Raw genomic sequence first — 72089 nt, 5'->3', positions numbered from 1 at the left:
AGCGGTCCTGCTTCCCCTGCAACGAATTCAGGTCCTCCCTCCTATCTTCCTTCTCTATCTTCATCCTCTCAAACATCACCTGCAATGTAGATCCGATATGTTAAGCACCAAATAGTGAATATGCAATCAGGAGCATAAGAAATTAAGCAAGTTACGTTTGTGGCTTTAGGCTCAAAATGCAGTGCATTAACCAAACCATGAGAAGTGATGACAAAAGGTTAAAAGATTGAAACATATCTGGCGAGATTGAGACAAATCTTTTCCTGTTCCACAAAAAGTGCCCCAACAAGCCAACCCAATACTGTAAGCCATTGTCCTGAAGTAAACAGTGTATAACTTGCTTTGTTGGGCTCTCATAACAACACCTGTAAAGAGCAGAAGACTTAAAGAGTTGCCCCTAAACTGTTATAACAAACTCAGTTGATCATTTTTTTTTCAACTTTCAAATCTTTTGTTATAAATCAGTTCAAAAGTCTTTGTTATAAATCAGTTCAACTCTGCAGATCCCTTCATATCACTCATCATGAAAACTAGAGTTAAAGGTTTACAGAACAAAGATCGAACAACGAAACATCACTCTCATCATGCGTAAAGAAAGATTACTTCTAATAAAAGTAGAATGAAACGGATTGAAACTATAAAACAACAATGAAATAATTAAACTATTTTATCTATAGAATTTTAATTTCACTGTGTAATGAATGTATGAGCCAACAACAAATAAAGCTTTTATATTTTTGGAGTGGTTAATGGAAATGATTGGAACCTTCACCATCTCATCCCATTCGGTACTGCAGACCAAGTTCGAAATCTCCACTTTTATTATTTTTTTCTTTTGTTGATGTCTACCTTTCTAAATAAAAAATATAATTCTGTGTTATTTTGATTTCGAAACAAAAAGTATTTTATACATGCAGATGTCTTAATGTAAATATTGTTAAATGTTTAGATACGTACGAAAGAATGTGTGCAGTTGTTGAAGAACTCCCGTCTTCAAAATTTTAAGATTCTCAGAATTACTCTCCTCCCTTGAAACTGGTAGTGCCTTCGAAAGTTTGAAATACCGATGGATGACGAAGCTTTCAACTCACAAATTCTTGTCTTTTCTAAGGAATATTTAGGTTTTCTAAGGAATCTGGTAGTGGCTTCGATCGATATACAACAATGTTGTGTGTATCATTCGAAGTATCTGATTTCAAAATTAGAATATTGAAAAGAAATAATGCCTAAATGGGGGATGGATAAGGTATTTCATCTTTAATGACTTTTACAACTAGCAGTAATTTTGACTCTCCTTGATTAATAGTTCTACTATCATAAGGAATTGAAAGTCTGTGCCGATTGATCGTGGAGTCGAAAGGTATGAAACGTCTTGCATTCGATCTCGTCGTGCTAGGAAGTCAAAGCCGAAGAAAGACCCAACCAGCTTTTCTGTTCCTCAGCCAGTGAGTGTGCATTTTCTGTGTAAAGAAAATGAAGTATTTGTAGTTTGAATTCCTAACGCATTTAAGTTGATTGTATAGTCTAATCGAATTACATTTTGAGGTACTTTAGATATTGTTTGTGATGCAGATACGAAATAAATAAGGCCCTTGAGCTATATAATTATGATTTTTTTTCTTCCTAACACAAAAAAAAACATTATGATTTTGTGACTTGAAAGTTTCTTCGTCTATTGGTATTTCAATTAAGGTAATTATAAAGTAATATTTGTTTTAAATATTTTAATATTCGATAATAAACATTCAATCATCTCTGTTGGAATCGTTGTACTCGAACCTAAACTTATAAAAATAACCACCACTCGTTTAACAATTGAGATAATTAGTTCATGTTTTTACGGTAATATACGGATTTCTTCAAGAAATGTGATAATATAAGATAACTCTTTTCCAAAGAGTATAAAACCTCCGTGCCTCAAATTGGATAAGTCCACAATTGGCTGTATCAACTCTGGATGGCATGCCAAATTAATAATTACATGTGTGAAACCCTACTTTAAAATTGAATGTGTATTTATATTTATACTACGTACTTAAGAGTTTGACTATGTTATGCCATTAGTTAACTTGGTATTAATTCGATTAAAAATTATTTCTTAAATATTAGTAAAATTATTAATATTATAATAATATTTTTATATTTTCAAAAATTTATATTGTTTAAATAAACAATAAAAAACACCAAACTAAAGATGGAACCTCCCTAATCAATATAACTTATATATTAATTCTTTTTCCCTTAACCTAGTACCATTTAAAAAAATATTTTTATATAAATATATAATTTAATCCACAACAATATAAGTTGACAAATTCCGATATATATATATATATATATTATAAGGGTGTGATTAAATTACACTTAATGTAAAATTTTTAATTTACACATTTTTACAATCATTAGACGAAGAAGAAATCAAAGACTAATATATGTGTCTACACTAAAATTTTATGAGTAATATAATTTTTTGAGACTAATATATATGTCTTCAATTATCTAAATTTTTATAGATTAATTTAACCTGATTATAATTATAACATTACATACATTGATGGATGTATTTTTATGTCTGAGTGAGTACTATTTATCTTGAAATCTGAGTTTGTTTAATTAGTGTTCTATTTTATTGAAGTGTGTCTATGCTAAAATTTTATTTATATTCAGTTTTCATAAAAAAATTATGTGATTAATATATATGTGTCCATTTTTAAAAAATATTTTTGCATCAGTCACGGATTACACATAATCCAAAAGAATAATATTAGTAAAATAATAATGAAAATCTATATGATACAAAATATTAATATATTAAGATTTATATAGATAATTAACTATAATTATGGTAATAAAATGAAAGAAGAACACATAAAATGTGAATAGTGATGTGGTTGTTTAATGATATAAAAATCAATAAACCATGCCGCTTTTGTTCATTTCATGCCACTTATATCTTTACTGATATAAAAAAGAGTTGGTTGGAAGTGATGTTATGGATTAAATTATAGAGAAATAAAAAAGTTTGAATTTAACGAAAATATGTATTGTTTAATATTAAATCGTTGTTGAGCAAATGGATGGAATTAGGCCTGTAAACGAACCGAACGCACACGAACGGATGTATGTTCATGTTCATTCATTTAATAAATAAACGAACACGAACATAAACGAACAAATTTTTTTTGTTCATGTTCGTTCATTAAGGAATATAGCTTGTTTATGTTCGTTCATTTAAATGTAAACGAACGTAAACGAACACAAACGAACAAACATAAATGAACACAATAAACGAACATAAACGACCAACACAAACACAAAAAACAAACTTATTCGAACACAACAAATGAATGAAAAAAGTAAACAACAAGAATAACAACTTAAAATTCATTAATATAACCTGCAATTTTAGAATTAATTTGTTCGAATATGACAAAAACATACATAAATTATAAATAAGCTATAAGAACATATAAATCTTAAAGTTAATTTGTTCAACAAAAAACAATCTTCTTGAAATCCAAACAATTCATAATATTCGTAACATATTCAACTTGCATTCATGATCAGTCGTTAATTCATCATCCATACTGACCTTGTTTTATTTTTCTCCAACCCATAGTACTGACGATACCATCAGCTCCCACAAACAAGCATATCTACCATCTTAGTTCCTAAGAGGATTGATTGCAGATCAAAACCCTCCACCAACACTGAAAACATATTCGAAGCAACAGTAGTGATCGAAATTGCCAATATATCAGCAGCCATTTTTGACAAAATGCTAAATTTAAGATTATATCCTTCCACCATCCCAAGGCATCAAAATATACACCAGGCTCACTAGTTAAAACTCCTTCTCCAAATAAGTGTCAAATTCTGACTTGACAAATGTAAAAGTATCGACACTTCTAATATGTACTTGGTCATATTTAGTTGTGTCAGTTTTAATACCTTTACCTAACCGACTGAATAAGGAGCTAACACCACTCTTAGAAGTACCACCAATACTAACACCTTGACTCCTATCATTTCCAGTAGATGAAACAACATTTGCTGCTTTATGAGCCTCAACATATTCTTGGTACAACTCATAAAAATACATCAAACTATTTGCATTCTCTCGGAGCCTCATCATGTGAATAAATAGTATGGAAATAAAACTCAAGCAATTTCATTTTATACCTGATAGAGAGAATGACATCAATTAAACTCAAATAATTCATTAAAATAAAATTCAACAACTTAAATTTATATGGGATCTAAAATGGCACCAATTGAAATTAACAAGTTACAAGTACACCAATACTTGTCAAATTTTTTCTCATCTTCATAGCCATAGCTACCATGTAATCACTTCCTCCTAAAATACTGCATCCAATGTTTCTTTTATCCCAAACAATTCGCTAAGAAATAAATTGGATGTAGGATATTCGGAACCTATAAAATTAAAAAATAATTAGTAGTAAATTCTTTGTATTAATAATAATAAAAAGAATCAAGTTATACATGAAATGATTTTTGTAGCTTCATTGAAAAGTGCCAAGAATGAGCAAACCTCTTCACTTTTTTCCAGTCTTCCTCGCTCAGTAAAGTATTGTATGTAGACTCTCGATCGGCATAATTCACAAACACTTCTTTGAACTCTAAAGCAATAGACAACATAGCATATGTAGCATTCCACCTGGTACTAACATCTAAAATCAAGTGTTTTTTTGGCATTGAAAGTTGTTTGACGAGTTCACTAAAAATATGCAATCGACCCGGAGAGGCATTGACATGTTTCACACTCTCACAAAATTATGAATTATGTCTTCAATTTATCCAAGACCATCCTGAACTAACAAATTAAGAATATGTGCACAACATCGCACATGAATAATTTTCACCAACATCAAGTTTCTTATGAAGGTTCAATTTTCCATCAATTTTCTAGCCACCACTCATTAGTCTTAGCATTATCCACTATCTAAGTCACCACCTTGTCTCAATGTTCCACTCCTTTAGACACTTAAAAGTGAATCATAGATACATACTCCAGAATACGGTGGAGGCAATTCAACAAAACTTAATATGTGTTTGTGAAGCTTGAAATCAAATCTACAAAATGGCATGTAACTACCATGTAATAGATGTTTTGATTCGATGTCCTCATATCTGTAGTGATGCTCACACGCTTGACATAATACAACAATTTTTTAACTATTTTCTTTCTAATCTCATAACTGGAAATACAATCTTGTTTAACATAAGCACGTGAGATCTTGTTAATCTGGATTTGCTTTTTTCATTACCACATTAAATAATCCATACTCCACAAAATTAAAAGGTAATTCATGAACCATAATCATGTGGGAAATAACCTCTCATCTTTGCATTGTCAAACTTCCAATTTCGAACCATAGATGAAGAATCTGATATGCCATGTTGCACTTTTAAACTTAATTGACCTCTGTTAACCACTTTCAACTTTGTACAATCACCAATGTCCATGCAACGATGTGGTGGTTCCATATTCATTTTTTTAATCTTTCTCCACAATGGCTACATTCAGACAAGTCAGTTCCATCATGCACTTTACCATCCGAAAATGTTCTCAAACTCCCGAAGTCTTATTCTCTTCCTTCTAATGAATGGAGTTGGCTCTTCATTGTTGGTTACATCAACATGTTCTAACTAGCTGTAGTTGCTGCATCTACTTCTCTGTTATCAGCTGTAATAAAAAACATCTGGATTTTGTGTACTTTCCATGGTTGGAGTGTCGGTACTTGATTCAAATTCAGTTGATTCAAGTGGTGAATCAGACATCCGTGGTATAACAATGAGTAAATGTAGCATTAGCAAATAAAAGGAATTTCTGTATGACCTTAACTAATTTAGCTTCAACACTTAATTGTTGGTACCAAAGCTGAAATTGTTTCAATGAACAAATCAAACAGAGTACATACACTTAGGACAAACCAAAACTTGCAACAAAACGCAAAATAACGATCCATAAACCAAAGCTGAAACTTCAGTTAACTTGATGTTAGAGACCCTACCTTCCATTGTTCTTTCATGAAAAATAGTCTACAATGCAAATCAACCAAATATACAGTGATAAATAGCGTAAGAGCTGATTAGCAATGATGAAATGTTTGAAGATATCAGATATTTCGATCGATCTTTTAAAGATATTAAATGATTCACATGACTTTAATTTAACGCTATAACATTTACTTTAGTGGTCCATGATTACATATGAACAATCATTTTCCACCACGATATTCTAATAAATTCGCCGACTAAAAGTTTTCTGACATCAATGTCAGACTTTAGTGAGATTTGTTAATAATGGTCCTTTCTGTTGGCAGAGTAGAAAATTTAACAGCATGAAGATTTCGAACGGTACAAATTGGATTACAAGGCAATAACATAGATCCGAAATCCCTCTGATGCTACATATCGTAACTGATATTATTGCTAAACCACCATTCAAAATTTTAACGTACCTAAAGTCTACTCCACACAAAGGTCACACAAGAACTATGAAAACAAAGTTCATTGTAACATCCCAAAATACGGGTTAGTGACTAAATTATAAAACTTCAGAATGTGTTGATTAAAGTAAGATATTTAAATAGTGTAATGATTTGTTAGGAAATATTTCCTGAAATAATTAGTAATTATCAAAGGAAATTAAGGGGCAAAATGGTCATTTAACATGAAAGATATTTGTTATCTCTTTATGAAGAGATAAACGTTGGGGGAGAGTATTTAGAAAACTCTTCTTCTTCTTAGCTCTTCTTCTCCAACGTGCAGAGCATAAGGTGAGTTTTCTATTTGTTGGTTATTTGTTAAATTGAAGATTAGGTTTGATCATTAGATGATAACTAAGCTTAAGGAAAGCTTAAGTTGTCTTATAATCAAAAGATGAAGAAGTTATAAGAGATTTAAGAAAACGAGTTTTTATATGAAATCATGGAATAGAGTTGATAAGTTGATTTTAAGTTGAATTTGACTTGTCATCTATGAGAATAAGAAGATAGAAGTGTTAGAATTGTATTTAGAACATATTGAAATTTGAGTATGATTCTTGAATTACATATGAAGGATAGGATTTTGAAGTTATAGATGATTTTCATGGATATAAGTTGGTTTAAGTAATGGTAGTTGAGTTTAATGACATGATAGGGGTTTAAAATAGAAGAATTAAGTGAAGAATTGATGATTTTCGGGGTTAAAATACAATTTCTGGGTAGAGGGAACCGATACCCTATGAAGGAATCAATTCCCCTCTTGGATGAAAATTCCAGTATGTGCAGGGGGAAAGATTCCCCCTGGGGGGTATCGATTCCCCCCTAAATGAAAAAATAGAATTTGATTCATTAAACCGGTTTAAGTTATTAACATCAAATTTAAAGTTTAGGCTTATGATAGTTGTTTTGAAATGATATATTTATGCAGATATTGAGCCTAAACAAGTTCTGGAATAATCAAAGGATTATAATCGAATCAAAGCAAAGCTAAGGTGAGTGCAATTTTAATTGTACTTATATATTGAACGAACATTGGCTTGCGATGAGTCGGTGAGGAGTTATTATGGTAAGAAGTGACTCCTAAAATGTTATTTGATTGGTGATTCTTATATGTACATGAATACATGAAATGAGTATAGGTTATGATATATGTTATGAGACATGACCAATGTGAAATGAGATACTCTATGTGATATGATATGAAATGACATATGAATACGTGATACATGTGTTAGGATTTTCGGAAGCTCGAATCGACAAACGGAACTGTTTGCAAAGAGGGGTCGGAATGGTTTTGTGTTTAGGAGAAGGAGATTGAAAAATAGAGAATTGCACAGCGATTTATAGTGGTTCGACTTTCTCAATCAAAGTCTACGTCCACTACCTTAGCTCCTCACCAAGGATTTTCCAACAAATTCACTAATTTGTTCTTTCTTTTGAGGATAAAGAGTAACCTTACAAACTCCCTAGTTTTTCCGGGCTAAACTAGAACCTTTCCCTAACTTTTACACGGGCTAGCTAGAACCTTTCCCCTTTACAAAAGGATAAGAAATGTAAACAAGAAAACCTCTCTAAGGTAGGTGTTTACAAGATTGAGCTCACAAGAACAAAATATATACAAGAGAAATACGAAATAAGAATGAAAAATTCTTCTCTTGTGTTTGATTGCTTGGATAGCTGTTCTATTACTTTTTCAAGTGTCCTTAGCTTGTATTTATAGCTTGGAATGTGTTTGAAGTCATATCTAGCCGTTGGGGATATTTTGGAGCCGTTTGGGAATGATTTTTCTACAAAAATAGGCTACCAAGAATGGGGGAAATCGGTACCCCTTCATAGGGAATCGATACCCCTTCATAATATTCAAATATTATGACCGTTGGGCTGATGAACAGTGAGAGAATCGGTACCCTCAAGGGGGAAATCGGTTCCCTCCGAGTAATCTGTTATTTCTCGGAGCCAAACCATACAGGGGGAATCTGTACCCGGGGAATCGATACCCCTGGGAGAATTTGTTCCCGGGGAATCGATACCCCTAGGGGGAATCTGTTCCCCCTGGGGGGGAATCTGTACCCCCTGGACAATCTGATTTTTCTTGAAACCCTATAAAAAGAAAATATGTTTGGCTCGATTAAGGCTCGAAATACTTTGTAAAATTGTTTTAAAATAGTTTAAGTATAAAACATAATTTTACACTTTAGTAAGGATTAAAATGAACTTTGAAAGACTTGGAGTAATATTTGATATTCGAATAATTCGAAATATACTTAGAAAATCTTTTGTAAAATCTTAAAATTCATTTAACTTAATTTGTTATATCGAAACAAAGAAAATATTTTTGGCTCGATTAAGGCTCGAAATACTTTGTAAAATTGTTTTAAAATAGATTAAGTATAAAACACAATTTTACACTTTAGTAAGGATTAAAATGAACTTTGAAAGACTTGGAGTAATATTTTGATATTCGAATAATTACATCGAATATACTTAGAAAATTTGTAAAATCTTAAAATTCATTTAACTTAATTTGTTATATCGAAACATCAAAATATTTTCAACAATCTCCCCCTTTTTGATATAACAAAACATTTAAGTAATTTTAAGATTTTGAAATCAAGTTTGAAATTACTCTCCCTTACTTTAACACTTCTCCACTTTAACACCTTCACTTCTCCCCCTTTTGTTAAATAAAAAAGCTCTAATCTTTGAAGTTCAAAATAACTTTGGAGAGTAAGTAGTAAATTTGACATTTTAAAAATCATTTGAAAAAAAAATCAAATCTCCCCCTCAATAAATGCATTCCAAATAAAATTTTTCTTGTATGATCTTGACACTTAAACAAAATTGAATTTCAACAAAGAATAACAAACATGTTAGTAGCATATGAAATTCAATAATCCAATACTAAAATACTTTATGCAATACAAATTGTTGAATTTAAGATCATATGCATAAAGTTTTCTAAAAATGTTATGCATTTGAAAATTTTTGATATCAATTATTAGAGAGATATCATTTTATTTAAACCACATGCATAAACATTTAAATTAGGTCAATTTTTTTAAAGATTTATAAAATCAAAGTATTTGAAAAGTTGATATCAATTGTTAGAGATATATCATTTGCATTAAAACAAATTTTGACCAAAATTTTTTATGATGAACTAAAAATTCTGAAAATCATTACAATTTTAAAATGTTCATCGTAATCATCTTTTCAACATACATGAGAGTAAACAATGATGCATAATCATTTAAAACCAAAACTCATGCATGCTTAAAATCAAATGAGCAACCAAATAATCAAAAATTAAAAGTATTAAGCTTAGAGGTTACCAATTCCTTTTCATGTGTGGCTAGAGCATCTTGAATATCATCATTTTCATCACAATTGCTTCCACACACCTACAAGAGACATTTAAGTAGATTTTGGTATCCAAATTGCTTTGGATCCATGAACGTTAGTTACAATGCCCCTTGTTTCTTTTGGAACCCATACTTGCCTAATTTTAAAATGTTTTCCTTTCTTCAAAGGACAAGTATGTTCCATATGACCATGATAATGGCAATGTGAGCATTTTGCCATTTTTAAACATAATAGATTGTTTTAGAAATTAATCTTTTTTTTTTGTTAAGCTTTCAAGCTTAACTTCTAACTCAAAATTTTTCTTTTCTAAATAATTTATTTTGATTTTTGAAAGTTCTAAATCATTTTTCAAAATTTCATTTTGATTTTCAAAATCAACTCTAGCTTTCAAAATCGATTTATTTTCAATTTTGAGTTTTGAAATTAATTTCGTATTTGGAATTCATGGTCTTAAATCCCAAATACAACCTATATAAGCATCTTGTAACTCATCAAAAGTAAATGAATTAAATTCATTTGAGTTAGAAGATACCTCGAATTCTTCTTGAGTGGTCATGAGGCATAGGTTGACTACTTCATCTTCAACATTGGAATCATCTTCATCACTCCAAGATGCAACAAATGCCTTCTTCCCATTTTTCTTTAGAAGAGGACATTCATATATGACATGCCCCTTTCTTTGACAATCAAAACATACCGGGGGACTCTTTCTTGGTTGATTCATGTTCACTTCCTTGGAAATCATGAATCTCTTGAGTTCCTTCAAGAGCTTGACCATCTCTTTTTGTTCATCATCATCTTCACCCACCTCATCACTTGAATCTTGATAGCTTTCATTGATGCCTACGTCATCATTCTTCTTCTTCTTCTTCTTCTTCTTCTTCTTGTTTTTCTTCTCTTCCCTTTCTTCATCTTCCTTCACCATCATCTCATGAGTGAGAAGGGAACCAATTAGCTCGTCGAGAGTGAGAGACTTTAGGTTTCTTGCTTCGATAATGGACGTATTCTTTGATTGCCACTCCTTTGGAAGAGAGTAAATCATCTTCCTCACAAGCTTCTCATTTGGGATTACTTCTCCATATCCATTGAGACCGTTGACAATCATAGAGAATCTATCCGTCATAGCTTTGATGTCTTCATCGGGTTTCATCTTGAAGTTCTCGTAGCTATGGTTGAGAAGACTTTTCTTTGATTCCCTCACTTCGTCGGTTCTTTCATGAGTGACTTGGAGCTTATCCCAAATCTCTTTGGCACTGGAACAAGATGAGACTCTTCCATATTCATTTGGGCCTAAAGCACAAAATAGAATATGTATAGCCTTAGAATTAAGCTGAAAATTTTTCTGCTCTTCTCTACTCCAATCGTTGTACTTGCCGGGTAGAAAGGAGTAACCGTCCATGATTGAGTACCAAGCTCTTAGATTGTATGATTGAATGAAGTACATCATCTTATTCTTCCAATGTGCATAATTTGCTCCATTGAAGAAGGGTGGCTTGTTGACCGGTTGTGAATCCATAATAGGATATTCTTAGAGATAATAAGCACCGGAGGAAAAAGTCATTTCTTTGTCGGTTGCGTCGGGAATTGGTAGAGCTTCTTCTAGGATCGTCTCAAGGTGGTTAAACCTTCTTAACGAGTTAGGCTCTGATGCCAATTGTTAGGATTTTCAGAAGCTCGAATCGACAATCGGAACTGTTTGCAAAGAGGGGTCGGAACGGAGATTGAAAAATAGAGAATTGCACAGCGATTTATAGTGGTTCGACTTTCTCAATCAAAGTCTACGTCCACTACCTTAGCTCCTCACCAAGGATTTTCCAATAAATTCACTAATTTTTTCTTTATTTTGAGGATAAAGAGTAACCTTACAAACTCCCTAGTTTTTCCGGGCTAAACTAGAACCTTTCCCTAGCTTTTACACGGGCTAAGCTAGAACCTTTCCCCTTTACAAAAGGATAAGAAATGTAAACAAGAAAACCTCTCTAAGGTAGGTGTTTACAAGATTGAGCTCACAAGAACAAAATATATACAAGAGAAAGATGAAATAAGAATGAAAAATTCTTCTCTTGTGTTTGATTGCTTGGATAGTTGTTCTATTACTTCTTCAAGTGTCCTTAGCTTGTATTTATAGCTTGGAATGTGTTTGAAGTCATATCTAGCCGTTGGGGATGTTTTAGAGCCGTTTGGGAATGATTTTTCTACAAAAATAGGCTGCCCAGAATGGGGGAAATCGGTACCCCTTCATAGGGAATCGATACCCCTTCATAATATTCAAATATTATGACCGTTGGGCTGATGAACAGTGAGGGAATCGGTACCCTCAAGGGGGGAATCGGTTCCCTCCAAGTAATCTGTTATTTCTCGGAGCCAAACCATGCAGGGGGAATCTGTACCCGGGGAATCGATACCCCTGGGGGAATCTGTTCCCCCTGGGGGGAATCTGTACCCCCTGGACAATCTGATTTTTCTTGAAACACTTTAAAAAGAAAATATTTTTGGCTCGATTAAGGCTCGAAATACTTTGTAAAATTGTTTTAAAATAGTTTAAGTATAAAACACAATTTTACACTTTAGTAAGGATTAAAATAAACTTTGAAAGACTTGGAGTAATATATTTTGATATTCGAATAATTACATCGAATATACTTAGAAAATCTTTTGTAAAATCTTAAAATTCATTTAACTTAATTTGTTATATCGAAACATCAAAATATTTTCAACAACACGTGATATGAAATGACATATAAATATGTAATACGTGATACATGTGATATGATATGAAATACATGGTTACACATACATGTGGTATGTGATAGAAGAGAAAGAACAAGTGATGAGAAATGTATTCATAATAAATGCCCATAGTATATGATACGAGAGTTATAGGTATAGTTGGCATGCCAAGAGTCGAGGGTTACATATGTCCTATAAGACATATGATAGGTCCTACGGGGCACAGATTACATCCTTCGGGATGACAGGTCCTTCGGGACACAGATGACATCCTTCGGGATGATAGGTCCTTCGAGATATTTATACGAGCTGTGGTGACAGCATATGTGTGCACAACCTCAGTGTACTCGCATACCTCTATTCTCAATAATATACATGGGCAATACAATTGAAAGATAAATTAAAGTGAAAGTGGCACAAGAAGGTAAGTTTTACATGTACATGACATGCTTATATATATGTTATCGTGTAATAGATACATGAATGTTGAAATGTCATGATCAAATGATAAGAATACATATTCATGAATTGGTTGTTAAATGTTTATTTATTGCCTCACTAAGTCTATGACTTAGCGTGTAAGTGATTTACACGTAGGTACCAAGAAACGAGAAGAGCAAGAATAGAAGTGGCAAGGACATTATTATTACTAGAAGATCAGATCAGAAGTAATCGACAAAGTATGTATTTTGGTGTGTATAGAGTGTTGGCATGTAATAAGTCGTTAATTACGAGTACTCTGATGGAGTTTATATTTTGTGGTCATTTTTATGTAAATTAACGTATTTTGCTTTAAACAAAGTTTTAAATTCCTCTATTTTTCAAAAGAGTCAAAGTTTGAAAAGTCAATGTGACACCTCAGACTTGTATTCGAGTCGGGTACGGGTTGGGGTGTTACATTCATTGTCAAAGTGTCTTTTCTACTTATTAATGTGTTCTTCCTGGAAAACCCATTACTTCTGCTATTACACTCTTTTTCAGAAATTGCATAGAAATCTTTGTTTTGTTTTCTGGCAAATTCTATATATTTTTCTCTTTACATATGCTCATACTTTCGGTTTGTTACCTTTATCTTCCCATCTATTTCTAGAAAGTATGATGTTTTCTTGAGTTTTAGATGAAGATACCCGCAATAACTTTACATATCAAATATTAAGCCAAATAAAACAGAGAAAGAGATGAAAACAGAATGTAAAACTTCAGATTGCACTCTAATATAAATTGTTTTGAAGCTTTCACTGATTGTCTCCACTCTCCAGTGAACACTAGGGTTTGGAAAAAAAGGGGAAATGAATATAGGTGCGAGGTGTCTCACGGGTTAACATATTTGATTTAATCTCCAAATAAAATTAGGTTAATTATGGAGTTGGTCATCAGAATATCAGATTAATTAATATTTTTAAGATACTTACAAATTGGTCACCAAAATTGATTTAAGAAGATTGGGTTAAACATAAATGAACGAACATAAACGAACGAACATAAACGAACGTTCACGAACGTAAATGAACGAACGAGACCTATGTTCGTGTTCGTTCATTTAATTAAATGAACACAAAATCTTGTTCATGCTCGTTTATTTAATAAATAAACGAACTTCCCGCCATACGGTTCATGAACGGTTCGCTGAACGTTCAGTTCATTTATATGCCTGGATGGAATGAGAAAACGCGGAAGCATTTCATGGGGGGAAATGATGGAAACAAGTTGGAATTGGGTGGGCAGAGCAAAGGGATATGGGGGAATTTGCTAACCGTGTTGGTCCACACATGAAACGAAACAAAGGCAAAGCCCACAAAATCAAGGACGTAAAAGCAGCGGTACCTACCAAATCTATCTCCCTCTGTCCAACCACTTGCCTTTCGAGTCCCCTTTTCTCTCACTCCAACCACCCTATATAAATATTCTTGCACAACCCCAAAGCTTGTTCCATTTGCCTTTCCATTTGTTGTTCTCATCGATATTCTTGTAACTGATTTGATTTTAGTTTTCCAAAGTCATGGGACGATCACCTTGTTGTGAGAAAGCTTATACCAACAAAGGTGCGTGGACCAAGGACGAGGATCAACTCCTCGTCGATTACATCCGTCTCCATGGTGAAGGTTGCTGGCGTTCCCTCCCCAAAGCTGCTGGTAATTTACCCTTTTAATTCCTTCTTCTTTCTCCTTCTTTGTTACCAATTTGTTTTGTTAAATTATGGTTTGATTTGCAGGGCTGCTTAGATGTGGTAAAAGTTGCAGATTAAGATGGATTAATTACCTGAGGCCTGATCTCAAGAGAGGGAATTTCACTGAAGAAGAAGACGAGCTCATCATCAAGCTTCATACTTTACTTGGAAACAAGTGAGTTCCTCCTCCCCTCCCTCCCTTTAATTTCATTGTAAATTTGATAAATTTTTAATGTTGTCAAATGTATTTGCAGGTGGTCTTTGATTGCTGGAAGATTACCGGGAAGAACAGATAATGAGATAAAGAATTACTGGAACACACACATCAAAAGAAAGCTTATCAGCAGAGGAATCGACCCCCAAACTCATCGTCCTCTGAACGAAACTGCACCCAATCCCAATCCCACCACCACCAACACAATCATCGCAGCCCCTATTGAATCGGATTTCAGAAACGCACCCAAATCGGATTTCATGAAAACCCCATCATCTCCGGAATTCATATTCAATGAATTTCAATTCAAACCTAACGCAGATTCCCTCGAAGAACCCAACTGTACCGCCAGCAGTGGCATGACTACAGATGAAAAACAACAACAGCTACACAAGAAGAAGCAGTATGATGATAATCCAAGTGATGGGGAAGAGTTAAATTTGGAACTTTCGATTGGGATTAGTTCAGCCGTATCATCTCCGAGTCCAAACCAAAGCTAGAGAACAACAACTTCCAGTTTCTTGAACAAGCTATGGTGGCCAAGGCAGTGCCAGTATGTTGGTGCTGGCAATTAGGGTTTGGAAGGAGTGAAATTTGTAGGAACTGTCAAAATTCAAATGGCTTCTATAGATTTTGTAGACCTTTGGATTCGTAGGGTCATTTTTCACTTTTAGATGTTAATTTGAGATAATTGCTTAATCATTAACATCTTTTCCCCTGCCCTTCTGTAATCAAAAGCTGATTTCTGCAGATATTATTCAATTCTTTTGATTTGTTTTATCAGTTAAATGAACATGCAATCCCTTGTCCAGAAAGAACATGCAATCTCTTGTCCAGAAAGAACATGCAATCCTGGTTGAAAGGAAGCATAAAAGATTAAGAAATCATATATTTTGATCTTCGAATAGCTATTTTCATATTATAAAACAAAGTTTTGGAGTCACAATCAAGCGCTAGACACAAAATTAGAAATAATTTAGACTTATTTATGAAAAAATACCTTGAAATAACGAGAAGATGAAGAAAAAGTAAAGATGAAAGGTGTTGAATTATGAATGAAAAAGGTATTGATGTCAACATGCAAATGCAATGGAACCATGTGAATGAGATGGTGACTAATCGGTTTGTTTAGGCTGGCAATGGCTGGCATGCATGTTTAAACCGTCTTACATCATAAAAATAAATATATATATTATGATTCAATAATTCATATCAGATACTAAAAATAACAGAAAAGATCATATTAAAAATTAATAAAATAAAAAGTAACATGTACAATGGCGGTGAAGGAAACAAATCCATGTGTTTTACGGTTTGGATGGAGAGTATTGAAATTAAGCAAGAATTGGGGTGGGTATTAGGAAGATAATAATGAGGATCATTATTCTAAAACCAGTTTTGCTTTCAATTTCAGTCTGTCTCAGTGGCAATGCATGTATTAATGGGATATTGAAGAAACTATTCAGCTCTTACCAAAACCATCCACGTTAGGTTTCATTTAAGTTGGTAATTAATATGGAATAAACAATAAGTTTGCAGCCAATGCTACTCTACTTGGGAAAATTTGGAGCTTTGAGAGTACTGATGACAGTCAACAATGACAAAATCTCGATATATTAAGAGAAAATGAGAAGAAGAAAAAATAAAAAAAATAAAAGAGAGAAAAAAAAGAAAATTTTATAAAGGTCCAAAACAACGTTTTTTTTGATGTCATTTATCATGTAATAACACCGTTAATTGTTTAATGACATAGTGACCAAAACATGAATAATTTAAAAGTTGAGTAGTAAATATGTGAATTTTTAAAGTTTACTAACCAAAATAAGAGTAATAAGAAAGTTTAGTGATTTATGTAGTTTAACCATAAAATCGATAAATGGGAGTAGGAAGTCGATGTCAATTGGAAAAGCAATCAGGAAGAGGCTGGAATTGGTTGGGGGAGGAGATAGTGACATGCTTGGCTCCTGAAAGGTCAGGTCAAGTAGGCAGGTAACCAAATCTTCAGTTTCTTCTTATCATTTATTGATTATAGCATTAATGAGAAAGAAGTTGGTTGAAGGTTGGTCGGGGAGAAAGATTGGTACCCACTCATCCCATCTCATGTGCCCATACCACACTCTCATCTCATATGTAATACTTATTATATTAAATAGAATGGGTTAATTTGCATTTGGTACTTCAACTAAATATTTACTCCTAAGTTTGTAATTAAATTCTTTCTACTCTTAAATCGGTAGTTGAATTAAACACTTTCTGCTAAATTAAAATCTAAAGAGTCTTTTGGTTTCAAGAACAACGCAGAGACTGAATCTTGACATAAATATGTAATTGGGTATGGGTTTGGAGATTGTTAAAAGAAATACAGGTTGATTCTAAGTATTTAAACGTGAAAAGTGATAATCAATCAACGTAAGCATCACTCAAATAATGTTCATCGTGATAAACAAAATATGGCAATAATAGAATTCTTGATCTGGGCTATATTTACACTGAAATACAGCTTGTAAAAATTCTTTCAAGAGCTAACTTTGATATATTCAAGTCCCAACTGAATTTGTATAAATATACAAGTCAGCTTGAGGGGAAGTGAAAAATGTTACCAATAATTAAAAAATTTAATTCACTTGAAAGTTTAATTTCTTTTAGGAGATAAGCAATGGCGGAACTTTGTGATAGACTTTGGCAGTCATAAAACTTTAAAAATTCAAAGGTTTTTAACTAATTTTTTAAAATTTTTGAAGTGTTTAGTTTATTTTTTCCAAAAAAAAACTAGGGTCTAACTAAATTTTTTAAATTTGAGAGGCTGAGAAATTTTAAAATTTATGGGAGGGTTTAATTAATTTTAAATTTTAAATTTTAATATGAATTTCTAAAAATTTGAGGGTAAATTAAATTTTTTTAATTTAAATGTCTAAATATCCTTTTTAAAATTTTGGAGGGGCCATGGCCTCTACTAGTCCCTCTTATGTTTCACCAGCGAGATAAAATTTAATTTATTTATATTATATTAATAGGATTAAGGTTTAGGCTTGATTATAAAATAATTGTCCAAACTGTAGCTTTTCACGAACAAGTGTCTAAACTTTTTTAATGATTTCGGTGTCTAACGTTCTAAACATTATCACTTTAGGTGTTCGGACTATAGTTGACGTTAGTTTTCTCTGTTAAGAGGCATATTTCGCATTCTTGTAATTTAAATTTTGAAAATTAAAATATATATTATATATATATATATATATATATATATAATCTAATTTATTTTAAATTACAAAAAACTCCAAATTCAAAAATTCTAAATCTCTAACCCATCGTCATCGCCTTTTTCGACCACAACCACTACCGCCAACTAAGTCCATGTCATCCTCTCAGTCTGATGTATGAAACATGACATATGTAATACGCCAGAAATGCATGGAGAGGGGACCATATACTTCTCGGTCTGTCAATCGTGACCAACAACCCAGATGAACGATATGAGATCATACAAACCTCATCTTATGTGACAACATGGGAACGTAAGTTTAAAAAAAAACTCTACATTTTCTCGGACTCATTTTTAACAATGGAAAAGGCAATTGGGAAAATGTTTCTATTACCATCTTGTGCAACAGCTATCATCAAGACGTGTTTGTATACGCTATAGAAAAAAGTGCAATCCACTTGAACTATTTGTTTGCAGTAACGAAAACCTTCAATGAATTACTTGAAAGCCCAGAACAAGCCTTCGAAAACTCTCTTTCCTGGGATAGCATGTCCATCAAACGTGGTCGCGGGATAAGTATAAGAGCGAACAATGGTTCTTGGGATGAAAAAATCCATTACGTGCAACAGGTGTGAGAGCTTATTGTAACTGATCCCAATCAGCGTACAATAGTGTCATATCTTTACTTTTCACCATCCATGACTTGTAGTAAGATGGAATATAACTGAATGAGTTCCAGATTGATGCCACTATCATTGAAACTGGGATCCTTGAATTTTTCTCCTTCAAAAGCTTTATATATGCACATATGACATCAGAATTTAAATGTTTTTGTCTTGTGTCAAGGAGCTCAACATACAACTGTGTTGGGAGTGGAACCTTGTCACTTGTAACAACATCTTTCGTTGTAGGTAAGAGTCATGTATCTTCCACTTACAGCCGACATTGTTGTATACACTTAACAAAATATGTCTTCTGATCAGACTCAACCACATTGAATTCTATATGAAATCTAATACAAAACTCTTTCACTGCTAGTTGGGCATCCTTCTTAGTTTCAAACTGGGACCCAACTGCCAACTTTGTTGCCTCGTATAAGGGACCCTAATAGCCTGTGCATATCTTCAGCATATCAGGAATCTTAGGATTCCTTATGGCATCATATTTTTATGTCATGTGTTACAACTGCCTGATGATAGTGAGGCATTTGGCTGATGATAGTGACTGGGGGTTAGTGAATGTGCCCAACCTCGCAAAACATTCTACACTACTTGCGTACATGAAACCACTGCCTCTCAGACATCATCCTCTATATCAAAATCTTGTCCCTATGAAGCAACCTCAACAATATTAAAATCATTAACTACTAGTGTGTCATCGTTTAGCAATAATGGAACAAACGTTTCATCATCCTCACTGAAATCAGCGAAGCTTTCATTGAATCGTTCAACTAGGTTATCTCGATCTTCTGATGGTCATGCTTCTTTGGTCACATGTGCAGCGATTGAGGAAGTAGGAATATCTACAAATTCATATATCTCAATCATTTGATTATTTGAAGATTGATGCATACTAACCATAACAACTACATCGTCATCGTCATTAATCTGGATTGCTCCAAATTTGAGCGGAGTCTCTGAAATTATGTGTCGATAACTCAAACATGAAACATGGGCTCCAAATTTTCTTTCGATCATCTACTTCATTGGGTGCTGCGATAGGGAACATCATGTTTACGAGCTTTGTGACATAAACAAAACACCATCATCAGTTTGGATAACTTGGCCATTTGAGTGGACCGCTGTGTAAAATTATTAGCCATAGCTTGAGAAAGGTTTTTTCTTGTTCAATACAGTTGTACAAAGAACTACTTCTTTGGTTGTTAACCGTAAATAGAAAAGTCAACTTTTTAGTGGATAATTAATTATATTTAGCAACTTTTGATTGATATATCAACTCCTCATCAAACTTTTCAGTGGTGATATTACTTTATATCACAAAAAACGTGCATTTCTCATAGGCAAAACAATGCACCATGACATAAACTTTTCAGTGGCCAATTAATTATCTTCACAACTTTTCAATGATATATCAACTCATCTCAACAAACTTTCAATGGTGATATCACTTCATATCACAAAAGTGCATTTCTAGGCAAAATAATACACCATGGCTGAAACTTTCAAGTGGTCAATTAATTATCTTCATCAACTTTTCAGTGATATATCAACTCATTTAAGCAAACTTTCCAGTGCTGATATATCACTTCATAACACAAAAACATGCAGGCAAAATAATGCACCATGGCATAAACTTTTCAGTGGCCAATAAATTATCTTCAGTAACTTTTCGGTGATATCAACCCATTTCAGCAAACTTTTCAGTGTTGATATATCTTCATATCATAAAAAATGTGTATTTCTCATAGGCAAAATAATGCACCATGATAGAAACTTTTCAGTTCACAAACGTTTCATCAACCTGTTATATGTGTGAGGTGAAAACTAAATTACATTGAAGAAATAATTGTGTGATTATGACAACTATTCATGTAACATTTTTTTATTGCAAATCTTTAACCATGTGTTTCGGAAAAAAATTCAACTAAACGAGTTGAAGTTCAATATAGAAACAAGGTTCAACTCGGAAGCAGTAGAAGAATATCTTTGTTATACTATAGATTTTCACTATCATGCATCAGGTTTATCTAAAGGATGATGTCGACCTTGTTGGTATGATTGAGACATAATTTTATCATTCTTTTCTAATGTCAATTTGTTTGTAGAGTTCGTTGATCTCGACCTTCCTCGTACGGCTGAGGATGCTCCTTCCAGCTTGAACATCCCACCAACTCAAACAAATGACGAAGAAACAAACATAATGATGGAGACCCAGAAGCATGGTTCCAATTTGTACGTGAACGACAACAAGAAAAACCATGGAGAATTGAAGAACTTAATATTACTTCTTACGAGTCTACGATTACGAAGATTAAAAAATCATAACGAATACTGATATATTTATGATTTTGTTTATTGTTTAAGGTGTGTGTAAGGTTAGTTCCACTTGCTTCATTAACGTAATGTATTAAGTTTGTTTTTTTTCTTCTTATTGTCATGTTCACGGTTCGTTGTTTTTGTCTCCATAATATAATGCTTAATTGTTTAATTTAATGTTTATAGTTTTTGTTTTTGCTTAACTTTTCAATCATATATCAATATGACCCTTTGAACTTCTCACACTAAAAAGATAAAAGCAATAACTGAATTTTTGCTACAGCAACTCGTCACCTCAAGGTAACGAATTTCAAATTTTTTTTTCATTTTCTATTTAAAGTAAATAACTGTAAAAAAATTCTGATTGTCCCATATCCCAATTTTTTTCACGGTTGCCCTATTGGGGAAAAAACGAGAAAAGAAACGTTGTCTTACTTGTGAAATTAATTCCAACAATATTATGACATGCTTCTATTTGCTGCATCCAGAAGGAGAGCCGAAAAATACCATCTTCCCTCTACAATGAGATAAAACAGCCATCATACTTTGAGAGTTTGGAACTCAAGTTAAGCATTTGAGTTCAACCACATATCAACTTACATTTTGTATGACTTACATGAAGCATGAGAAAGCATAGCTGACCAAATGCTGTTTTTAGTCTGAGAATTCATAAAAAAAAATAAGAATATAAAAACTTAATAACGTAGGAGCTGTGACCAGTGACGAAGCTACGTGTGGGGCCTTGCCCCCCAATATTTGGGTGCAATTGTTTTTTCGGTCCCTATTAATTTTAAAGCTAAGAAAATTAAGCCTCACTTCCTCCCTATTTTTTAGGTTTAAATGTTAACTAGATAAATTAAAGTTGACTTCTATTTTCTCGGTTTAAATACTTCTTAAGTCCTTGTTAATTTTGCTCATTTTTCCCCTTGAAAAGGAAGATTGAAATTATCTTCTTCATCTTCCACGAATATTTATGACCTGTTGTTGAATCATTCTAAGAACTAGAGAGAAAAATTAAAATGTTTAAACCTCTTATAGTGTTTGTGAAACTCAAGTATAATTCTTTAAACATTCGGTGTTTAACCACTAATTGGTATCAGTTGGTGTTGAACTAATTAGATTCGACATATTTATTACACTTTATGATAATTGTGTCAACCCAAGCTCGAAATTTTGTGCTTGGGGAATCAATGTAGCCATTGAAGGATCTGTAAGGTCGAAAGTAGTGGCTTAGAGCCTTGGGATTCCCACGACGTTTTGGCGTTTTGCTAGGAATTGAAATTGGTCCCCCCCAATACTCTTATTTTTGTGGTAGGTGGAGAACAAACTCGCTTTCTTCAAACTTGTCTCTATCTTCCACCACCTCGTATTCTGCCGGTTTCACCAAACTGTTGCTGTTGGATATTTTAGTTCTCCATACATGCCAATAACATGCCTTCAAAATATGCTTTCCTCTTTGTCAAAATCCAATGAGAAGCTTGAAGTTTCTTACTTTTTACACGGAGATATACATTCACGGTCAAAGACAGAGAGAGATAAAACAATAATAAAATTGATAAAAAGTAAAATTGCATGCTTGAAATCAATAAATGAAAAGTATTTCCAGGTAATTCGATACATATAGATATGGCATCTGCGAAACTTAATTCCTTTTAGTGTATACTTGAAATGGAAAACAATGCAAGAGCCATCAGCCATGGCTGCAAAAATGACTTCTTTTCTTCTTGTCACTATTTTCACGACTTAAAAAACGTAACGTTAAGAAGCAAGACTCGTCCTGATACTGCAGAGGTTTAGCAGGTCCAAGATGATGATCTCTTTATCAATGGCTTCATTTGTTTGTCCTCCTCCAAAGAAATCATCCCCAAGTGCGATGGATCCTCCAGCATCATTTTTGCCACTAAATATCCTGCTATTGACCATGTCTGAAACTTCCTTGCCTGTTTACCGATAAATCTCCCGAGTTTGCCGTCATAATACTCCGGCCAGCCGTCTTTCAACAGCCGTGTCTCGGCAAGGTCAATTGCACGTCTTGCAATTTGAGGCCTTCCCGTTTTTATGCAAGCAGCTGTCAGCAACCACAAAAGCACTGCATGCAAAATAGGGAGAAATTAATTGCAGGATTATGGAAAAGGGCAATTTACAAATACAACAAACAGTAATGTTCATGTTCATCAGTTTGAATTTTTTGGATAATCATTCTTTTATATGTATTACATGTCTTTGGATTTGCGTAATGTGCGTTTGACATAATCATCTAAATACAATAACTTTGTGGCTTCATAGTTTTAGAAGATGGCACCAGTAAATTTCTGTTTAATAACAAATATGAATATCCTTTCTCATATGATCAAAAGCACTGAAGTGAAGATAGATTAGAAAGAAAAGGCCTTACCTGGCCAAGATCCTCCATTGTGATAACTCCATCTCGTGTTCTTCGGGTCACAACCAGTTACGATTCGCCATTCGTGACTTTCTATTGCAGGATAAGCTATTTTTAGTGGCATTCTCCAACAAGCTCATCCCAACGCTCCTCAATAAGGTCCATTATAGCCATTGATTGCTCCGGAGTTGCAAGAGAAGATAGAATTTGCTATACAGTTGCCCAAACAAAACCATCTAAAATCCATCCTTGCAGGACTAACATTGCCGATAAAGTAGCCACCACGTGTTGGCATAAAATCAAATACCCAGTCTGGGATGGAATCAGGAATAACATTAAATTTATTTACCGCAGTGTGAGAATACTCCTCGGTTTTATATCTATAAATATCGTTTAGTTGTTGGAAGTCAAGCCAAAAGTAACTCCGCATGTGATAACTCAAAGCGTGTAAACGCTTCACAATCCTTTCAATGCATTCTTTGCCTTCTGCATCATGCTTCAGCAATGATAGAGCACACCTCAATGCCATAAAGAAAAGTGCTTGAATTTCAATAGGTAACCATAAATACCCTGTCAATGCCGGAAAAAAAAGATCATGTTTTTATCTCACAATACAAAATAAACATGCATCTATTAACAGATATTTCCTCCAATGATGAGAAGCAAGGTGGACCCTCACAGGATAAATTCACTAGCAATTAATATGGATCTGATCATCGAAAAGAACCATTTCCCTAAATGGTTTGCATTTCTGAAACAGATAATTCATCTTTAGCGTAATAAAATAAAGATAATCAAAATCTGCATCACTTGATTACCACCTAAACCTACATCGTTCTTGTCTGCCCTATCATATAACGGTCTAGCAAACTGCTTCAGGAATGGTCAATAATTGGTATCCATAGCTTGTTTTCCGCTACTCAACCCTAATCTATCATGTACTATCCTTTAAATCTCTGCTACAAAGGAATAGCACCACACTTTCGAGATCTTGTGAACATTTACTTGGAATCTTAGCATCACATTCATTAGTGAAAAAACAGACTAACTAGATCTTAATAGAAATAGACATGAACCCAGAACCAGAGCATGAAAACTTATTTATGTTCAAAACAGCCAAGATATCTGGTTGTATAAAATCAGTGGACATAAATGTATGAACAGGCAATAACATATACATGCACAACAGAAAAAGGAAAAAGAAAGACTAGACGGATAGCTTACCATTCTTCGATCAACCATAGAGCATCCATCAGCACAAAGTAGGGTTGGGAATGTATCGAATCCTTCTGATAGACAAAGAGTAAGTATGAGCCTCATCCCCTTTTGACATTCAGGTGTTTCAGCTAGAGATAAATCCCCTGTAGATTTTGTATATGCACGGAGCAGAATGATCCACCAGAATCCAGAATCAACTGGAGCAACTCTTCCAATTGCACTCTCTCCAAAATCTGCAATAATTGTATCCGATTTACGTACAGGATCATGGAGAACTTTGAAGCTAGCTGGCATTACACCTTCCCCTAGCTTGAATCTATCTATTCTTTTCTCCCACCCTTGAAGCTGAAGAGTCTTCAAGAGAAAGTTCTTAACGATCTCAGGCTCTCCATTCATCAGAAAAGCCAGAGCACTGGGTACAAAGTCTCGAACAAAAACCTGACAAAAAATCCAAACGAAACAGTCTTTGAGGATTTCAATGTTTCAACTAACTGAATGGTAATGGATTTTCAGTATTAAAAAATAACAACAAATATCTTTTAACTTATCAAACCCACTTTTAGCAATCAGAAATCTCTATTCAAGGTAAAGTTCAATTCATATAATGTTTGACTTGAAGTTTTACCTAATCAAAGTCATCCAACTTGGATCAAGGTATTTACTATTAAATGATGTTATACTACATTCAACTAAGCTTTATAGTTTGCTGTGAACTTATATATTCAGGTTTAAACATTCTATAATTAACAATTAGCTTTAGATTGAATAACTAACACTCACTATAAGCAATAATAAATGTCAGGAGTCAGGAACGTAGTTTACAATTCCATACATATGCAACAACAATTTGAATATCTTTAAATCTTACCTGATCATAGTTCAAAACTTCCTCGGAAGCATGGTCATATGCTGCAATGGTACCCAACTGGTTGACCTCTGAAATACACCAAAGATCTCCTGAGAGCTTCCCATGCTTCAGCCACCATGGGGTGCGGTTCAAAGGAGTTTCTAGTCGATGAGGCCGGGGTATTGAAACCGGACCTCCAGCCAGGGGAGTGCGTGCTCTCGTAATTGTCATGAGCTCCTCTAGATAGAGCATTAGAGAGCTCACCCAGCGATCTCTCATCAAATGATCTTTGCCTCTCGATGTTAAGCCTTGGCTTATCAAGGAGGCGTGAGAGATCATAGTCTTCTGTTTCGGAGATCGAGCAAGTTGAGCTCACATTTCTAAGACCCGTCACTTTAGCCCCGTCCATTTTCTTTATCTCCATTGATCAAAAACGAAGCTTGCGAGTTTCAGAATAAGAGATCTACAGTTTAGACAAAAGATACAAAGGATTAGAACCCAAATGTTTAGGATAAACAACAAAGTACAAACCCCTTAAGAATAGCAAAGAAACATGCTTTGATAGAGACACTGAAAATCTGAAATGCTAATGACATGAAAAATCCTATTCAACAGGGATGAATAAATCGAAACTCTTGTTCATTATATTACCAAGATGGTTGAAAAATAAAGGAAATTTACAACAACTAACCCCCAACCATCTATATTATAAATAAGGGGTTGTTTGTTTGGAAACGTTTGTTTCTAATATCTTAATTCAATAAAACAGTACTGAATGATTCAGCATAAAAACATTCCGAATGATTTAGAGTTATTATCAAATAACATGTTACATTCAAAACTAATTTATACATGAATCATTCGACATTTAATTCATTCAGCACTTAATCATTATTAAATAAACAAACAGCCCCTAAAATGTGGATTTGAAATTACGCACACAAAATATTTTCATAAAATTAGAAAAATTGATCGTGATGTTTACATTTTTTTAATTGTATATTTGACTATAAGAAAAAAAATATCAATATTTTATAAAAAATATCAATGGGAAAAGCATGAAGATGCATACCAATAAGAAACCTACAAAGAGCATGAAAAACGAAATACTGTAAATTAATCCACCGAAAGAAAAAAAAACAGATCTGAAGCTCATCCAAAACATGAAGTAACAAAAAAAAACTTAACCCCCGCGCAAAAAAATATATTAGCTTTAAAAAAAATAAAAACGAACCTCCAGAACTCAAAAAATGTCTCTAAAATGAATTATCCGGCGAAACTTAGAGAGTAAATGACCGGCGATTTCGCCGGAAAGAAGGGAGGACGAAGAAGAGAAGAAGGGCTGTAGGTCTATGAGGATCTGATACTTATAGCGTTTGAGAAGAAATGACTTGGAAAAAAATACCCCACGGTCCCCACCTCCCGTTCTTTTGTCATAACAGTGTGTAAAGTTTCCCGGTAATTGCCAGTAAAAGCACGTGTAGAAAAATGACCACTTGCTGTTACCAAACGACGCAGTTTGGACACGGACTTCCCAACGTCTGATTTGGGAACCGGAACTGGACGTATTAATGGCCAACTTGTTTGAATAAATAAATCGTTTTCGATATAAAATGGATGTCCCTTGTTCCCATATGTAATGGGGTAAGTGGGAGATAAGATAGTAGGATGTCCCAACACTAGATTGAGAGCATCTTCCGTAGGAGATCTCTGAATTATGAAATGCCCTCCATAGGACTAGATCCCACGACCTTAAGGTTAAGAACTTTGTGCTCTACCAACTGAGCTGGATCGTTATTTTTCAAAATAATAAGTAAACTATTGTACGTGACATTGATCTAAAAATTCTCTTATCCATACATAACAATTAAAATTAGAAGATTGTCTAAGATACTTAACATCCATAACCGGTAATTAAGTTCTGATTAATGATTAAATTTATGGAAATTAAATCGTTTAAAGTGAACAAAGTTGATTCCGTTTCCATTAGTACATTCAAAATGCATGGGTTGATCGGTGATATAATATGAAAAATGTTAAAATTTCCAAATATTTCCTCTAAGTTTCCCGTTTTCTTTCCGTTTTATTTTCAACAGTCAAATTGAGCTTAAATTGAAATTCAATACGTTTAATATTTGGTTTGAATTACTTTCCTAAAAAGTTGAGATTAACTGTTGTTAAACCTTTAACAATTTGATGACATGATACGGTAAATATATAAAATTAAAATTATAACTTTTACACGTAGATAATATGTGAACTAAGTTTTGGTCACTTTCCTTTCATATTTATACATTTTTGCTCTCCAAATTCAAAAAACATAAGTTTTGGTCACTCACATTATTTGTTTTATTAAGTTTTGGTCTCTTGAACGTTGAATGACGTTAGTTTGATGACGCAACCCGTTAGTAAAATGATTTAATTTTTATTTTAACCCCTAAAATTTAGACAGAATACTAATTATGAGTTTTTTTTTTGTAAATTCAAATTAGTTTATGGATAGCATTAAGGTTAGGGTTGTAAGAAAATATATAAAAATAAGTGATCGTGAAAAATGCAGAGAATTCACTCCCTCGAGGCGAGAAAATTATAGCTTATTCAATGGCGGCGTTATTGATGACATGATACTAGGTTTCCATCTTTGACGCGCTGTTGACCAATGAAATCTCGTGATGCAAAAGATCATCAAGAACGTTTCGTTGTATCCGAACGTGACCAACCTCCATGACGTTTATGAATATTAAACCAACAATCACTTAATACTGGAGTTTTGTCCAGTGATGAGTTTTTGATCGAATCATTTAGGAAATAAGATACTTGAAGGCCGGCACGATGGTAGTGGTTGAATAGATCGCATAGGCCACATGGGTTAGCATTGATTCATAAGGTGAACATTGTTCATAGGGATCTAGAATTAGAAAATTGTTTGTTCTTGAGCAAAAACAAAGATTCGACGTTGAATATCATGGATTTTAGATTGAGTTTAGTAGATGAATTCACTGATCCAGTTATCGAGTTGCTTGTATATATTGATTATGTTTCATCGGATGCATTTTCTCAAGGGAAAATCATCACGAATAGTGATATCCAGTTATCGAGTTATTTGGATCCATTGATTTATCTTCTGGTTTATTATTAGATTTGGCATTTTGTAATCTCAATATTTGTAAATTAAATGTTAGTTTGTATAACTGAAATTACACAACTTCATTGTATCTTTAGATGTCCACCCTATCATTTTTATATAAACTTGTGGTGTTATTATTTGTTATCAGAAGTTGGAAATCTTGCATTATTCTTTAAATGCAGTATGAGTCCTTGAAAGAAGGCAAATGGAGCAAATATGTATGAAGAAGAAGCAGTGAGAAGATGAACAACAATGGGGTTGGGGATAATATTATGAAAATTTTGATAAATTAAAATGTTACCCCTAAACTAATTTTAATTTGTAAAAAGACCCATAATCAGTATTTTATTTAAAGTGTGAGGGTTAAAATAAAATTAAACTTTTTCACTAACGGGTCACTTCATCAAACTAATGACATTCAACGTCCAAGTGACCAAACCTTAATACAACGATAACACAAATGATCAAAATTTAATAAAACAAAAACGTAAGTGACCAAAACTTATGTTTTTGAATTTGGTGAGAAAAAGTATACAAATATGAAAGGAAAGTGACCAAAACTTAATCCACATATTATCTACTTGGAAATGATGTAATTTTAATTTTATATATTTATCGTGCCACATCAACAAATCATTCAAGATTTAACGATTGTTAATCTCAAGTGATCACATCTTAATTAAAACGAAACGAAAGTGATCAAATACTATGTTTTTGAATTTAGTGAGGAAAAAAATTATAAAAACTCAAACGAAATATACCAATTCTGTGGTTTACCCTTTTATTTTTCTGAAATGTTTGATTAGATTTTATTAATTTTCTGTATAATTAATTCTCGTTATCCAATAATTAATTTATACTTTTTGATGATTTTGATGAAAATAATCGATTCATAGTATTAATTTATTTTAAATTTTATATGCTCTTCTTTTTTTAGAAAACCATATATTCTTATTGTATTTATTTTTTATTTGTTCAAAAAATAATTACTATTATTATTTTTAAAAAATAACTTACTCCATAATTAAACCGTTCAAAATTAAAGTAACGCGCTAATGCTAGTATCTCGATTACGTTTTAATTATTAACCATCGTCAATAGCACAAAATGTGATAAATCTATCATATTTTCTTATGCAAAATCTACACCCTAATATTATACACAACAAAAATATAATATTTGGTAATAGATAAAAATATAAATTTAGCTTATCAAAACAATATACAAATTGAACAAATTATATCATCCACTATCCCACGTTAGTAAACCATAAGAAAGAGAAAATCTAATATATGGTTGGTAATGTTTAATGATAACATTAAATTTAATTTATTTATATGAATTAAGTGATTTTAGTATTTAAAATAATTATTATTTTTTAAGATATCATATTTAAATATAATAATTATAAAAATGTACAGACATTCATTGATAAATTTAAATATATATTATCTAATAATCGTCTCGTATTAATTAAAAAATCAACTTATCAACGTTCAGATTTATATATCAGAGTAAGACGATGATCTAATATTTACAAATAAACTCATATTTTACTTTTAAAAACAGATCATATGTCTGATCATATGGCGGTGGACGTAATTAGGGTGAAAGTTTGATGAGTTAAGTTAGTAAAAAATTTTGAGTTATTTGAGTTGATTAATCATGTTTAATAATTTAAAGTTGATTTGAATTTTTTTAAGTCGAGCTGCGTATATAAAATTTAATTCGAGTCGAGACGATTTTTTGAATTTATTTTTAAATTTAATTAAAAATATTTATAATATGATAATATTATTTGATTTTAATTTAAATGATTTTTTATAATCATATACAATACATATGTATTTCTTCATATATTTTTTTCATATGTGATATACATATATCATACAGAGCCAAGGGATTCGACTCAAACTTGAAAATCAATCGACTAATTACTAAATATTTTGAGTTATTCGAGTTGTATTTTACAATTCGATTTAAACTTAAAATTTTTTCGAGTTGAGTCGAATTTATGAAATTACAACTCGAAGCTAACTCGAGTTGAGTTTTCTCGATTTGAATCGAATAAAAATAAATTGATTTTTCGAGTCGAGTCAAGTTTTATTCACCACTATGCATTGGAAAGTATGCTATCAAACTTTGTAGTATTATATATAAGTTACAAATTCAGTTATTCAAAAAATATATATATAAATTCAGTTTTTATATTTTAAATTAATTATTTTTATATTTATATTTTTAATTATGACGATAATAAAATAAAATTAATTGCTAGAAATGCTAACCAATGCATTGATTGATAATAAAGATATATTGAAGTTGTATAAAAACAATAGATAAAAGAACAATAATCGGCTTTGCTTTCGTGTCCCTCGTCGGATATGGATTATGGAAGCAACATTTTGGCTTTTTACCTGGAAACGAAGTGGAGATCTTATCTGCTCCTTAATTAATGCAAAAAGTGTATCCCATTTTTATATTATTTTTGGTGTTTGGCTTACGGACTAGACACGTGTAATGTTGCACCAAGTTTAATTCTCAAGCAATGCTTCCCGCGTGATTCTTATGTATTTGAGCACGACTACTTACTTTTTTCTTCCTTACGTTTTAATTCATTAAATTATTTGTTACTTTATTTTAGGTATAGATTTTTTTTATACCTTTTCACGCTTAAATGAATCTTTGACTTTTAAGGTGTATTTTATTAAGCACTGACCTTTCATTTATTTTAAAAGTAAGATTAATTATGATAAAGTACACAAATAGTCCCTCGACTATAAGTAATAACCCCCGTTTTACTATCAAAATAATTCTGACTTCTTAATAAATAGAAAGAAAAAGTAGTATAGAGAAGCAGAGTCAATCCACATGGATTGTGGTGTTTCTGATTTAGTAAAACTTTTTCTTGATTTTAAAAGAATATAGAATTCCAGATGAGATTGAAAAGATAGAATAAAAAAAAGGAAAATAATAAAATAATAAATAATGATTTAGAAATAGTAATAAAGATAAAAGGGAGTTTTAAATTATTTAAAGAAGTATAATAAGATGAAAATTAAATAATAAATAAATAAAATAAATAAATTGGTATAAAGAAAATTTATGGTAAAAACTGTCTCAGACTTCAGCTTTGTCTCAAATTCCTTAGATCATCGAAACAAATATTTACTCCAAAATTCACGTCGGCTTACAAGGACAATTTTTTGTTGCCGACTCGAATTATGTTGTTTCAACAATAACTGATTCCGATCTCGGTTTCCTCTTAGCAAACAATTTTGCTAAGCGTGTTCTCGGAAAGTTGAATGTGCTTTAATAAGTCAATCCTTCTTCTAACGTTAACCATAACAACATCCAGACCAAAGTCAACTTTAGGTTTGGAAAATCGTTTTGATTTGAAAAGTAAGCTCAGAAAACAGAGAGAAAAATCTTAATCGATTTAAGTGTCTTACAATTCTCATGTTTGGAATTGAGCCTTCGGCTTAAAAGAAAATTAGCTAAGCAAGACCACAATCATACTTAGCATATATGAAAACAAAATTTAAAGGAAAATAAAAGAAGTATACAAAAAATAGAGAGAAAATATTTAATTCTTAGATGATAGAGATATGTTTCTAGGCTTACCCTGAGAGGGTATTTATAGCCTTTAAATTCCTAAAAACAAGCTAAAGATAATTCCTAAAATAACATCTTAAATCCTAATTAAAATACTTAAAACTATTTAAACTAAAATACCTAAAACAAATATAAAATAAAATACTATTTAAAATAATATCCTAAATCTTGATTGAAATACTAACATCTATTTAAACTAAAATATCTAAAACAGAAATAAAATATAATGTTTAAAATATTATCCTAAAACTTGAGATTAATCCAAATCTGTATTCCAGAAACGTGCGGCCAATCCATTCGTGCTTCTAGAAACGCTGACTGGATCTTATAGAAGGTGCTGACGTCATCATATCGTCGGATGTTTAATGCCTACTAATCCAGCTTCGATTCCGAAAAAAACTGTAGAATTCTTTTCTTTTAGTACAATTTCCAGAATATGATGTCCTATACAGAAAATGAATTAAAACGAACAAATAAGCCACGAAAACCAATGATTGAAGAGTAATTTAAAAGTAAAATATTAACTAAATTAAGCATTTATCAATAAGATAATGCTTTATTAAGTCCTCCGACTATTAAAAGCTGTAAAATGGTCATCCGATTATATAATGTTACTTTATTGAGTCACTTGACAATTAAAAGTTATAAAATAGCCACCTGACTATTTATTATGTACCAAGCTTGTCCATTTCCGTTAAAAGATGACAATATTATGAGCTTAAGGTCAACCTACTAATTGTGATGTGATAAAATTTGATTCAGAATCTCAAACAAATATTATATCTCATTCGTCATGTTAACGTCCAGCCAGTGGCAGATCCAGAAATTTAAGCATGGGAGCCCAAAATTTTAATTTTCTTTTCTTAAAAACAACGTGTATGCATTTTTCTTATTTTTTTTCTTAACACATTAAGCTAAATTTAACAATTTTCCCAAAATAATGGGGATGCACTTGGCCCCTGTGGGAGTTTGGTGCATCCGCCCTTGCGTCCAGCTTAGACAATCACAATTTTTTTAATGAAAAATGACGAGTTTGTAACATAAGTGAATAGTTTGGTGATCATTTTATAACTTCTAATAGTTGAGGGGCTTAAAAAAGCAACATTCCATAGCCAAAAGATCATTTTGTAACTTTTAATAGTTAAGAGATTTAATAAAGCAATACCTTATAGCTGGGGGGTTATTTATGTACTTTACCCAATTTATTATTTAATATACAAGTCCAAAAAGAAAACCAATATGGCTGGAATTAGAAATATAACTTTCAGATAAACGAACACAGTCCATTAAAATAATGTGGGTTGTAAGATATGAGCATAACACAACAACTACATGTTGTTAGACCAAATATTGTATTAAGTCCAACCCAATAAACAGGTTCGCATTTTGGGTTAGTGGTTAACTAATTAATCAAATCCTAAACCGTGAGGGTCCAATATGGACTAATTGATTAATTAAGATCATTAGAAGATTGTGAATTTTCCAGTTTGGTTTTAAATTTAATTATAGTTGAAATTTGATTAATTAAGATAATTAGAAGAATGTGAATTTGTGATAATATAGACATATTGAATTATGGTCATTAATTATCTTAAACTTACATTAATCGATTATTACAATGGCGGGTTACGATTAAAATGGTGTTATTTAAGGATATTTTCATTTTGATCATCGATTTTTTAAAATTTATATTATAATCATCAAACTTTTAATTCGATTTTATTACTGTCATTGCCATTTACAAAATGTTGATGTGGAGTTTTCTTCCCCAAACATCTATAATTTTCTAAATTGACAGACATAATAAAAAAATAAGTTTTCGATGAACGGAGCAATCATCTATCAATTTCAACAATGGGAAGACTTTGTTTTTCCAACATATTAACACAAGTTACACAACTCAATTTCAAATTGAATTGATAATTAACAATAGTATATCAAAAAGTTTTAGCTTTTAGTTTCAATTAGATTGTTGTCTCATTTTATTATCGTTTCCATTGTTGTTTGTAACTTATATGGTAAAATAATCACGAAACTACTTATCTTCTTTTCACCATTTTATTTCCTTTGGATCAAACACGTCTAAATTTTTTTCAATCTCTACGGATCTAAGTAAATCTTAATTGAAATTAAAAGTTAAAATCTTTTGATTTGTCACTATCAACTTGTTGGATCATATTGAAAATCAAACTATATTAATCTTTTGGTCAAATGGATCTTTCACACAATTAAGCTTTTATCGACGATCATTTCGTTCATTGAAAATTTGATATTGACGATGATCGTAAACTTAAAACCATTTTTTAGGAAAACTTTTTTAATGTGTCACGTTGATATTTCTTAACGACAATTAATGATAATGACTATAATGTAAACAAATTAAAATATAATAATTATAAAATAAATTTTAAAGTTGAATAAATAAAATGAAAACATCTTAAAACTTCAATAATCATTAATATAATTTACCTTATCGAGAATATATGTTATTTTGATATTTGAAAATGATATTTGAATCATTTAACCGATTTCTCATTGAATTCGAGCTCAAATGGAATTAATCCTCATTTCATACTAATTTAACATTATGGTATATACAACACAAAGTTATGATTAATTGGATGTCATTGGATTAATTTATAATATATTTTCAAATAGTAAATTTATATTTGTATAAAAAATATAAATTTATATTGAATTATAATTATGAAGAAAAAATTAAAATGGGCTCATATTTATAAAAAATATAGAAATATTAAAGGGTAAACAATACCATTGACCACTAAATTATTTAATCTTGTTACTTTTACCATTGATATTGTAATCTTGTCAATCAAACCACTTAACTATTAAATTGTGTTCAATTAAGACATTAGTTAAAAATTAGTTGACTATATTCCCATATGTAATGGGGTAAGGGGGAGGTAAGGTAGTAGGATGGCTCCCAACGCTAGGTTGAGAGCAACTTCCGTGGAAGACCTCCGACAATTATGAATTGCCCACCGTGAGACTCGATCCCACGACTACAAGGTTAAGAGCCTTGCGCTCTACCAACTGAGCTGGACAGATAATTCAATTAAGCCATTAGTTGTTAATGATTAATGGAAATGCTAACGTAACAGTTAAAAAAATTATCATAATTATACATTTAGTCTTTAGTGTTTAAATATTCTATCAATTTAGTATTAGTTTAAATTTAATTTAATAAATTAATCATTTAATCTATAACTGACATGTGTCAATACATGATCATGATTTAATTAATTAAATAAATATTCTATCCCATCGTATGATGACATGTGTCACCATTTGATTGGAAGAAAATTAAATTACACAAAAAAAAAAAAGAATTTTAGTGGGGCTATGAGGATTCAATCGTATGGATGAAGCACGCTAATACCACTGGACTATCTTAACTATTTGTGTAAAAAAAACTCAATAAAATATATATTGATACTATAATTAATGCCACCTCAAACTGTAAATTTAAAATATGTATATTTTTAAACTAAATTTGATATTTCATTTTTCTTTTTACATTTATAATTTAATGATTATATATATGATTTTAAATTAGTAATTTTAATTTTAATTAATAATTTTATTGTTTATTAAATATAAAATGCATAAAATTATAAATGATTTAATTTAAATATAAATATACGAATCTTTAATATTTTTTGTATAATTTATTTTATTGTATAACATAATATTTAAAATATATTTATATTTTAAAAAAGATTTAAATATATGAATAAAAATATATTCATATAAATATATATTTTTATTTAAATTCATTTAAATATATGAATAAAAAATATTTTTAAAAAATATTAAAATATATAAATAAATATACATTTAAATACAAATATATATTTATATAAATATATTTTTATCCATATATTTAAATATTTTTGTTAAAATATTAATATATTTTTAATATTAATTTATACAAAATAATAAAATATAAAAAAACATAAATGATTACCACATTTTGAATATAAATTGATTCATTTATATTTTTATACATTTTGTATTTAATAAACAATAAAAATATTAATTAAATTAAAAATACTCAATTTAAAATCATATATAATCATTAAATTATAAAGGTAAAAAAATCAAATTTAGTTTATATATATATTAAATTTACATTTTGAGGTGACATTAACTATATATCAATATATATTTTATTATGTATTATTTAACACAAATGGTGAAGAGAGCCTAGTGGTATTGGCGTGCTTCTTCCTTCCTTGCTATCTAGGTTCAATTTATCACAACCTCTCTAAAATTCCTTCTTTGCAATTTAGTTTTTTTTTTTCCAATCAAATGGTGATAAGTATGATCATTTGATTGGAAAAAAATTTACTTAATTTATTAAAATTAGAACTAAATTGATAGAATATATTAACATTAAAAGCTAAATGTATAATTATGTTAATTTTTTTAATTGTCATTATTCATTAACAATTAGTGGTTTAATTAAACACAATTAAACAGTTAAATGATTTAATTGATAAAATTAAAATATTAATGATAAAAATAATTTAGTGGTCAATAACCCAATATTAAACCCATCCCCCATTTCAAAATTTCCAATTTTATCCAACCAAAGATAAAACAAGGAAAAGAAAGCGACAGAAAAGGAGACGACGATTTTCCTTTTCCATCTGGTATCTGTAGCGCTTTTCTTAATCCGACGAAGCTTGCAAGAAAAGCGAAAAACCCCACCTTTACCTTTCAACTTTCAACCCACCAAATTTCTTAACTTCACCAAACTGGGATCCAGCACTCTTCCCCTTCTTTTTCAGGTACGAGTAACACTTTTTCTTTTGCATAATTAGGGTATTTAGTTTCTTTAGTTACAGCTCTAGTTCATTGTTTTGTGCCTTTGCCTATGTTCCTTAAACCCTGCATTAACTTTCGAATTTATGTTGTTTTTGTTATTTTCTGGTCATAAAAGCATAGAATTTATTATCTACTCTATGTAAACCTTTTATGCTTTCTGATTGTGTTTGGGTTTGGCTTGTCTTTTTGCATTTTTTGGGAATATTTTTGTTTGTAGTGTTTGTTTGGATTGTTTATTGAACGATGGAATCGAAACCCAAGAGGAGAGGTGCTATGGGGAATGGGGATGCAGGGGAAGACTCGGTAGTTGCCACTATGATTGGGAATGGGGATGATTTGGGTCCTCTTGTTCGACGGGCCTTTGAAATGGGGCGGCCTGAGGCGCTTGTTCACCAGCTGAAGCATGTTGTGAAAAAGAAAGAAGTTGAAATTGAGGAGCTCTGCAAGACTCACTATGAGGACTTCATTCTCGCCGTTGATGAGCTGCGGGGTGTCTTGGTTGATGCCGAAGAGCTTAAAAGTGATCTTTCTAGTGATAATTTTAAGTTGCAGGAGGTCGGGGGTGCTATTTTGGAGAAACTTGAAGAGCTTCTGGAATCTTTTTCAATTAAGAAAAATGTTACTGAAGCTATTAAGAAATCCAAGATTTGTATTGAGGTCTTGGAGCTCTGTGTCAAATGCAATACTTACCTTTCAGCAGGCCAGTTTTTCCTGGCATTGAAGACTGTGGATTTGATTGAGACAAACTACTTGCAGAATATTCCTGTAAATGCAATCAAAATAATGATTCGGAAGAATATTCCTATAATAAAAGCACATATTGAAAAGAAAGTGACTGCAGACTTTAATGAATGGCTAGCTCACATTAGGAGGTCTGCCAAGGATATTGGACAGACAGCAATAGGTCATGCTGCATCACTACGCCAGAGAGACGAGGAAATGCTTGAACGACAAAGAAAAGCCGAGGAACTGAACATTTCTGGCTTAGGAGATACGGCTTATTCATTAGATGTTGAAGAGCTTGATGAAGATTCTGTTTTGAAGTTTGATCTTACTCCTCTCTATCGAGCATATCACATCCATTCCTGCCTTGGAACCCAAGAGCAATTTCGTGAATATTATTACAAAAATCGTTTATTACAACTCAATTCAGACTTGCAAATATCTTCCTCAATACCATTTGTTGAATCATATCAAACCTACTTAGCTCAAATTGCAGGCTACTTTATTGTGGAAGACAGGGTCTTAAGGACTTGTGGAGGCTTGTTGTCTGCTGATCAAGTTGAGACAATGTGGGATACAACTGTTGCAACAGTGGCATCAGTTTTGGAAGAACAATATTCTCATATGGATTCTGCAACACATCTTCTCTTGGTGAAGGATTATATTACACTTCTTGGGGCAACTCTTAGGCAGTATGGGTATAAAGTGGGTTCAATTCTTGAGGCCTTGGATAATAGCCGAGACAAATACCACGAGCTTCTTCTTGAAGAGTGCCGTCAGCAAATTGTTAATGTTATTTCTAATGATTCCTATAAGCAGATGGTAATAAAGAAGGATTCTGACTATGAGAGTAATGTTTTGGCATTTCGTCTTCAGACTTCAGATGTAATGCCAGCATTTCCATATATTGCACCATTTTCCTTAATGGTGCCTGATTGCTGCTGCATTGTGCGATCATTCATCAAAGGCTCGGTTGATTACTTGTCTTTTGGAGTTAATTCCAATTTTTATGATGCAGCAAGAAAGTATTTGGACAAGCTCTTGATTGATGTGCTTAATGAAGTTGTACTGACTACAGTTCAGAGTGATGGCATTGCTGTATCTCAAGCCATGCAGATTGCTGCAAATATAACATTTCTTGAAAGAGCTTGTGACTTTTTCCTTCAACATGCTGCCCAACTCTGTGGGATTCCGGTTCGATCAGTTGAGAGGCCTCAGGCCAGTTTGACTGCCAAGGCAGTCTTAAAAGCTTCAAGAGATGCAGCTTATCTGGCTCTCGTGAAATTGGTAAATAGTAAGTTGGATGATTCTTGGCACTTACGGAAAATATAAACTGGACTTCTGAAGAGATATCCCAAAACAACAGTGAGTATATGAATGAGGTGGTCTTTTACCTTGACAGTGTTTTCTCAACAGCACTGCAAATTCTGCCATTGGATGCATTGTACAGAGTTGGTTGTGGGGCACTTGAGCATATTTCCAATTCTATGGTTGCTGCATTTCTCACTGATAGTGTCAAGAGGTTTAATGCCAATGCTGTCATGGTAATCAACCATGATCTACAGGTGTTAGAGAATTTTGCTGATGAGAGGTTTGACAGCACTGGCCTGAGTGAGATATACAAGGAAGGTAGTTTTCGAAGTTGCTTGATAGAAGCCCGGCAGTTGATAAACCTTTTGTCCAGCAGCCAGCCGGAGAATTTCACGAATCTTGTAATACGGGAGAAATCCTACAATGCTTTGGATAATAAGAAAGTGGCTAGCATCATCGAAAAATTCAAGGACTCAGCAGATGGGATCTTTGGGAGCCTTTCAACCAGAAATACAAAAACAAATTCACGGAAGAAATCGATGGACGTGCTGAAAAAAAGATTGAAAGACTTCAGCTGAGAATGATTCAAATGTTTGCTCGCATTAAAGCCTCTGTCTATTTTGATCTTCATATTTCCTTTTCCCCTTATATGGTTTACAGTTCATTTGATCATATAGATTATTAATTAATAAAGTTTTTAGATTCCTATTGATTCTCTCGCTCATTTTCTTTTTCTGGTTAACCAACTGGGGAAATAGTTTTGGAGATCGCATGATACATGGTTTAAGTTACTTTACACTCTACTTATGATCACTTTAGATACATATGATGTTTGATAGCCAGTAAATGATAATGGTATCAGACATTCATGTTTCTTCATTTTATTTATTGTATTATATGTAGAATTTAGGTCTTTATGATCAATGTGATGACAATTTTTTTACAAGGAACAAGCTATTTCTGGTCAAAACCTTTTGAGTGGTTGCAACAACACGGAACATTTTGGTCTTACGAGAACAACTTGTAGCCATGTTACTTGGGCTACGGTGTGAGCGTTGGATACTAGTAACTGCTGGAGATGGGTATGTTTGATCTTTTCTAACTTTTCAATGTATTTGGAGGAGCTTGGAGGTTATATCCTCGTACCCATATCTGAATATGTTTCAGACATGAGTATTGGATATAGGTACTTCATGAAAATGAACTTAGGGTGTATTTGGTTAACGGAATGTAAGATTATCAGTGGGAATAAAAGATTATCAGGGAATAGGATTACTGGGAATGTTGTATTTTTTGTTTGGTTGGTTTAGCAGGAATGTAAGATTACCGTGTTTGGTTAAAAGAATAAAAAATTATTGGAATGTATATTTGATCAAATTGTCTTTATTATATATTTGTTTTTTAACAAGTTGAAAAATATTATATATTTTCTTTAAAAATTTTAAATTCATAAAATTTATATAATTTTTTACAAAATTAAAAATATAAAAATACTTAATGAAAGGGTAAAATTTTATTTTAACCCTTGAATTTCATATAAAATTTTAATTATAGATTTTTTTTGTAAATCTAAAATAGTTTAAGGATAAATTTGTAATTTAATTTTTGTAGAATTTTTATTATTTAATGACAGAATTAAGATATTTTTGAAAGAAATTTTTTTAAGTGCATTTTAGTCCAAAACGCCGGTAATCTAACAATACGTAAGGAAATGAAGGTAATGACATTCCCGGTAATATACCCCAAAAAATTCACTATTAATAATGTAAGATTACCGGAAATGACATTTCCGATTAATCAAATGGGAAAATGTGGATTCCATTTCTATGAGAATCTCACAAATAGAATCTACGTCCCCTAACTAAACATACCCTTAGGTTATAGTAACTGCTCTATAACCCCACTTAGGGTTATAGTAACTGCTGTTTTATGGGGATATTTATGTTCAATCCAAAGGGACATTAGCTGCTGCTCTATGTACCTTTTGAAACTTGGGGATTGTTCTTTTTCTTGTCATATTATGCCCTTTTGTTCGAGACCTCAACCCCTCCATTGCAGATAATTTTATTTTTTGCCTTTGGCTTGGTTGCAGTAATGGAATATAAAACATTCTGATTTATTTGCTTGATTAAAGTTGAAGTCATGGAGTTGAAATGGCTATTTGGTTAAGATTCCATCTGATCTACTTGATTTGTGGATTTAAAGCTGAGATATTCTTTGAATTCATATCACAAGAAGATGTTGTGTGTAGTTCATCACAATATCAGTGAAGTAAAGTCTTTTAGTAATTAGCTGTTGCCTGCTGTGAACAAGATGTTTGGGAACATGGGGGAATTTTATTTTGTTAGTAAGACCAACTTTGGTAACCAATTGGATAGATTGCAACGATTTAACCAAGGAGATTTTACTTTTTGTTGTGTCAAGGATCTCTTCTCTCGCTTAACCATTTGTTAATTTGAGCAATAGATAAATCATTATGCATGAACATTGTTCAAAACATTGTTCAAATTAATTTGTTAATATGAGAATCTTTCTTTTATGATATAGGAGACCCCATCATCTTGCTTCATTGAATTTTGGTTGCTAAGAGGGTGTTTTGAGTTAGGTCTGTAAAGAGAAGCAAGGGACAAAAATATGTCTTTTATTAGTAAACTCAGTTGCATCTTGAATAAGAGCCATGGAAACTCATCCTAAGAACATCTCTGTTGATAGTAACCAAACAAGGTTCTCTAGCACATTCCATGCATAATCTTATAATGTTGAGAATTATGTTCGCAAGAATCCGTTTTGAGGGAATTCACTATATAAGATTCTTGTATTCTATAATGTAACCTTTATGATGCATTATCTTTCTAGTAATTAGTTTGTTCTTCAAGGAGCATGTAGATCATTGAGACCTTTGTAACCAAGACAATGCGTCTTGGAAAAAAAGTTATATTATCTCGTATGCCACATAAATTGTAACACCCCAAATTCGACTTGAAATATCTAATGGGCACATTGTCACATTCGGGTCATAAGAGGGACCCACAAATAAAATAATTTCTCAAAATCAAACAATTTATGATAACTGATAAAACATACAAATTAAAATAGTTTGCAAAAGTAGAGTTCCAAAAATTAATGAGAAAAACCAAATGAGTTTACAAACACAAATCACTAAGCAAGGGTTATACAAATAATACATGCACAACTAAAGCAAATAAGTACTCAGAGATATAATCTATTGGAACTCCCTTGAATAAGTCGATGCCCTGACTTGAACATGATCAAAGTTTAACTACCTATGAGGAGTAATAATTTTAACACTTGCTTTAAAAAGCTCAATAATACACACCACTCAACATATACAAACATGAAATGAGTTATGCAGGCAAGTTAAGCATAAACATGGCACAAGTGTTGAAGGCATATAACATTGACTTGACACGCACATTGGAGTATACCTTAGACTCTTACCACAAAGCTATGTTATTACCTTTTAGCAGACACATAATGGAAAATAAGCTTAATAGCATCAGATTATAAATCATAAGCTAGACAAATCATTAACATATCAGATAAAATAAATTACCACACACTAAGTTGAGTTATCCACAAAATGATTGTTGTTGTTCGAAGGATAGTTGCATATGCACAAGTTATAGTTGTTATCAAAGAGTTGCATAATTACAAGTTGTTTGAAAAAGCTGCATATAGGCATCAAACGTTGAGTAACTGGAATCAGCTCATCTTGGAGCTCACAGAAAGAGGAAGAAGAATATTACCTTGGTGGATATGGAAGGGGCAATTACTTTTAAAAAGATATATACTTTAGAAAGGCTTCAAACTCAAGAGAGAAGATGAAGGTGAACGAGAAAAAAGGGTCTGGAGATTAATTAGAGAGGATGATGACATATATTCAGCCATTGTCCCAAATAACCGGAGTAAAAGACAACAAAATTCTGCACACTTTAAGCAGAAATGGTTTAATCACACTATAGGTCTTTCCTCTTATCACCTTTATTTAAAAATCTCCTTTTTGCTCCACTTTTGACCCAATCCATAACCAAATAAGTACAATACTTGGTGCACAAACTCAAACGAACATATAATCCGTGATTATCGAAGCTCGAGCTAACGCGCCAACATTGACTCAAAATTTGGGTCGTTACATGACCATGGTAGTTTATTTCCCCCTTTTGATTCAAAATAATTAGTCTACAGAAATATTGTCCAAAGAATCTTCTTGGTATCTTGTTAGAGAAAACAATTGTCAGAAGCATTCCTTTCGATGAAGGGGAGGACATCTAAAAACATACAAGATATAATTCATCACATTTTTGAAATTCCTGCCGATTAAAGCTAGTTCTGCTCCTACCAAAGGCTGAACTAGTGTCTCATGTTATTCATTATCTTCTTGAATATTGTAACAAACCAGAGGTCCTTTGTTGGAAGGACCTTACCATATGAAAAGATGCAAGAGAGATAGAAGTGATCTTTCACCTTGGTTTTTCTTCAGCCAAGCATCAGTTAAGTCCTTTTGACTTATTGTTCTTTATCCTCTATAATTGATGTCCTTGGTTTTGCCTTACTCTTTTTCATGCTCGTGCTCTTGCTCAGCAAAAATATTAGTCAACAGAACTAGAAAGATGTTCACCTTGGCTTGTTACAATAATCAACCAGTAGAATAGCTTCGCATGGATGTTTTGGTTTCCTGTTTCTTTTTGTTAAGATAATTATACATCCAACCTTGATTATTATTTTCCAGCATCAATTGAAATAGTCTTCTTTTCTTTTTGTTTAGAGGCATAGTGGAGATCCACTTCGTGTGTACATGGACCTTGAGGCTGGCAGGAAGCATTCAGGTCGGGAGGATATATTCATCAGTTACCATGCAAAAGATGATGTTCAGTCAACTTATGCTGGTGCTCTCTTTCATAATGGTTGAAATTATCACATATCATCAGAAAATAACAATGTGAGTAGCTGGCTTATATTTCTTCGTTCATGCCTCACCTCAATAATCCCCTTAGATAAATACATGGTTGTAATCACATTAGGGTTTTTTTCTTCTTCTTCTTTAAATGTATTTCTAGAATACACTTGTTTATTGGTCTTCATCACGTTGCCTTTCTCGAAGAAACCAGCTTGCTAAGAGTCTTCTCTAGTTGCTGCCTCATCACTCCTTTGGCAAATGCCGGCACAATGTTGGTGGTTTAGACATGGCCCTTTCCTTCTACCCTGAGTGTGCAAATGATCCCAATAACCCAAAGTGGTGGGACCATTTACATTGTGCTATGTCTCATTACAAATTCGTCCTCGCAATTGAAAATACCGTTACAGAGAGCTATGTGACCGAGAAGCTATATTACACTCTGGACTCTGGTGCAGTACCTATATATTTTGGAGCTCCCAATGTGCTGGACTTTGTCCCTCCACATTCAAGCATAGATGGAACCAAGTTTAGCTCCATGGAAGAATTGGCTTCCTACGTGAAAGCCCTTGCCAATGATCCTGTAGCTTATGCAGAGTACCATGCCTGGAGAAGATGTGGTGTATTAGGTAACTATGCAAAGGCCCGTGCAGCGAGCCTTGACACATTGCCATGCCGATTGTGTGAGGTAGTTAGTACAAAAGGTGGGAGAAATGCAAGAACAGAATGAGTTTATTGTTTTATATACTTCACACTTTACTCTCCTGGTATTTGGTTATCCATTTGTAACGAGTCGTCAATTTTGTGTTCGATATAATAGAATTTAATGCAAAATGACCAATGGGATTTGTTGTAGGTGTGTGAAGATCAATTTTGTGCTTGTATCTTTTGCATTGATGTTTACAAGGTGGAGAGGTGGTAATTTAGATCCATGTTCTTTGCTGAAATCATCCATCTTTGATGGCAATCAAGAAACAGATACATATCTTCTATAAATGAAAATTAATGGTTAATGTCATACACAGTTTAAATCATCTCAAAAGTCTTAATACTTTAACCAATCTATAAGCTTCCTTTTGATTTACAAGTTGAAGTTTATATTTGTATTGAGCTTTTAGGCAATTGTTAGTAAAAATGAATCAAGCATATGAACTGAATGATGAGAAATAAAATGATTTGTATTTATTTTAGTGAGGTGATATAATTTAATCATGACACTCTTTCATTAATTTACTTCCGGAAAAGCAAAACCCACATTGAAAGGAGGGTTGCTAATTAAGTTCGCGTTTGCTGCCGAATTTATTATTCCTTTTATACATTATATGTGACAGTATATGCATGCTGTGGGTGTCCATGATACTTGAAACGCAAGATATCTATGTCTGGTATCATGCGTAAACGATTGTCGAATCTTGTAAAGACGTAACCATCTTATTCACATATATTAATGAAACAAGCATATATGGCATTTAATATTAGACATGGATCTCTAATACACATTTTCAGTAATTAAACCCGCATAAGTTACTCTTTCATGCCAACATTTTTTTGCGAGAGAGATCAATCATCATCCATCATTATACGATGATGTTGAACTGAATTTGACTTTATATAAATGGTAAAAATACGATTAAAATTCCCAGTTTTTCACTTGAAATGATATATTTAACTAAGTGAATTAAACAGGGTATTAAAAAAGGATTGATCTGCTTGAATTAATTCTTCACCGATAAGCCAACTAAGTCTAGCTAGTTGCCATTCTCAACAAACTTAATACTTCTAGTAAAGAATCGAATACCGTAACCAAATTTTGTTCTGAACCTTGTATCAATTCAGCTGTAACTTAATTCCTTGAAGTTCACAAGTCAACTAAATCTCATAAAACTGAAATTTTACAAGAAAGATAATGAGTGTACATTTATAGTATTAATAGTAGAGTAAACTATATGCAACTGTGCAGGTAGCAGAGAACAAATGGATAATAATAAAGAAGGTGATAGATACAGAATCACCGCTTAACTTTACGAAAAATTAAGATGGATCAGGGGTGGTCCAATATATTACTCCCACATGGAGTAATGTAATCTTCACTCATATTCTCATTAAACATCACATGCAACATTACAGATGAGTTTCAGCCTTGAACACATCATCATCGATCATTCTCCTCATATTGCATACAAAAGACAAAAACAAAAAACAAATGTAAGCTATCTTTTTTGTTTTTTCAGCACCATGATTAAGTAATCCCAGTAAGTGACTGATAACAAATGGGTGTTGCATTTAACGGGAACGACGATTAATTAGGCCATAATTAGCTGTTCTGCTACTTGCCCTCGGGAGATAGACTATTGATTCTGAAACTGAACAACTTTTACAATAAAGGTTAATGAACCCGAACCTCTCACTGATACTCCTTGTAACCTTAGCCCCTGCTGCTCTCCACAGTTTGCTATCATCCTCGTCATTGTCGTTGTCGTCATCCTTGGAACATTCAACCAATGCCGAGAAAAATGGGTCCTTTCGGAAACTCTCAGCAGCAGCGGCGGCGGTGGAAGTTTTCTTCCGGGATAACAAATTTCCCAATATGTTCTTCCTGGAGGTTGGTGGAGTAGCCGGAGGTGGCAATGGAAGCAACTTGATGGATTCGTTCTTCTTGTGGTTTTGAAGCTTCTTGGGGATACCAGGTAAACGTTCCCAAGAAAACGGTACGCCTGAAAACCGAACTGGAGCCGCTGGACTGAGAGGAGAATCATCTTGAAAATGCGAGGATCCAAGTGAAGATGACAGTGTTGCTGATGAAGACGAAGACGAAGAAGAAGAAGAAGAAGAGATCGAAGGCGTTCTCCGGGAAGAAGTATAGTTGGTTGTGGAAAGTAGGGTGTCAAATTTTTGCGTGGATGAAGAAGCCATGACTATAGAGAAAAAGGAAGGTCAGGGGAGACCGTACGTGTTTTTATATGGTGTAGTTTGATTATTTTCTTTTTAATTTGATATCTGCAATTAGAGAAAATCGCCTCAGTGACCAAAAAAAAGTTATAATATACGATTTTAACCAACTTTTTTTGGATTTGCCAAAATGACCAATAAAATCGCAACGCGAAATAAAAATCGCAACGCGATCCCCAGAATCGCAAATCAGTTTCCAAAATCGCAACGCGATTCTTGAAAATCGCAATGCGATAGTACAAATTCGCATTGCGATTTTCCAAAATCGCGAATATGAAAATCGCAACGCGAACACATAAATCGCAACGCGTATCCGTAAATCGCAACGTGTATCCGTAAATCGCAACGCGTATGGGTAAATCGCAATGCGTATCCGTATATCGCAACGCGTATCCGTAAATCGCAACGATAATCCGTAAATCGCAACGAGAATCTGTAAATCGCAACGATAATCCGTAAATCGCAACGATAATCCGTAAATCGCAACGAGAATCTGTAAATCCGGTAGGGCATATGTCTGTAAATCACAACACTGAAATTTTGGGTATATAACACTGAAATCATAAACTAAATCTCTAAATCGCAACTCATTCCATCTCCATCTATCACTCTCTCCGGCGACATCCGTTCCTATATCCAACGACATCCTTCCCAATCCGGCAACAGGTTTTAGTTTCGCAGCTCGTCTGTTTAGTAAATTAATTTACAACCATGAAATCATCTAATGTTGATCATGTTTGGATAGATTTGTGTTTTGGAGGGTCATGGGATAATGTTAATGGTGTTTTACAATATATGCCTTTACCCATGAATCTTCAACTAAAATTGTCTTTACAAAAGTTAACTTATGAAACTCTAATGCTACGTGTTTCAAATAAATTGAATTTAGAGCCCCTAAGTGGATTTAGGCTATCTTATCAGAGAAATGGTAAAGTTTATTTGTTAACCGACAATGAAGATGTTGAACGATTCATTGCTTACATTAGTGTTTCACAAGATGATGTTACATTGTATGTTGTTGAACCTAGAAGTAGTATTGTTGGGTCAGTAGCGGGTAGTAATCAACTAAGTTTTTCTCAAAACCCACAACCTTTCTCTAATCCAAATCCCAATCAACTTTCAGCACCAAATTCCGGTTTTCGTATTGACCAGTTAGACGATGATGAGCCAACAGAAAAAATTGTGAGTACTAGTCAGTATTCGAAATTTGGTCTTGGTCAATATCCGGACTTTGATATTGGTCAATACACGGATTTTGATGATGTTTCAGAAGAAGAAACAGACCCTGCGTGTAATGATTTTGATATTGGTCAATACCCGAATTTTGATGATGAAACAGCCGTTGCCGAAGAATGTATTGATGATGATAATGAGGAGGAAGTTACGACTGTGAATGAACATGTTGAACATCCATTCTGTAATTCATATAATCCTGAAGAAGAAAAAGAAGAAGAAAAAGTCCCCGAAGAAAAGAAAATGCCACGGGCGTATAACTGGAATATGCCAGAATTACTTCAGATACCGGAAGAAGAGTTGATAAAGAAAGCAGTTGATTGTTACACAAAAGTTATTCGTATCAAGAAAGATGATTGTTTTGATACAAAGGAAGACTTGAAGATAGCTTTGTATACGAAATGTGTGGAAGATGGCTATCAACTAAAAGTTAACAAATCAAGCAAAGATCGTTTCGAAACAAGGTGTATGATTGACAAAAACTGTACGTGGACATTTGCAGCCATACATCATTTTCACGCAGTTCACTTCTGAGATTAACCTGCAGAAACCAAACATTTGCTCAAACAATCAAAAAACAATCAATTAAACTATTGAATTCTAGGTACTTAACCAAACATTTTCAAACCAAAAGTATATAAACTTACCAATTGTTTATGGACATTTTTATAACGCGGATGCAGGTAGGCAGCGTCTCGTATATATCGATTTAGCCATATAATGCCGAAACCACAAGCCTACTGCAGCTCTATCTCTATCGGTGGGAGGATAGATCAAACGCTCCAACGCCAAGCATACGAGAGGCTCTGGCTCCGCTCGTGGCGCGGCGTCTCAACGAGCACAATCTTGTTTCCAGAACGAGTCCAATAATTGATCGCATCCAAGAATTTAGCCAAATGAGAGCTCCATCCCTTAATAACATCTCTTAAATCAGCCAATGATATGTAATTTATCATGTTGTCATACACTATTGTCTTAAGGGATGGGAGCTGAAGCTCGACGAGAATCCAATGTTTACGTTCCAAAACAGGGATAAACACCTGCAATCATAAGTAATAATTCATTCATTTGCGCACTTATTTCATAAAACCTTTAAACTCAATCTAAAATAAATACTAACCTTATCGACCTCCCACTATGCAGGATAAAGTTTAGCTTGTCCATTGCCCAAATCAAATGATTCATCTCGTGCATTCTTCAAGTGAACGGCGTGAAAAGACGTCGGCATAATTGTATATCGTATATTTTTATTTTTCTTAAGTTTTCTTATTATTAGAAGACGTGTCACCCACGCATCGATATGCTGTTTTACAAAAAAAGACATATATTAGTGACTTACATAAATTTAAAAAAAAATTAATCAAATTGAAATATAAGAAAAATATAAGACTTACCCCCCCATCGAAATAGCCATTGTCTTCGACCCCTAATAATACGCCCCACCAAGACCGATCAAGCAACAAATAGATATCATCGGTGAGCTTGCATATGTCAGTGAAACACCCCTGGCTCCGCTCATGTAGATAAAAATCAACAGCGGTCTTAGCCCAAAAGGTGTTATCCAGAATTGTGTCCGGTAGTTGTTCCCTCTCCTCTTCAGATACCGGTATGGTACTGGCCGGTAACTCATACGAGAGCCAACTTGAATCCATCATGTCCGGCACGTCAGAGGGTTTCTCAAGAAGCCTACATATGACGCCATGTGAATCGGGCTCTTGAATGGTGGGAGGGACCTCTTCAATGATGACAGTGGCCTCTTGATCGGTGGGAGGGGACTCTCGAGGAATGATAGGGGGGGCCTCTTCAACGATAGGAGTGGACTCTTGAGGGATGACAGGCGAGTCGGGCTTCTTCTTGCGGTGTCTTCGCACTATTGGGGTGTACGGAGACTTAATAGCACGTGCACGCTGTCTGATGCGTGAACTCCGTCGTGCAAGCATAACCCGACGTAAAGCATCCACTCTATCGGGCCGCTAAATAATTAAATACAAAAATCAGTAAATAAACAGACATGATATTTAAACAATGAAAACAAAGACAAATATGTTTCAAACTTGCATTGTATTCACCCAAGTCATTATTCTATCATAGTTCACAAAATGCATCAGATAACAAAGAAAAATATGTTTCAAACTAATACCCTGAAGTTAGTATTTGTCTTTGTTTTGTCTATTGGTTGAAGTAATGCAATCCATTCAAGTTTCAATTTGCAGAAGAAGAAATAGTTTACTTTCGCAACACGAAACTTAAAATCGCAACGCGAAACCAAAATCGCAACGCGAAATGAAAATCGCAACGACAGAATCGCAACGCGAAACCAAAATCGCAACGAAAGAATCGCAACCGAACAAATTTACTTTCAACCAAAAGACAAAACAAAGACAAATACTATTTCACAGTGTTAAAGAATACACAGTTTAGCAGAATTGGCAGCAACCGAACAAATTTACTTTCAACCAAAAGACAAAACAAAGACAAATACTATTTCACAGTGTTAAAGAATACACAGTTTAGCAGAATTGGCAGCAACCGAACAAATTTACTTTCAACCAAAAGACAAAACAAAGACAAATACTATTTCACAGTGTTAAAGAATACACAGTTTAGCAGAATTGGCAGCAACCGAACAAATTTACTTTCAACCAAAAGACAAAACAAAGACAAATACTATTTCACAGTGTTAAAGAATACACAGTTTAGCAGAATTGGCAGCAACCGAACAAATTTACTTTCAACCAAAAGACAAAACAAAGACAAATACTATTTCACAGTGTTAAAGAATACACAGTTTAGCAGAATTGGCAGCAACCGAACAAATTTACTAAGCAATCTAAGTGAAATGGCTAATCTAAGTGAAATTACGAGTAAATTTATCATTAAGTTAAATATGGAAAATCTTAAACTTACCTCGTTGCGTAGAGTATGAACCTCATTCTGCAACGATACTATCATCTCACGTAGAGCGGCAACCTCACCACGTAAAGTTGACACATCCACACGCCATGCACCATCGTTATCGCGTAGAGTACCGATCTCCTCACGCAAGGCATTGACCTCATCACGTAACTCCCTTGACTCATCCCGTGGAGGTGGAGGTGGAGAACAGGGAGATAGGAGTCGTGGCATCTTTGCCGGTCGCCTATCATGAGGTGATGGTGGAGAAGAGGCTCGATGATGTGACGGGATAGGTGATGGCTCTCGTTCTAGAGGTGTATAGTCGGGTCGATCGGGTGATGGCTCTAGGTGAGGTGATGGCTCTCGAATTGGAGGAAGTGGATGCTGCTCATCATCCGTGCCATCAAAAAAACTCTGACTAGCTTGCCACCAATCAGTGGCAAGCTCTTCCTCCGTGGGTGTCAGTCTTTGTAATGGAATGTTGGCCTCCTAAAATATAAAAACTCAAACAAAGTTAAACGTCTACTATTAATAACTTGTTTATATATTATATGAAAGTATTTGTGTTAACTTACATTATTTATTGTCGCATATGGTATTAAGTCTTCCCAATCCAACAGAGCTTTCCTCTTCCAGGAAATAGCCCTGGGAATATCATTTGACGTTTTTATTGCATATGTACGCATGCTGGGGAAAGCCTCGAATATCCAAATCTACAAACAATATAATAACAAAATTAGTAATTGTTAAATAATTAATTATAATTTTAGAAACATTATATAGAAATTCTTACCTTAAAGGCCCAAACAAAGCCTGACAAAGTGTATTTGGACCCATCGCCCCGCAAACTTTTGCGGTCATCAAAGGCAGACGACAACTTAGTCCAGGTAGCTTTCCATATATATGAACCCCACGGAAACAGATTCCATGCATTCAGGTCCTCTACCAATATTATTAGCTCCCGATGAATAGGTTGTCTGGCCTCTCTGCCTAAAAAGCCGGCATACACAAGTAGTAGAAGGCATACTCGGACAACATCGACGTCATCCATCCGAGTGAAACCAGCTTTCTTATTAAATAATTTCTTCAGGTCGTCGACATGTAGGTTCGGCTTCTCCATTGACTCATCCGGAAAAACCCGGGATAACCATGATGGGCGGGCGATATGACGAGTGTACCGGCCTACATCATCGTGTCCGAATCGTAGACCAGTGATTAAGCAGAACTCCTTCCGCCCAAAACAAGTATACGCTGGTGGAAAATGAAACCATATCTCTTCCTCACCACGTTGTATACTGTCGGGTAGATTTGATGTCATGGTCTGAAGCCATAAATGGGTCAAATTAGCATCTCCACCCGGATGCTGTACTCTCAGCCATGGCCCGAAGCAGGTTTCCTCAAACAATTGTCTTTGAGCAGGTGAAAGCTTCGAAGCAATTGTAGTGGCCAGGCTGACTTTATTTCTCAAGGTCAATTGAGCCGAAAAAAATTTCTACAAAAACAATAAACATACCAAGTTAGATATACCAAAAACTACACTGTGAAGATATACTAAAAACAATAAACATAAAAAGTAGTAGTTTATTCTTGAAACTAAAATTTGCAACACTGTTTTGTCTTTGGGTTGAAATGAAAATCGCAACGAGAGAATCGCAACGCGAAATGACAATCGCAACGAGAGAATCGCAACGCGAAATGAAAATCGCAACGAGAGAATCGCAACGCGAAATGAAAATCGCAATGCGATTTTGGTTTCGCGTTGCGATTCTCTCGTTGCGATTTTCATTTCGCGTTGCGATTCTCTCGTTGCGATTTTCATTTCTCTCGTTGCGACAGTCATTCTCTCGTTGCAACTCTTCTGCAAATTGAAACTTGAATGGATTGCATTACTTCAACCAAAAGACAGAACAAAGACAAAGACAAATACTAACTTGAAAATCGCAACGACAGAATCGTAACGCGAAATGAAATCTAAGTGAAATAGTTAATCTATTATTGAAATGACCAGTAAACTTATCATCAGTTTCAATATGAAAAACCTACAATAATGCAAACATTTCAAAATAAAAATAATTAAAAAAACTAACCCTCGGAGGTTGATTTTCCATTTCTGAATATTGTGAGGGATTTCTGACCGTGAATGGTTGTGAGGGATTTCGCCGGAGATGGGGACGGAAATATTCGGAGATGGGGACGGATTTCTTCGCCGTAGAGAGTGAGAGATGGAGATGGGACTGAGTTGTGATTTTAGGTTTTAGGTTATGAGTTGCGATTACGGGATTTTGTCTTAATATTCGTTTTTGTAATTTGAAAATAAAATACGCGTAGCGATTATAATGGCGCTTTAAATATCGCGTTGCGATTTACGGATTCTCGTTGCGATTTACGGATTATCGTTGCGATTTACGGATACGCGTTGCGATATACGGATACGCATTGCGATTTACCCATACGCGTTGCGATTTACGGATACACGTTGCGATTTACGGATACGCGTTGCGATTTATGTGTTCGCGTTGCGATTTTCATATTCGCGTTGCGATTTTGGAAAATCGCAATGCGAATTTGTACTATCGCATTGCGATTTTCAAGAATCGCGTTGCGATTTTGGAAACTGATTTGCGATTCTGGGGATCGCGTTGCGATTTTTATTTCGCGTTGCGATTTTATTGGTCATTTTGGCAAATCCAAAAAAAGTTGGTTAAAATCGTATATTATAACTTTTTTTTGGTCACTGAGGCGATTTTCTCCTGTAATTATTATATATTTATATAGATGGATTAATATAAAATATTTAATTTATTTTTTAATATAATAAAGAAAAGGTAATATAATTATTGATATTAATTAAATAAAAAACGACCGCATGGCAATGGGCAAGGCATTGATGGGAAAGGTTAAGGAAAGAAAAGGACTGAGCATAGAACGAGAACTAAATACGAGAATTATTTAAATAGTTACGTATATTTAAAATTTAAATTTATTATAATTACTTTTTTGGATTAATGGTGTAATAATTTTTGAATTATTGAAAAATTTAATTATATTTTTACCTTTTTCATTTAACTAAATTTATATTTTAAAATTATCAATTTTTTAAAAAATAAAGATGAGGTCGTAGTCGTATGTTAAGGTAAACTTTAAATACAATAAAGAAAATTAATAATGTCTTGCGCAATTTAGGACTAAAGCTTCATCGAGATATTCTCGAGAAGAAATGTTTCAAGATAGGTAGATGTCATCTTGATCATATGACCGTTAATCACATTTTTATTGCAGTAAATCTATTGAATTTCTATCAGCCAAATGTCACGGACTTAGCCTAGTTGATTCGGTTGTTACCTCGTACGACACTTGAAAATGAACTATTTCTCATCAAATCAACATTTATCTTGAATATATGTTCAAACATAAGCACACATTGAGTTAGATCATCGTCACAACGAGGCCTCTTAGATTGAGGGCCGAGATTGTAGGGCATAACGGATACACACGATCAACCTCGGACTCATTCAAGGGGAAAATATTATTTATGAAATAACGTTGGGTTACAGAAGACTCACCTACACCATTGATTAAGCCGTAGGGGCGGCTCTAAACTCTATCGACTGTCCACCCCTACATATATGTGAAAATAAAATAACAGAAATACTAAATTTAGATGTTATTTTTTTTGAATGACTAAAGGTAGATGTTAAAATGCTCGAATTAGGGATATCTATCTTACCTACGTTCCTTGCCTAAAAAATAATGACATGCTTGAAAAAAAAAGAACAAGCTTATGATTGGCCTTAACATACCTATTTGGTTATGGCCCATACAAGGGATGACCACAACATTCTCCCCTACTTAAATTATCGATGCCCTTTTCGAGTGGATTACTTGAAACTCCTCGATCTTTTTTTTAACGCTATGAGGTCACATTCTCTCTCCCAACTATGCTTTTCAAGATTTAGGCCTCTCCATTTAACGAGATACTCTCGTCTTAGCTTTTTTCCCAACATAACCACTTTATCAATAAGAATCTATCAACATAATACTGTGAAGGTGGTTTACACAAATAAAAATCCTCGTTGTCTAACTTCGATTGGCATTACTAGGATTAACATGGAACGACTTCCAATTTCTCACATGAAAGACTGGGTGACATTTCATCCAAGCATGAGGGTCGATCTTGTAAAAGACATTTCCCACCTTTTTCACTATTGAGATCGGACCTTCATATTGATAACTCTCCAAAAGAGTTATTATTTAGGATCTTTTTACTTAGGCTGAGCTTGAAATTTAGCATCGTTAGAATCATATTAGGATAACTTTTTCATATATTTTTCATCATTTGCATCATGAGAGTGAGTTGGTGGAAGTTGGCTTGATTTTAATGTTTTATGCTAAAAATTTACACGCTAATGTTGTGGCTTTGCTTGAAGCTGCAGGAGATAATGTACTACGGTGCTACATCAAATTGCTGAACAGGACCAGTAACAACTAGTGACTTAGTAGACAATTATGAAATTTTCTAGATTCGGACAGTTGTTTAATATAGTTGTAAAATGGCTGGAAAATATAGGAAAAATCATATTTTTCCTATTGGAGGATGCTTTGACCTTTTGGGCTTATAAATAGGGGCTCCCTTCACACTTTTCATGAAAAAAAATTCTTTCACCTCTCATATTTTCTCCACCATATTTGATCCATGATGAGATCCTAAGTCTTTTGTTGGGGAGTGCATTAGCAGTAGTGGAGCATCCATGTAGCAGTGGTAACCGATCGAGATTCAAGCTTATCTTCATGTTATTTGCTCAAGAGAGAAATACACTTTATTAAGTTTGGATGACTAATTTTATGTTTTTATTTTGTACCAAACATAAGGTGTTCGGTGAATTGCTTGACTCATTGGTTTTTGCTTTAGCTATATGTTTATGAGTTGCATTTTAATTAGATTTTGTTAGAGATAATTGCATCTTTATGTATGTTTATCTTGGTTGATTTTAGAGATAAAAATTATTGAGATTGCATGTTACTATTGTCCCAATATTGATGTTTACGAAAGTAAACTACTTCATATAGAGATGTATGGTGCCAAGTGGTATGCTTTGTTAACCATTTAATCTATGGTTTTAATGAGAATTAAATTCATTACGTTAAGTGTTAATTGTTTCATAACTTATAGTTATATTGCTACATCATAGCCATTCTGCTAGGAGGCAAGTAATAACAACATTGTAGGTCTATCGATATAATAACCTCATTGTTTGTTACAACATTCCCCTGCTTTCATACCTTGATTTCTTTATTTTTCTATTTGCTTATTAGTTCACCAATCCACCCATATATTTTCCTATACCACACATTCTTTTGTAATATGTCTTGCTCCCTGTGGGTTCGATACTTGTAGTTCTTTTGAGCTACCATTTATTACTTGAACGATACGTATACTTGTGTAATTGCTATAGCATCTTATGTAGAATCAAGTTTTTTTCACCGTTGCTAAGTAGCATTAGTTTTACATTATTGTTAATCTTATTATTTACTTATTTGTCTCTTTTATTTTTGTAGGTACTTACCTTTTCAATTTCATTGGTTTATGTCTCATATTGATAATGAGCTAGAGCCTTTCGATCCAGAGATAGAACGAACCTTTCATCATCGTTGAAGATAATCTAACGTAATCAAGCACACATGGCTGGACAAGGAAGAGGTAACAATACTATACCCCCGTTACAATATGGAAATGACAATGAAATACTAGTTGGAATTGGTAACAATCAACAACAATTTTATAACATAGATGATTGAGACTGACTTATTCGAGAGCATGTGGTGATAACACTTGATGATTTACCTCCTGTCATTATGCGACCAACAATACATGCTACCAATTTTGAGCTGAAACTGATGATGTTTCAAAAACTACAATCAATGGGGCAATATAGTGGATTATTCACTAAAGATCCAATAGCACATCTTCGAGCTTTTATGGAAGTATGTGATTTATTTGTTCATCAAGGAGTTCCTGAAAAGGCACTAAAGCTAAAGTTGTTCCCATATTCGCTGCGAGGTAAAGCTAGAGCATGGTTGAATTCGCTGCCACCTGGTGCTATAACATCATGGAATGAGCTAGCATAATTTTTTTATGCGATTCAATCCGCCAAATATGAATGCAAAGCTGCAAAATGATTTAACATCTTTTAAGCAACTAAAAGATGGGAAATTATATGATGCTTGAAAATGTTTTAAGGGCTTATTATATAAATGCTCAATGCACAAATTCCCACATTAGACGCAAATGAAAATGTTCTATAATGGGTTGAACATGCACAGTCGAATGATGGTTCATGCTTTAGCAAACGGAGCATTGATAGACAAGATATATAATGGGTTAAACATGAACAATATTTCTTATATGAGTGATAGTGTTGAATGCTACTTAATTGATGTTATTGATGTTTTCGTACAGGAGCAATGAGATGTGAGCCACAACAATGATGTTGCTACTAGCAATGTTGTGACAATTGAGGAGCTAACCGACATGAAGAAGTTGAAGGCAATTACACACAACATTTTGAGTCTCTAGAAATTCCTAAACAACTTATCCAAGCTCTTAAACCATCAATTGAGGAATCACCCATGCTTGATTTGAAGCATTTACCTGAGCATTTGAAGTATGTGTTCCTTGGTGATAATGATACATTGCCAGTCATTGTGGCAACACAACTTGCAACTTACAACATAACAAGAAGAAAAATCTATTGATATTCTGAAGTAGCATAAGTGAGTAATAGATTGGAGCATCACTAATATTAAAGGCATTAGTTCAGTATCATGTATGCACAAAATCTTGCTAGAAGATCCCAACAACAATTCAACTGAGCAACAACATCGTTATAATGATGAATCTTCAATAGGGATTTTAGCTATGAACAAGGGTTCGACCTATCCTCAATGGAATACTTGTAGTCGTTCGACTGTATTACGTATATCATTGCTACACTCTATCGGGAGAAATTTTGTAAGAATCCGGGGGATATCACTCAAGAACTAGTTTGGGAATTTTATAACACTCTTATCGATGAGAAGAAACCCCTAGTTTTTGTTCGTGAAAAGATGGTACATTGTTGGGCGAAGCCGATTAACATGTTAGATATCAAAGATGTTGCTTGTGAACATACATCATTCATTGATGATCTGACCAATGCTGAATTGGAATAAGTCAGCATCGATGTTTGGTTACCTAAAAATCATAGGATAAATCGACTCCCGAGTATATATGATGAAACGATTAAGTCTTAACAGACCAACACGAGTATACTTCACTTTTTTTCACACTCGTTTAATGCCTACTATGCATTCTTATTCGATTATTAAGGATATAATTTTATTTCTCCATTATATTTTGGCTAACTGACATATTGATGTCGGAAAAATCATATCGGCTGAACTATTCCCTTATGCTCAGAAAACTTCAAGATATATATTTTTCCCTTTACTAATTCTTCACTGTGTCAACAAGCACAAGTACCTACATTGTCTTCTGATCATGTAGCCAATCGAACTCCTATTAGGTCGAGTTCTATCAAAAGAACATTGTTGAATAAAGGGCCAGACTCTGACCAACATGAAGATGAGACTTTTGGCAAAGCTGCTGACCAAAACGCAATGCCACAAGAAAATCTTGTTATATTTGAAATGTAGAATGCCATGGCATCGTTGGTAGCTAAATAAGGTAATATGTTGTCAATACTTAGTCACGTGTTGTAGAATCAATCGCAAATGTAGAATGCTCAAGCGTAGTATTGGCAGTATGCTAATGATCGTGACAAAGAAATTCAGCAAATCATAAGCAAGTAGTTCAAGAAAATCAAAGTTACATTCCTTACTTTCTCGATGTTGGTACTAAATGACTTAGCTCCACCAGCAATGCTAGACGTTGCATCAAACTCTACTAGCTCTGAAGGGGGAGAGGAACATGAGGACAATGTTGGAGACAAGGTGTTATGTGTTGTGAGTACTATAAATTATACGCAAATGATGTGAAAGTATACACAATCATAATAAGTAATAAAGTGATGAGTGAGTATCGTCTCCATAAGGATTGGAGGGCTTTTAAAAGATTGTTACAATTAGGAATATTTATCATTAACTAATCCAAGTATCTAAGTATAATGATATAAACAAGGAAAATATGCAGTGGAAAATGGTATGAACATATGGAAAAAGTTTGTCGATGCAAGAAAAGTGTGAAGTGAAGTAAGCAAATAAATTTTGTTGTGACAAAAGATCATTTATAATGAGTGAAAATGAAAATATCGGGGCAATGTAAAATGGTAAAAAATAGAAAATAAATGGAATAACTTGCTAATCCTCACACGGGAAACTACTTCGAAAATGATTGGTGGGGAGACACTTAAGGAGCTGAAAACTTATCTCTCTAGCTGATTTAGTCTACTAATGCCTTACTTGCTTGATGGAGTTTGCTAAAAAATTTCTCGTTATCTCTACTCATAAGAACTTAACATAATAGAATGACACATCATCTTCTTTCAGTTTCAACTATGGCAACCTATACAATTGATGACACACTACCCCTCTTAGTCGTTGAAATCATAGTTTAGTCTCTCTCAAGTGCTAAGGGATTATGATATACTGATTAACTGTATCTCATTATTTATGTTAATCTTACTCAAGTTTCCCTCGAACACTTAATAATTAATGGCTATATTTCTCTCAAACTTCTAGTCTTCATCTAAGAAATTGACACTCTCATGCCTCCTACAATCTTAGAAGATAAAGCACATATAAACAAAATAAGTAAAATCAAAAGATAAACATTAATAAACCATTAAAACAAAGTTTTCAAGCAACCATCAAATGAACCCCACCAAATATAGCTTAGTTCATGGTGGGGTTCGAATAAACCATGAAAAATATCAAATAATTCATTCAACCAAATAACCCAAATAAGTTTTCAATATTTAACAATGGAGAAAAGTTTCATCAAACCACCTTGAATGGATATAGCGTGAGCTTCTCTCAGATGCTTACAACACTTCCTCAATCTTCACCAATGGAGGAACACCAAGAAAAAAAGATGAAGAAAAATGGTGGAGAGAATGGAGAAAATGATGATTTTTCAAGCTGGATAACCATCTTTTTCTCTCTCTTGTGTGGTTTCCTTTTATAATAAAAATATCTAAGGGTATTCTTCAGAATGTTACACTCAAAATACCCATTATACCCCCAAATTCATTCCTTAGGCATGAAGTATCTCTACAGGTGGTAGTGGACCCCATCAGGCTATTACAAGCACCAGACACATGCTTTGACAGTTGTTCTTTTGTGAAAATATCTTTTTGTCCTTTTCTGCGCTAGAAATGCCAAGACATTTCAACCTGCTTCAACAACGTGTGATGTCACGACATTCCTTCCCAGCTCGGCCTTTTTGCTTGTTATTTTCTGCACATCACTAAAAACCACACCTTCATCCTCATACAACACCTTAATAAAATAAAACAACACAAACACCATAAATACAATTATATGCAGCTACATATATCTAAAATTATATATATAAACCCTTAAACAAACAATAACTTAAGTGAAAAATACCTTAAAAGTAGCATTTTCACAGAGTTATCACAAGGATACAACAATAGAGAAGGAAAAGGAAGACAATGTTTTTGAGGAGAAAGATGAGGAAAATGAGGATAACATGGATGATTCGTTGGAATCTACTGATGTCCTTGTTACTGACTTTGAGGACGTCAATGAGTAGGAATTTGACGAGGAGATCATCAACCACCTTGACAAGTTAAGTAAAGAGGATCAAGCTTCCAAAGAATTATTGAACTTGAATGTTGGAACCATGATGAAGGATGCTACAACAACTAAACAACAAGATCTCGATGTTGCTAAGATAATCAGCAACGTTATTGTAGAAGTTGAAACAATCATTGAAATCAATTTGTAAATAAACCTTCTCAACCATTTCCATTAGTGCTACAACTTGCAGATCATTCTCTAAACAATTTGTAATAAACTGACGAATTTTGTTAGACACCCTACTAGTAAATATGAGAGTCAAATGTTTGAGTGCTACAAAGCTTTATTTCAGCTCAGCGCATCATCCACATGATTTTTCTTTCCGACTTTATACTTAAAGTTAAATTCAAACTCTTCTAAAAACTCATTCTACTTAGCTTGCTTCGTCGTGAGCTTCAGTTGTGTCAAAAAATGACTAATTGATGTATTATTCGTCTTTACTAGAAATCTAAAATCCAACAAGTAATGTCTCCAAATCCTCAAATAATGAATTACTACTAGGAGCTCATTCTTAGGTGAAGTATATCTCATTTCCGCCTCATTTAGCTTCATACTCTTAAACGTCACAAGATGTCCATATTGTAAAAGTATCCCTCCAATCACATAATCTAGAGCGTCCGTCTCAACTTCCAAAGACCTTTCTAAATCTGGTAAGATGAGAACTAAATCACTAATCATGACCTTTTTTAATTCATCAAAGGCCTCTTGGCATTCCTCTGACCAGACTTATTTTTTACCTTTCTTCAACAAATCAATGAGCGATTTTACCCTACGATAATAGCCCTTCACAAATCGTCAATAAATAAGCCCTTCAGCATTCGAAAAGATTAAGCCTCGATGACATGCCCTAAGAATTGGATCTGTTGGGTGAAAGCATATTTCTCCTTCTTTATAAATAATTGATTCTTTCGCAATCTCGCCAATGCCAATAGAAGATGTTCTTGACGCTCTTTCATGGAAGCACTAAAAACCATTATATCATCCAAATAGATGGCTACAAACTTATCCAGGTAGTCATGGAACTCCTTATTCATAAGAGTGCAAAAAGTGGTAGGAGCATTGGTTAGTCTAATTGGAAATTCATCAGAGTACAAACTTATCATTTTGGTGCGGTTATTGATGCCTAAAACGACTTCGTTTTAGGCACTAAACTTCATGGGTGTATCCATTTTCCACTAAAGTTTTAAGCAATTCACTTTTTGACATTATATTTTTTTACCATCGTCAACATCTAATAGTCACCCATCACTGGTCTTTTCCCGCCCGATAATATCGTACTAAAACGTTCGTATTTTACTCATGTTTCTTTTTTAATGATCGATTTTCATGAAATCCACTTAAAATCAATTAAATTAAACAAAAAAAAATCCATTACTTTAAGGGTTTATGGCTTTCTCAAATTTGAGAGGTTTGAGATGTTTGTTCAAAATTTTGAAAAATAAGAAACATTATTTATTGAAGTCGAACAACATACCTCGAAATTGGCCTCATTAGATGTTACATCGAAAGAGATCAAAGTATTAGCACTTTGAACCATTGAAATAGATTTTCTTCGATTTGAGTGGGTTCGTGGAAAACCAATTCTATGAGAAGAAAGATGAGTGGAATAAGAACGTCTTGATATCGATTTTACCGTGAAAGGCGATCGATAATGGGTAATGATTGACTATCAATAAGATTCAAAAAAGTTTTAGAGCCTAAAACTAAACATTTTTCAAGATTAATGGTAAAATCGATACACCCCTAAAATTTAACGTCTAAAATGACATCATTTTAAGTATCAATCGTCGCACCAAGATGCATTATTATATCCATATCATCATAGTGATGAAAAGCTCTGTTCACATTATCGTACCATTAAAATTTAACAACCAAATTATATAATTGATGTTAAAACCAAAATTTAGGGTTATAATGGAATAATTAAAAACTTAATGATATAAACTATGTATCACTTAAAGTTAAGTGATATTTGATATAATTTACCAAAAGAATTTCTCGGGCGTAACCGGGTGGATATTGGCATTGTGAAATTCGGAAGCGGAGTTCTCGAAACAGGAAGACGACACGTACTACTGCTGGCATTATTTTTTAAAGATAAAGAAAATAATTCCATAAATAAAAATACATACAAAAAAAAATCAAAAATGAATTTAAAAGGGGAAAAGCAGACCCAAACATAACCTTCGATATGAACAGGAAAATATTTCTGAGTTTATTCTGTTTCATAATTGCTTTGTATTGTTTGATCGAAATGGCTGAATCTGCAGATGCTAGGGAATCATCGTCGTCGTCTCCGGCGGTCCACATCATTTACACCGAAAAGCCTCAGGATGAGCAGCCTGAAGCCTACCATCTCCGAACCCTCGCATCCGTCCTCGGCAGCGAAGAAGCTGCTAAGGATGCACTGATCTACAGTTATAAGACGGCAGCCAGCGGCTTCTCCGCCAAGCTTACTCCCGAACAGGTTTCCGAGATATCGAGTAAGCGTTTTTTTCTAATAATTTCTCTGTTTTTAAAAATAAATATCGTTAGCTTGTTATTGTTATGAATCACTATATTCTTTCGGTTTCCTCTATTAAGAATTACGATTAGCTTAGTAACTTGAAAAAATTAAGTTCCTTAATTGAGAATCATGATTTATGCAATCTTGAGGGAGAAGGAAAACAATTATAACAAATAGCAGAAAGGAAAGTGTTTCAAGAGTCTTTGGTTTATCCAAAATAACTTGGTTTTTTTTCCTTGGTAAAACATGCTTTTATTTCTTTTCTGGATGAATAATCTTCTATCAGTAAAATGAAAATACCAGTGTGGAAATTATTCAATGGTTTTCAATTTCTCATGCAATCCATCATTGTGGAAGAGTATTCTCCTGACAAACATTTCAGTCGCTAGAATTTGAGACTTGGAACTTGAATGTTAAATATTTGTAGTGTTATTATCACTTTCTTGAGGTTTTGCATCGAGCATCCTCACAAGTCAAACTCGATGCACGACAGAAGATGCTGTTTTGTTTTCTTTTAACAAATCAACAAATTAACTTTGTTTTCTCGTTAACAGTTGGAAAGGAATCCATTTAATTGGTTGATGCAGGAGTTGCTAAAATCAACAAATTAACGTCGTTTTCTCGTTTGTTACACGGTTCTTGAATGGATTTTTTTTTAACTTTAACATGTTTAGAAATTTCAAAGCAATATTTTTTTTCTTAGTTAAACAACTCATTTCCCAGAAATACAACTTTTAAAGCACTTGGCCTTTTCTTTCATACTGTTTTTAGGATTCAGCTCTCTCTTTGAGGATTATGCGCTCAATATCTTTTTCCTGCACCATCAATCTCTTGTTCATTGCTAATGCATTTTCATTAAAAGTGTTTTGGCTTCTAGATGTCTTGGCTTCTTTTCTCTCTCTCTCTCTCTCTTTTGGTGTGAGGGACGATAATGCTTGTTTTATTTTATAAGTTAGGGACCTTTCACACTTTTTCCTGCCTTCAGGCAACTGCATCTATCGTTAAAAGATTTAGATTGTAATGGAAAATATATGTGAACCAATGAGAAAGCACCTTGCTAGCTGTTTATGCATTAATAGTAACTGCATTAGGGTATAAGTTTCAAAGAGACTGCTTGACTGTTGGAATAGAGAAGTAAAAACAAATTTGGAAAGCAAAGTTAGGTATAAATGATGATGTGATTTGGGGTCTAGGTTTTACTTGGCAGGTTGATGATGTTTTGAGAAGGAATCAATGAATATAGAAAGGCTGGTATAGGATCAGGGTAGGCCTTTTTTGTTAATTGTTGCATATACCTTTTTGTTTCTGTTAACATAAAAGTTCTTGTTACATGTTGCTGTAATATTTGGTACGATGCTCAATTTATCTGATTTTGTAATTATATGTGGTAGAGCAACCCGGTGTTCTTCAAGTCGTACCGAGCAGGACACTCCAACTGCATTCTGGACCAAGAAACCTGCATTAGGGCTTAAGAAACTCTTTTGCCCTACTAAAACCAAAAACCTATCAAACAATGGTCTCCCTGTATAAAGCAGTTTGACCTGTTCCCTATATAATCTGTTACGCACTCTATATTGTATCAATCTATGTTTCCATGTAGACATTTGCGTATACAATAATAAGTGTATGATCGGTTTTTATTTTAGCTTTAGCAGTTTTATTTGCTGTCATGACTAGTTTTGAAGTTGGAAAAATACAAAAAGTCTACTCAATGTCCGGGGAAGGGTCATGAACCCATTTAACTCATCCCGTGTATGGATTTGGTTGAATTGTACCAATATTGGACTCACTTCCATGGTTTTAAAGGAAGAAAGGTTCCTGTTGAAAACCTGGAAGTCAAACCTTTAACCATGTTTTCTGCATCGAGACTTACACTCTGCCTTCTAGCAACGAGGTCCTCCCGATCCCATGGCTTGGCTTCCATGATTGTTTCCCCTCCCACTCGTCTTTCCCTGACTGTTGCTTCAGTTTTTTCTTTGGTTGCTTTGCAGCCTCTTGTTGATGCAGTTGTACCAATGTTTTCGATCTTTTTTCTTTATTATAGTTATCCACCAATTCTGCATATGTAGTGCTTTATTTGCCTTTTCATCTTCATTCGAAAGAATATATAATGTGTTGTTGTACCCATGGTTATCAAAACCGGACCGGCCGGTTCAACCGGTGGCCTGTCCGGTCCAGTGATCCCACAAAACCGGTCTTGTTATGAACCGGCTGAAAACCGGTTTGAACCGTCGGTTCACTTTTTTCTTTAAAAAAAATATTAAACCAAACGACGTCGTTTGTTCAACGAGCCAAGTCAAATTCGAGTATTGCCGAGCTCGACTCGAATTCAAAAACTTTAAAAGTAAGCTCAACTCGACTCAAAAACTTACTAGCTAAAAATTATCAAGTTCAACTCGAACTCGAACTCGAAATATAATATTAAAACTTGAACTCGAAAAGGCTCGAACTCAAAAAAAATTTAGAAGTTCGATTAAAGTCTAAAATTTGAGCTCAATTGAAGCGAAAGAATATTTCGTTTTATGCTCACCAAAAGGTTCCATGATTTTGAATGTCAAATTACATCTATTATTTATAGAAGTAAGTTGGGATGCTTTTCTATGTTTCTTAGCCATGTGAGATTGTTTTGTTCTCATAATTTTACTCTTTAAACTTTTGGGATGCTCTTCAATGTTTCTTAACTATGTAGGATTTTTTTTTTAAAAAAAATTAAACCAAATGACATTATTTGTTATGATTTTTTAAGCCATAATTTTATTTTTTTGATTATAGTTATAAAATTATATTTATTATTTAATATGTTTTACCTTAAATATTATGTTGTAGTTGATTTGAATAATTTTGTTTCACTTGATTTTATGGTTTTTAATTTATATATGTTATGACTTGTGATATTTTTATACCTTTTAATATTGTAAACTTAAAAAAAGTGTTACATATATATTAATATTGCTTTGAATATTATGTAAAATAAAAAAATATTATTTTATATAAAACTCGGTTCAACTGCGATTGAATTCGGTTGAACCAATGAATCAGTACCTTCATCGGTTTAATATCAAATCCGATTTTAAAAACATTGGTTGTACCTCAATATTAAGCATGGATTTTGGCCCGATGGCAGTAGCACCTCTTATTCCCCCTCAAGTCCCATTTCCAAATCCTCTTAGGCCTTAGGTCCAGTTAATTTATTTTCCCCAACCAAAATGTGGGTGCCCTTTTGGTTGAATTGAATATTTATTTAATTAAATAAATTAAAATTAACAAATTATCTAATCATATGGTGATATATATCATTATATGATTGGAGTATTAAATTATTTTATTAAATATAAATTAAGATTAAAATTATTATATTAAATTAAAATTAAGATTAAATTAATTAAATATGTAAGTAATAAAGATCGAATATGTAAATATATAAATTATTTTAATTGTTACATTAATATCTTCATTAAAAATTAACGATAAATAATTTAATTAAAAAATTTAAATAATTAAATAACTTATTGATGAATTCTAAAGATTGATAATTAAAATAAAGTCTTCCGCGAGGATGAGTCTACAACGGACACCACACGCTGATATGTACCGACATAAATTTATAAATAGTCATTAAACTATGATAAAATGATTTTTTTTGTCATTCAACTTTTAAAAAATTAAAAAATGAATATTAAATTTAGATTCCATTAAAAAGAAGTATTGTCACTTGACACTCGTTAAGGGCTAATGTGACTATTAAATTAATAAAAAATCTCATTTACTCCATCAATTGTGACTAAAATTTTGTTTTTGATATTTTTTAACAATTTTAAGTAATAATTCCAAAAAATTATAATTTTTTAAATATAAGGATTTTTTATTTTTTTTAAATTATAAATATATTTTTAAAGTTATATTTAAAACTATTAAAAAAAAGTTAAAGAATTGAAACACATTGTTTAATAAAAAATGGTTTCATTTTTATAACTAAAGTTATTGGATTTCAAAAATTATAAATTTTCAAATATAATCATAATTTTTTTAAAAAAATAATTCTAAATTTTATGAATTAAAAGATAAATTATAAAGTTATAATTTTTAAAAAATAGTTTTATGATTTTAAAAATGAATAGTAAATATATATAATTGATTTTTTTAGAATTATTATCTCAAAATATTGAAAAATATCAAAATGAAATTTAGTTCATAATTGAGGATTGAATGAGATATTTTTTAATTAACTTAACATGCTATCTCTTTAAAGATAATTAAAGATGTTATATTCATTTTGTAATACAATTGAGGGACTTATTGAATGAGATATTATATAACTTTTAAAAGTTCAATGTTCAAAATGAATATTTTAGTATAATTTAATAACCATTTAAAGATTTTACCTTCAAAATTAATGGTACATTTCGGTACATGAAATGTATTGTAGAATTTTCCCTTCTGCGATTAAATGATCCTAGGTGTAATTTATAAAAATAATTATCATATATAGAATTGATAAATGTGGGGCATGAAACTCAAAAGTGCAGCGGCCTCAAACCGCCCCAGCAAGTAACGCCCACTTGGTTTACACTATATTTATTTTCTTGTTTGCTAGCTAAAGCAAGTCCCACACCTCCCTTTTGGGATATGTCTTCTTTTCTGTTTTGTACTGCTTCTAGTTTAAAGTACCTTTTAGTTCTAAAAGCATTTTTGAATAACATTCCTAAAATAAGGTTAAAATAAAAAAAAATCCCATTTAAACATGACAATATAATGAAATGGTGATTCAAAATGTATAATAAATTATTTGGAAAGAACATCTTTGTTTGTTATTCCTCAACCTGGCGTGGGGCAACCTACTACCTTACCTCCCCTTACCCCATTATATATGAGAATAGGATCAGCTAAATTTGTTGTTATTCATAAATCTCAATTGTTCACACTTCAATAATAAAAAAAAACTAGTAGTTTCTCACAAAGAAAAGAAAAGGGAAGATAAGAGATTAGTTTATGTTAAGATAAATAGCAGTCTACTAAGTCAGTCATAACCGGCCAAACCGTCTTGAAAATGACACGTTGATTAGTGATTATCAACTTTAACTTATGTAACTCTAGTTAACATGGAACAAATTATTAATGATCTATTTATTTTCTACTAATAATCAACTCGACTATATTCATGTATGCAATGATTAACAATAGCAAATTGACCTTACACTTGACATTTTTTTGTTATAAATATTAACCAACAAACATAGGATTCTATTGGCCAGGAGGCTTATTTTTCTCGCTTGTTACTGTACATATAGTTGAAATTAAAAAATGAAAATAAATGGCCAAGTTGCAGTAGTACTGTGTGAACAGACAAGAATAATGAAGAGTTGATCAACGAATGATTATGTCTCTCATGAAGACATGAAATTAGGGGATAGGGGCACTATGATTTTCCATAATCATATTGTGATCTTCAAAACAAGATTCATTCTTCTTAAACACTTTCGATTTACATTATAACATTAATTTTACACAAATATGCAAAAATAAAATTCCATGAATTGATTATATTATAACAAGAGATGCTTCACCCGATTTATTTATTTTCACAACGTGTAGACCACTATAAGATCGAGATGTTTGTGTTAAGATAGCAATATAGCTGACAAAACAAGAGAGTAAAGCATAAAGAATACATAAACTTTTTTCAGACTTTTTATTATAAAATCACTAACATCTAAAACAAGAAGGGGCTGATTATCTATACAGCTAATTCAGCTTAACAGAAGCACTAACTAATTAACAAACTTGTAACTTCCGGCCCACAACCTAACAGACTGAACCCAACTCATATTATACACTAACAGTTTGTCTTACAGTTTTTCGATGATAATATCTAACATCAATTTCATGAAAATTTAGAGATGAAATTAAATTTTTATATTGTTGTTAAAAATAACTAATATTATATTTTTGAATAAAAAATAATTTATGAATAAATTAATGGAGATTCTTTTGTGACTCTTGTGCATAAACCTATAGATCTATAAAGCCAATGTCACAGAGTGAAACAAAAGTAATGAAGGTGACATTTTTTTTTATCAAACTTTCTCGCAACTTGGTTTATGCCAAGAAATAGAAGCAAATGTCTGTTATATTTATATACATACTTTTTTCATTGCATTATTTCAAGCATGCAATTTAGCAAAATTTCACATAGGTTTACAACAAAATAATCAACTGTAATCTTCTGTACCGTTTATAGGCATAATTACGAAGAATACATAACTTGCTTAGTGATCCAAAAGTCTCTAATTAATATATATATATATATATATATATATGTATTTTTTTATCATTCTATGATAAGTACAAGATAATATTTGTTCAAAGATAACTTTCAATCATTTGACACTGAATGATCACACTTGTAACATTTATGGTGCTCGAACTTGAAACTTCAAGGAATGACAATAATTCCTTTACCATCAAAATCATTTGGTTCGTGCATATTGTCACGCCCTTGGAGATTCCAACACCGAAGCATGTGGCCTTAGTAGACTTGAAACGCTTCTTGGTCGGTTTGGCGGCTAAGTCAGCGTGAAAACACTAAGTAAGAACACTTAGTAAAAACGCGGAAGCACAAACACTAGAAAGGGAGATGGTTCTCAAACAACAAAAAGAGAGATTTGAGTAAATGTTCTTTATTACTCAAATCAAGTAAAAAGTGAAGTGTGTACAAATGAGGTGGTGAGGCCTCTATTTATTGTTGAATCCCCTTACAATGGACAACTAAGATCAAACTAGATCAATGGCTAAGATGAGTCCTATTAATTACAAATCTTTATATCTAAGGAAAATCTATCAAGTTACAATCAAATCAAATCAATTAGTCTCATTCTTTCCTTGGATTGGAGATTTCCACTGATATGGAAAGATTCCCCCACGATCCTACTTGATAGGATGTTTCATGCCTTTTCTGCAAGGTCAATGTGGACATAATCTGATAAAATGCAACTTTCCATATTCGTACGATCATTGTGATCAGACCCAGGCTTCTTAACACTCTCCATATTTTGGGCCAAGTCTGAAGGACTTGTCACTCCCAACATGCGTTTTAGAACCTCTGTCGCAAACTCTAGCGCATATGTTTCGAGCCTAGTCACGCGGGGCATGATAATCTCCCCCACCAAATCTAGTGACACTCTCGTCGCTGCATTGGATTGTACTCAGACTTGGCCACTTTGAATCTCACTCGGTGCCTTCACTTGTTGCAGTTCCCCCATGTGAACTGCTTGTCTTATCTTTTGCCGCTATGTAACTCCATAATCTCTTTTCCCCATGTGTGCACCTCAATTGTAGGAACACATTCCTACCCGTCTAGATTTGCCTCGGTACATACCCCCTCGATCTTTCGGTAAAGGCTTGAATGACCCCCTTGGTCGAACTCTCAAACTCGTCAACATTTTCGGCGTGCCCTCTTGAACTCTAAAAGGTTTGCATGTCTCTCTGAACCTTTATCCCCTTTAACCTGATGGTTAGGTCTTTCCCGACCTACCCTCATCGAATATGGCAAATTAGACTTAACAGCATAAGAGTTGTGTTCGAGATGTACCTCTTTTACTTCAGTTGTATTATATATCAGCCCTCTTTTTCCCCGGAGTTTGGTGCCCCAGACATCGATGCTTCCTCCTCAAAATTTGGTGCCCTTGCATCGACACTTCCTCCTTGAAGTTCGGTGCCCCTTGTTACATCGATTCTTCCTCCTTGAAGTCCGATGTCTTTACCATATCACCCATTAATGGTTCCTCTATGTCATTTGAAAGCTCAAGTTCCTTTGTCTCCTCCTTGGTTTTGCCCTCAATAGTTGCCTCTAAAGTGATATTTGTCTCCCTCGGAACATCCCCATCAAATTAGATTGCCGATAATACTTTTTATTTTTCACTTTGTCTCGATACATTGGCACGGTGCATGGACAATGTTGATTAGCTAGATGCATGGTGTCTTCTTGAGGAATGATGATAGCTTGAATACGTTCAAGGAAACTTAACCCGATAACAAAATCAAAGTTATCCAATGGAATTACCTTGAAATCTTCCATGCCTTTCCACCAGCCAATTTGAAGCTCTACCATCCTCGTCACTCCAGTAATGGGCACTTCCTTAGAGTTAATAGTCTTTTTGTATACTCGCCTTCTACACTTTGAGGCCAAGATTGTCCGCAGCTCTCTTGGATATAATAGATCGGTTGACCCAGTGTCCACTAGAACACTCTTCGGTTGTCATGCAATATTGATGTCCATGTACATCAAACCTTTCTGTCATTCGACTCGATTTGCCTTGACAAAACACATTACCATCACGACAAGTTGCATGGCCTTCTCGTCTTTGGATTTGACCTCTCCCTTGGGATTCTTGGCTCGATCATCACAATATCACAACCTTTGTGACCCCTCTCTTTGGTGGTACTTTGTTGCTCCATTTCTACCCTCCCTTTGCTAGCCTTACTGCTTACAATTGTGTCGAGTCTGATTACCT

General features: G+C 33.2%; 3 protein-coding genes and 3 pseudogenes across 3 annotated transcripts; 4 read left to right on the top strand and 2 right to left on the bottom strand.

Annotated features, from left to right (window-relative positions):
- Nucleotides 1-14538: 14538 nt before the first annotated feature.
- On the top strand, nt 14539-15727 carry LOC120123401 (annotated as a pseudogene).
- Nucleotides 15728-22816: 7089 nt separating this feature from the next.
- On the bottom strand, nt 22817-26976 carry LOC120123400 (annotated as a pseudogene).
- Nucleotides 26977-37043: 10067 nt separating this feature from the next.
- On the top strand, nt 37044-39910 carry LOC120123399 (exocyst complex component SEC15A-like). Its single transcript, XM_039142299.1, is given in 3 exon segments — nt 37044-37191; nt 37446-39254; nt 39257-39910. Coding segments are annotated over 2 exon segments (2367 nt in total). The 5' UTR covers nt 37044-37191; nt 37446-37471; the 3' UTR covers nt 39841-39910.
- A 3671-nt stretch (nt 39911-43581) lies between these two features.
- On the top strand, nt 43582-45124 carry LOC120123481 (annotated as a pseudogene).
- Nucleotides 45125-46460: 1336 nt separating this feature from the next.
- LOC120123504 (probable serine/threonine-protein kinase DDB_G0278665) lies at nt 46461-47090 on the bottom strand. The gene has a single exon (XM_039142379.1). The coding sequence runs from the start codon at nt 47088-47090 to the stop codon at nt 46461-46463; it is 630 nt and encodes a 209-aa protein (XP_038998310.1).
- A 16131-nt stretch (nt 47091-63221) lies between these two features.
- On the top strand, nt 63222-65074 carry LOC120123485 (subtilisin-like protease SBT3.17). The gene is made up of 2 exons (XM_039142368.1): nt 63222-63556; nt 64971-65074. The coding sequence occupies exons 1-2, from the start codon at nt 63265-63267 to the stop codon at nt 65042-65044; spliced, it is 366 nt and encodes a 121-aa protein (XP_038998299.1). The 5' UTR covers nt 63222-63264; the 3' UTR covers nt 65045-65074.
- Nucleotides 65075-72089: the final 7015 nt, after the last annotated feature.

The sequence above is a fragment of the Hibiscus syriacus genome, unplaced genomic scaffold (assembly GCF_006381635.1).
Source record: "Hibiscus syriacus cultivar Baekdansim isolate YM2019G1 unplaced genomic scaffold, ASM638163v2 tig00110393_pilon, whole genome shotgun sequence".
In the NCBI taxonomy this organism is placed as follows: domain Eukaryota; kingdom Viridiplantae; phylum Streptophyta; class Magnoliopsida; order Malvales; family Malvaceae; genus Hibiscus; species Hibiscus syriacus.
This window is presented reverse-complemented; position numbering and strand designations above follow the sequence as displayed.

What these genes read in the sequence shown, in the direction of transcription:
- LOC120123504 (XM_039142379.1), bottom strand. Translation starts at nt 47,090, where the DNA reads ATGGCTTCTTCATCCACGCAAAAATTTGACACCCTACTTTCCACAACC.
- LOC120123485 (XM_039142368.1), top strand. Translation starts at nt 63,265, where the DNA reads ATGAACAGGAAAATATTTCTGAGTTTATTCTGTTTCATAATTGCTTTG. An exon ending in ACAGGTTTCCGAGATATCGA is followed by an intron (nt 63,557 to 64,970) that starts GTAAGCGTTTTT and finishes TATATGTGGTAG; the next exon opens with AGCAACCCGGTGTTCTTCAA.